The 71,885-nt window shown below is 43.9% G+C and overlaps 3 protein-coding genes and 2 long non-coding RNA genes across 11 annotated transcripts in view; 2 read left to right on the forward strand and 3 right to left on the reverse strand.

Moving 5' to 3' along the window:
- The window catches only part of osbp (oxysterol binding protein), an 18,005-nt gene extending 17,229 nt beyond the window's left edge, over positions 1-776 (forward strand). For all 7 annotated transcript variants that reach the window (XM_088642574.1, XM_088642573.1, XM_088642577.1 and 4 more), the window contains one exon: positions 1-776. This exon is cut by the window's left edge and continues 203 nt beyond it. The gene's annotated coding sequence lies outside the window, so the exon portion shown is untranslated.
- A 16,890-nt stretch (positions 777-17,666) lies between these two features.
- Positions 17,667-31,203, reverse strand: LOC148656738 (SLAM family member 9-like). The gene is made up of 5 exons (XM_088642588.1): positions 31,059-31,203; positions 21,848-22,159; positions 20,927-21,169; positions 19,684-19,794; positions 17,667-17,863 (listed from the first exon to the last, which is right to left on the reverse strand). The coding sequence occupies exons 1-5, from the start codon at positions 31,099-31,101 to the stop codon at positions 17,847-17,849; spliced, it is 726 nt and encodes a 241-aa protein (XP_088498714.1). The 5' UTR covers positions 31,102-31,203; the 3' UTR covers positions 17,667-17,846.
- A 2,627-nt stretch (positions 31,204-33,830) lies between these two features.
- LOC148656739 (CD48 antigen-like) lies at positions 33,831-38,835 on the reverse strand. The gene is made up of 5 exons (XM_088642587.1): positions 38,792-38,835; positions 35,383-35,676; positions 34,720-34,995; positions 34,512-34,629; positions 33,831-34,243 (listed from the first exon to the last, which is right to left on the reverse strand). The coding sequence occupies exons 1-5, from the start codon at positions 38,832-38,834 to the stop codon at positions 34,225-34,227; spliced, it is 750 nt and encodes a 249-aa protein (XP_088498713.1). The 5' UTR covers position 38,835; the 3' UTR covers positions 33,831-34,224.
- A 2,168-nt stretch (positions 38,836-41,003) lies between these two features.
- On the forward strand, positions 41,004-47,433 carry LOC148656740 (uncharacterized). Its single transcript, XR_015940808.1, has 5 exons — positions 41,004-41,329; positions 41,979-42,239; positions 43,087-43,185; positions 45,847-45,884; positions 46,815-47,433. It is a non-coding gene; the product is annotated as an uncharacterized LOC148656740 (long non-coding RNA).
- An 18,306-nt stretch (positions 47,434-65,739) lies between these two features.
- Positions 65,740-70,179, reverse strand: LOC148656741 (uncharacterized). The gene is made up of 4 exons (XR_015940809.1): positions 69,873-70,179; positions 68,543-68,833; positions 67,897-67,996; positions 65,740-66,138 (listed from the first exon to the last, which is right to left on the reverse strand). It is a non-coding gene; the product is annotated as an uncharacterized LOC148656741 (long non-coding RNA).
- Positions 70,180-71,885: the final 1,706 nt, after the last annotated feature.

Genomic DNA, 71,885 nt, shown 5'->3' on the forward strand with positions numbered 1-71,885 from the left:
GAGAGAGGACTGTTGGCTGTCTCGACATATTCTGAAGGAACACCCACCTCAAATACCCCACCTTACACTACCCCCCACCCACATGCACAGCTCTAACTCAATAATGTCTGGGTAAATAAGCACCTTAAATAAATGCCCCTTTTTAATACCCCAGCATCCCTTGACTGCCCCAGACATCTGAATACACGTTCCTTTTCCTCTGTATTAAAACAGACTTTCCTGTGTAACTACTGCACATTCACCTCTAACAATCCCTTTACTTACACCGGTGCAGCTCAACCTACACCTAGTGTCTTCTAACTACCCCAAATCCTCTCGTCAGCTGCCCCTCCCCCAGCACACACACCCCTCTCTCCCTTCCTGGTGTAGCACAGGGGCAGAGCAGAGATGGGGGCTTAGTTAATTAGGACAGGGGTTCAATCCTGACTGTGTTTCACTAATGGCTGTCTGAGGGTAGGGGGTGTAGTTTTGTGTGGTTGTGTTTAGGGAGGGGGGTGTGTTTGTGTGTGAGTGTGTCAAATTTACTCAAACCTGACTGTATCTATAACTTCTGGGGAAAATAATTAACAAATAAAACATAATGAATCGAGAACAGTTTAGTGTGTGGCGGGATGGGTATGGAGTCCAGCCAGGCTTTCTCTGTGGTGTGTTAGAGAAGAGAACAGCACAGTACACAATACAGACTGATATTGGAGAGGGGCTATGTACATGCAGACTCTGTATGTAATGGACACACTGTATACACACACCTGGAGTAAAGACTCTTATTGGACACACCTCAGTGCTGCTTGAAGATTTGTGAACCCCCATTCTAGTTCTTGAAATTTAACATTTTTTACTGTGGAATCCTCATTTAATCAAAAGTAGTCATTTCTTTCTAAAAGAAAGGATTTATATTCACAAATTCTATGTATTTTTAGAGGATTTGATGCATACCACAGAAAGAAATAGGTAAAAACTAGTGCATGTACAATAATAAGTCACCCACAAGGTTCATTAGCTCTGTCAATGAGGCAAGTATGAGCAGGTGCTACAATAATTGGGTACAAAGTTAAACAGTCAAAGAGCCGTTAAAAAGAAACTCATCCTTTTGGCCACAACATAAAACTTGCCACATTTGTCAAAAAACTAACACTGCCTACTACCAAAACCACCTTATCCCCTCTGTCAAGTCTGCTGGAGGGAGTGTTGTGGTTTGAGTCAGATCTTCTGCCCACGGACCGGGAGGACTCGCCACCATTGAAGGAACTATGAATTCCGAGTCATGCCAAAATATTCAGGGAAGACCTGACGTTTGGGAGTTCAAGTTGAGCCGAAAAGGGGTCTTCCACCATGTCAACGACCCTAACCATTCCGCAAACAACCCCCAAAAAATGGATTAAGAGGAAGATCTTTTGTGCTTTGGGATGGCAGAGTCCAGAACTCGACTCGATTGAAATGTTGTGCCAGGACCTGATGCGGACTGTTGGTGTAAAATAAAATGATGACAAATCTGGAGCAGTTGGAGCTGTTTTGGGAGGAAGAAAAGTTCGGCAAAGCGGAAATGAGAGACTGATAAGTAACGCTAGAAAATGTTTGGTTGTTGTCATTGCTTGTTAAAGGATGTGTCACTGTTTATTGACTTAAAACATCTTTTAGTCTTTTAAGACATAAAAGATGAAGGGTTCACATACAGTATTTCCAAGCAGCACTATACACACCTGCAGTGTACAGGCTCTTATTGGACACACTGTATAGACACGCCTAGAATACAGCCTCTTGTTGGACACACTGTATACACACGTCAATGAGGGCTGCCAAAAATATTGAAAGCAGTGGATTCCACGTAGAGGTGGCTCATGTTAATTTAAGAACATCACATTGTGATTACTGTATGTTTAGGTGATATACAAGCCTGGTTGCCTATAATCGTGGCCGCCAGACAGAGGCTTCACTCACTTTGAAAGAGAGGTGAGTGTTGGGGTGTGTTTTGCTCACCGTTACTGGTGTTGCACATTAGCAAGTGTGTCCAGTGGGGCACACGGTCCAGGCAGTACATTACTAAACCGTTATGGTCAGATCCTAAAACAGGCCTTGGAGGACAGGAGTTAAATCTGGGCCCCTTTCTCACTCCCACAATCTGGGATAGTGTATCTGCAGGGCACCAAGTCTTGGTCTCTGTTTATCTTTTCCTGGTCTTTTTAAAGCAGCAGCACCTTATAAGCTGAGGGAAGCTTTTGAACTGGTCCAATTAAACTTCCAGCAGCCATATCACCCTGCAACTCACAACTGGCAGCCCATTGAAGCTAAGCAGGTGTGAGCCTGGTCAGTACCTGGATGGGAGACCTCCTGGGAAAAACTAAGGTTGCTGCTGGAAGAGATGTTAGTGGGGCCAGCAGGGGGTGCTCACCCTGCGGTCTATGTGGGTCCTAATGCCCCAGTATAGTGAAGGGGACACTATACTGTAAACAGGCACTGTCCTTCAGATGAGATGTAAAACCAAGGTCCTGACTCTCTGTGGTCATTAAAAATCCCAGGGTGTTTCTCAAAAAGAGTAGGGGTGTAACCCCGGTGTACTGGTCAAATTTCCCATTGGCCCTTACCAATCATGGCCTCCTAATAATCCCCATCTATAAACTGGCTTCATTACTCTGCTCTCCTCCCCACTGATAGCTGATGTGTGGTGAGCGTTCTGGCGCACTATGGCTGCCGTCGCATCATCCAGGTGGATGCTGCACATTGGTGGTGGTGGTGGAGGGGATCCCCATTACCTGTAAAGTGCTTTGAGTGGAGTGTCCAGAAAAGCGCTATATAAGTGTAAGCAATTATTATTATTATTAAACTGATGACAAGACGATTTCGCTTGTTAAGAATCGAGCTGGAATGAAAACCTGCAGACAGACTGGTCTCCAACAATGACATACACGCACACAATGTAAAACCCAGGATTGTTTTGGGGCCAAATTGCACACATTGGGATAATTCAGTTGAGAAGTAACTTTCTCTCTTTCATGGTTCTTTATCTTGGAAAGAGCTCTACAGCCAGAACTATCAGACTATCAACACTTTACAGCTGGATAAGACCCTCTGATCTATTAACTAGAAACCACACTGAAAGAGACGGGCCAGTTGGTCTCTTTCATTTATAATGTAGATCTTAAGGTAAGTAACGTTCCAAGACAGAGGCTGAAGAACAGCCATGTGGATCTCTTGGTAGACAGAACATTCCTCCCAGAGACCCCAAGGTGGCAGTATTGCTCACATATTTGGTTTGTTGGTTAATGAACAGTTGCAAGCAACAGTACTGCCACCCTTCATTGGAAAGAATGAGACACTAAATTGTTCCGTTTAGTACATACTTAAATTAAATTCAGATTTGCTTGAGCACTTGTCCAGATGGGTAGCAGAAGCATCTCTAAGAGATGTGAGAAGCAGTTGGTGCAGAATTCAGATTTCAGACTTCTGTGGCCGGATCAGATCATGGGTTAGGGTACAAGTGAGAGGAGGCCACTAAGATACTGGGAACAAGTCCTCCAAGTGTGAAAACACCAACCAGAAAAGTTCAGAGTAGCGATCAAATCTAATCTGCATGTCTTTTTGGAGGTGGGGGTCCCAGAGAAAATCTGGGTGAGCCAGGGGAGAACATGCAAACTCCACACAGACAGGAATCCAAGACCAGACCTGAACCCAGAACCTAAGAGCTCTCCTTATGAACATCTAAAGATGTGCTATAGAAGAGGGCTTGTGGTTGAGACGTTAATTACTGAACAAGCACCATTGTCTTAGAAAAAGTGTGATGCTGTGCCTGGGGGAAGTCCAGACCACAGGGTGTCTTTAACTCAACCTCATGGGTTCAGCAGCAACCCTTTAAAATTCACATGTTGTTTCTTCTAATCTTGGAATCAAAGAAATATTACTCACAATTTAGTATAGACCACAGTTCTAAAGCACCACACTGACTGAATGTCTTTAAAAAAACAGATTACTGTGTCTAGTTATGTTAAACCAAAGAGAAAATAATTCTAAGTAGACTGGATATACGCCCATTCTGATATTTCTTCTAAAATCTTTATTCTCTGTGCAGAGAACTTTGACCCCGGAGACTTGTGGATCATCTGCAGTTCTGAGGAAAGGCATTTCTGATAATTAGTGAATGTCAGGGCATTTCTGGTTTTAAGATGGAACTCTCCAAATAACTCTGCTGACACAGTATTGTTTCAGCAAAACGAAACTGGCCTGCTTTGTGGAAGATGCAACATTTTTTAAGTATTTGCAAAATATGTAGTTTATTGATTTATTTATATATATCATTGTTTTTTTACAATAGTCACATTTACAGTAACACTGTTGTGTCAGGGAATTTGTGGTTATACTTCTACTGGAATTCCAAGTTCACAGACTCTGTGGGAATGACTATGAAGTAAAATTATGATTATATACCGTACACGATGATAATGTTCATGATTATTATTATTATTTTAAATTGCTGTTGTTCTTGTCATATAATAGTGCTGAGAAAACATTTGTGAACGCCTTAAGATTTTCACTTTAACATTTTGAAACTTATTTTGCAAACATTTTTAGATCTCAGTTACATTCGTTGATAAAGCTAGCCTGATGAAACCTCAAATGATGTCACTCCAGATCCATGTGTGACAAGTATGTCAACCTTTAGATTCAGCAATAGTGGCTCCCCCTTGAGCAGCAGTGACGGCAAAGAATCTTGTTTCCTCTAGCCATTGATCGGTCTCCCACATTGGTTTTCAGGAATTTTGGAATATTCTTCCCAAAAAAGCCTTCAACTGCGTGATGATTGAGGGCTGGACTTTGACTAGGCCACTATAGAAGGGGGAATTTCTTCTTCTGCAGCCATTCATTTGTAGATCTGCTGGCATGTTTGACATCATTGTTTTGCTGCAGGACCCTTGTTTGGTTCAGCTTCAGGTCACAGACTGATGGCCTGCCATTCTCCTCTAGAGTCTTCTGATGCAATGCAGTATCATGGCTGTGTCAACAATGGCAGCAAAACGACCCCAGACTATCACACTCCCACCACCATGCTTGACAGTTGGAATGAGGTTCTTCTGCTTGAAAGCAGTGTTTGGTTTTTGCCAACTGTTTCTCTTTGAGGACAAAGAGTTCTACCTTTGACTGGTCTGTCTAGAACACATTGCTCCAGAAGCCTTGTGGATCCTCTGCAGTTCCATGAAAAAGTGCTTTTGAACTTGTGCATACAGTACTTTGCGTAATAGCAGAGCTTCATGTGGATTCTAGTGATGTATAAAGGGAGTCTAAGTGAGCAAAGAACACCAAACATTGGTGCTTGTTAAATTAATTTCCTAAACAAAATCCAACAAATCCAGCCTTCAACTTCAACAACCTCAACAAAGTCAACAACCTCACCCTTGGTGAAAAAGTGAACACCCCCAAGTTCAATCAATTCAATTGAAAGGATAACTAGGCCCAGCTGTGTGAGTACTTCATTAAGCAATCAGGACTGATTTGGGCCAGCCCTGGTCTATATTAAACTCACAAACCTCCACTCTCATCCCATCATCACAGTGAGGTTTCCTTGGTGGGGTGACAATGTTCTTGAACCACAAGACACTCTCCATTTGTAGACATCTGTATGGCAATGGAGTGGTGGAGCCCCAAGTCAATAGAAATAGTTTTGTATCTCTTTCCAGAAAGAACATCAATAACTATTCTGAGGTCCTCAGAAAGTCCTTAGATTGTGGCATGTCTGTTTGATGAAGACCAACCTCATGTTTCTCATATTTATACAGGGCTGTCCAAACCCCCAAGATCTACATATTTATTTAAACACTAATTATCACCTTCATTGAACTTCTGAAACTAGAGGTCCCCTTACTTTCAGCTGTTTGGTCAAATTGTAATAACAATGAAACTAGCCGATAGAAATAAAGAGATAGCGTGCTTAGAGCTTTCGCTTTATCTTGCCTGGCTGAGGAAATGAAAGTGCTGATGCTGCTGATGTCTGCTGTATGAGGTGCGAACAAGGGAAAGCAGCTCTAGCAGTGATACTGGGGGGCTGCGGCCACACTGGAGAGGGCAGGGCTGTGGTGTTCGTGAGCTTTTATGCACAGGAAAGGGAGAAATTTACACCCTTTGTATAAAGTACCCCCCTCTTTTCTTGGTTTTGAAATGCACGTTAAAGTAACTTCCACTGTGATAACCAGTTTGCTGGCTTGACGTAGTCAGTGTCTTTGTGGATTTGAATTACTGCTATCAGATCTCCTCTAATCTGTTCAAGACTAGAGTTTCAGTTCCTTTATCCTGTCAGTGTCAGACACTCCCTTCAGACTAAAGAGACTCAGTTCCTTCAGCCTGGCAGTGTGGGAAACTCCCTTCAGACTAAAGAGTTTCCGTTCCTTTATCCTGTCAGTGTGGGATACTCCCTTCATACTAAAGAGATTCAGTTCCTTCAGCCTGTCAGTGTGGGACACTCCCTTCAGACTAAAAAGACTCAGTTCCTTCAGCCTGCCAGTGTGGGACACTCCCTTCAGACTAAAGAGACTCAGTTCCTTCAGTCTGCCAGTGTGGGACACTCCGTTCAGACTAAAGAGACTCAGTTCCTTCAGTCTGTCAGGTGTTCTGCACCTGAATCCCAATGAGAGAGCCAATCAGTTCATCGCCCCTCTCTGGAGAAATGCTTCTTGCTCTGTTACCACACACCTGCTCTGAGCCTGCTGTAAGAAACCCAGAACTACAGGTCTTTTCGCTTTTACGTGAAAAACCTTTTTCCTGGAAACGTTTGCCTTCCCCTGAATGCCAGTAGGTTAGTTTGGGTTCTTTAAATTATCACAACACCCTACTCCAACAGAATGATGCAGAACTTCAGGATCCTGCCTCAGGGTGGCACTTTGACCTGGGAGTTGCCACCAGCAGACCTAGGTTTATTCCATGAATCCAACCGGAAACACCCCTTTGAATGAGTTATTTTGTAATACTGAGAAGTTGTGCAGCATTATGATATCGGGTCCTACTGATATATTTCTATATACATTCAAATTAATGATATTACTATTAAAAATATTGTGTACTTTTAAGAAATTGCATAGTATTAATGGTATTGTATTCTGTTAAAACATTTTTATATGTACAAATTAATAATATTAATATTAGAAATATTATTTAGTACTGAGATGTTGGATTTTATTGAAATAATCTGTATCACTGAGATATTGGATTATATTCAGATTTTAAATCATACTGAGATATTGGGCAAAACTGAGATATTTTGTAGCCCAAGAATGTGTCTGGTTGCTCTTCTCTGTACCAATTCCTGAGCAGCAATATTGTTTCTATAACATGGTGACCAAAACAGTACACAATATATATTTTAATGAGGCTTCAGTGGTAGTATACTATTTTAACACATTCGCCCTTGATCTCAAATATACACTTTTAATTGTATACATTACGAAAATCAGTGGTCCTAGTACAGACCCCTGTGGTACTGATTACATCATTATCACCCTGATTTCTATTTAAAAACCAATCTAAACACACACAGTTCACTGGGTGTCTACTGCCTGTAATTTGATAATAATTATAGTGGACCAATTTAACCAATTAATCAAATTAGCCTAATATAGTCCAGGTGTAAAGGGTAAAAAACTATCATATCAAATCTCGCATGAGACACTACTAGCGTACCCTTATAGGGTCTCTACAGTACATCTACGAATCGAACACTGGCGAGTTTGCTCTCTCGCGACTAGATCTGGCCGCCGACGGATCCGGGATCTGGGTTGTGTGAAAGAAGAGCAGAGCGGGATGAAACAGATGAGGATCGTGAGAACAGATCCAGCCCGCAGGTGAGCCTCTCCCTGTCCCCTGCTCAAACTCCCACTACGCCCCACCCAGAATCTGCGTCTCACGTGGTCTTGTTTTTATTGTGTTATGTATGCTTCCGGTTCTGGAGACTGCTTTAACTGGTCTGACAGTTTTACTGCCCATGTCATTACAGCCCAGTGTTAAACTCATGGAGGCAGGGAGAGAAAGTGCAGGCTGGACACATAAGAAGGGTTTATGTGTATTTTAGCTGATGACTATACGTTTTCAACGAACGTTGTTTCTTTTACTTAATGTTCTGTCCGTAAATGTGAAACAGAACCAGGGTTTTTAAAAGGGGCACTATGCACTAAGTTGATTCAGGTAGTTCATCACGTATGTGCGAAACAACATAGGAAACTCGACTGTCTCACACATGCAGACATCACAAGTTAACCAACAACGATACTTTTAATTACCTAATGTGGTGAAAACAACGGGTTTGCACTTTGAGCACTCTTGAGTCCGGTGGGGTGGATGTTTTGCATTTCAATATAGCGCCTCCCTTTTGGGAGTAGGACGCGAATACAGAAAGATCACAACCACCAGATCTTTCAATTGTGTCCTTTGATAAGTTGACCCCAGCGTCAGAGAGATGAACTGATTTCTGATATACAGTATTTTCTGCATCTCCAGCGAAGACCTCTTTGAAAGCTTCATTTGCCGAGAACGTTATAATGATCGTTACACACGCTAGTGAAACTTGAAAAATAGTTACAGTTGTGAATGTAAATTACAATTGCTATTCGCGAGAAGAAGATTGCACCGAAACAAATTGCACCCTCTGTTTTCACATTGAGGAATTAAAACATTGATTAGTTGGTACCTTTAAACTTTCTTGTAGACAGTCACGTGTTTACCTGAAAAAACAAGGCGCTATATCTCGGTAATGAAAGCGGCACAAACGATACTTTCAACAGCGCAAACCGGCACAAACGCAGCACTAACGGGTGCAGTGGGTTTCGGTGATTGTGCTGTTTGCCGGGGGGAGCATGCAAACACACCCTGGGTCATTACATTGCACACTGCAAAAAACACGATTTCAACTGGGAGAAATATGACGATCTAACGAAGGCGCTCATATCTGTGTCTTCAGAGGTCAAGGTGTGCCCCACACTGTATTCCACACCAAGGATTGACCAGGAATACACAAATGAAAGGACCGTGACCTAATCGTGCGCTTATGTTTGCACGTAAGACCACTGTAAATACCTAGACATGGATAATGACTGACTTTTAAGACCTTAGATATATGTTTGGTTCTTTTAAATAAAATAAACATTGAAAATAAAAATATTTTCCAATATTTCCGCGGCCTGCATGTGCGAGACGGTAGAGTCCCCAATGTTTTGCAGTTGAGTTATGAACTACCTGGGTCAACCGATTACTTCTTCAGATTTTTTTTTTTAAAAAGGACACAGCTACGAAATACTGAGGCATGCTAGTTAAAGCTTCTTTGTAAGAACATGCAGTTGCTAATTTTGTAGCCTTTTAAGGCTACGGTATTGGTGACAACTTTAATTTCCCTGTTTACACAAACGATACTGGTAAGCGAAATCCCCCCCATCCACCAGAGCAAACAGAGAATCAAAACTGCAGACCTGTTACTCTCGCAGCAGGAACAGTCGCTTGAACTCGGCAGACGGGGTCACTGGAGGTCAGTCATCGTGCTTGGTCACGTGATCACCCGAAAAACAAGGCGCTATATCTCAGGAACGAAAGTAGCTGGGAAGTTTTTTTCCAGCGGCACAAATACAGACCGGTCCGGTTCCCCTACGACATTGTGGGGGGTTATGAGTGAAGTCACGACCCTGAAAAAAACAAGGCGCTATATCTCGGGGAAAAAAAAGCAGAACAAACGCTACTTTTTTACAGATCGGCACAAACGTAGCACTTACGAATGATGTGTTTTTAATCTTTTGAGCTGTCTGTGGGGGGGGCAACTTCACGGAGCTAGGATTTTACACTATTAAAACCCAGTTCGAATGAAATATGGTAGTGCTTCGACATTCCTGAGGGTTCAAGGCAGAGAACAGTCCCCAGCTAACGAATTTGCACACATTCGAACCCTACACCATTGAATAATGTTCTACAGTATACTAAGTAAAGTTGTTCAATTAAAAGATCATGCAAAAAGAGGGAAGTACCAAACAGAGGAACAGCAGCAACAACAACAGATTAACCAAGAGACATAATTTAACATTGATGAAAGAGGCGATACAGAGTAGTTTGAACAGACGCAGTGCAGACTGCACGGGTGACCCTGGCCAGCACTACAGGGGTCTGGGTGTTGCAATTGAATCCCTTCTGCAGTTTGTACGAGACGGGCAGCTTGCAATTTAAGGGAACAAACATCCTGGGGCAGCAGTCTTTGCTTACACAAGAGCTCAATTTCAACATTAGACGAGCAGACTGGCGCTAGAATAATTCCACCTGCGTTTGGAGTTCACCTGCTGACCAGTCCTCGCACAGGAGCAGTTGGCACAGTGGGCAGTGACATGGTCACTGCAGTGAGCGAGCAGGGGGGCAAATCAGGGGCTTCGCTGGCTGTTCTCGGAAACTCAAGCTTCTAGTCGAGCAGTGAAGCAGCCTGAGGTGTCAGAGCAACAGGACGGCCAGGGCTGTTTGTAAACAGGAAGTGTTACAATAAAGAATGTAAAGAAATGGTGCTCAGTCAGCCATATTGGCCTTACACAAGCCCCGCTCTCGCCTACATTTGTCCGGTTGGTGCCAGACATTTACAGGCTCTGCAGTTAACTGCCTAACTGTTTGTCAGAAGGAGCAATCAGTGCAAAGGTCCATAAACACAAGATTTTCGAAGAGTTTTCAGAAACACTGATCGAAGCACGATGCAATAGCTTGTATTGTGTTGTTTCCAACTCAGAACCCCCTGGAAATCTGTATTGATTTTCATGTGTTTTGCTTAGAAATTGAGCCAGGTACGTACAGTAGTAACAGCTGCTCCATTACTGTGTCAGTTACGGATGGAAATTGAAGATGATCACCAGTCCCGAGTTCTGCTGAGTGGCGACTCCAAACCACCCATTTGCTCCAGGATTAAAAAAAAAAAAAGCACCGTACCGGAAAGGAATATCGCAGAGGACCTGAAGATGTACAAACGTGTCTACACATACTAATTTAACACTTCATTTTCTCGCCAGACTTTCTGGATGCCGGAACAGTTCAGTACAGTTTATATTATCCGGGATCACCCACACTGGATCGTGTCCTGAAAGGGACTTTCGGACACAAACCTACACCTGCCCAAGTTCGGGAAGACGTTTCTCCTAACCCTCGCTCTCTCCGCAGACATCACAAGTCTCCTCCCTGACTCCTGCAAGTGATCAATAATCTCCCGGGCATCGTCCCTCCCCCCCGCTTCCCGCTCCCCGCTCCCAAAGTTTCTGCTGGCGACACCCCGGTCCGAAAAATCATTAGCCAATCATTATTTAATTATATATCCGCAATTTTTACGGACACCCCCCCCTCCGCAACAGAGATTCCCTGTACGTAATGTCGCTGTCTGCACGTACTCGTGTCACTGTCCTTTTCAGTGTTTGTGTAACACAACGACGTGGAGGAGCAGCCAAAAACAAAATACAGAACCCGTTTTTCATCGGACTACACGAAGGTTTACCCTTCTATCTGGAAAACACAATGTTACATTAGCTCGACGCACCGTCTGTAACAGCGATTTTCTCCATAGTGGAAATTTTTTCCATAAAACGTGGTTTTTGTTCTCAAACTGTTCACAGTTTGAGGAATCTAAATAGCAGGTGTTGTAAGTGCCCTACAAATGTACAAACGGAGCAAAAAACTTGACAATATGCCTTGCTTAAAAAATCCTAAAAGGTTTAGATAGATACTTTATTAATCCAGTGAGGCAAATTGCAGAATACTCGACTGTGTGATATAGTAGTACAATAGTATAGTTATGCTTTAAACATTGTACAGAGAAAAGTCATCTTTGTCATAAATAAATGAATTCCAGGAAACACAAGGGACTTATTTATTCACAATTCTAAGTATTCCATGGATAAAATCCAGCAAAAAACAATCGATAATATGTCCTTTAGAAGTGCAGTGGGAGACTCTGGAACTATACAGAGACCTCCAATGCTTTCCCTTTCCTCTGGGAGATAAAAGGAGGCAGAGTGGTGCAGGGGGCTCACATTGCTGCCTAACTGCGCTGGGGCCCTGGGTTCAGTCCTGCACCTGGGCGCTATCTGCGTGGGTTTTCCCCGGGTTCTCCGGTTTCTCCCTGCTGTCCAATAACATACTGGCAGGTTAATCGGCTTCTGGGAGAATCGGTCCTGCTCTGAGCTTGTATCTGTATTTGGCCTGTGATGGACGCCCTGCCAGGAAGAGGACCCAAGTGTCGCCATGGCCTGACAAGGTGCAACCAGTGGCAAGATCCTCGCAGCCCTGCAGGAGGCTTCTAGTCGGTATAATCCCTGCCAGGGGAGGATTTACAAAATACTAACTACAGGGGTGTAAATACATATTGTGGCGCCGTGCGGGGTGCTTTAGCCAGGAGCACACAAGGCGGGATATAGTGGGGCAGAGGCTGGGAGACAGCCTCTTCTGTGTCTGTGTGTGTGTGTGTGTGTGTGTGTGTGTGTGTGTGTGTGTGTGTGTGTGTGTGTGTGTGTGTGTCTTTCCCCGGTTCTGGTTAATATGTGTTGGTTAACACATTTACTATGCCTCTTTTCTGGCCTTTGCTTCATGCAGTGATTTAGAAACAAGAAGGGACCTTTCGGGCCATCTAGCCCGTTTGGTGGTTTGCAACGGACTGACGCAAGGATCTCATCCAGCTCTTTCTAGCAGAGCAGCCTGAGGAAACGCCACCCCCACCAGGATGGTTGTTCTCACAAATCCTTTCTATATATCCTCCCAGAGTTTGGATGCGACCTTTATTTTGTTACCCGGGTTAAAAACATACCCCAGGTGGGAGTTGTTTAGGAGAATTCATTTGCCCTCTACTTGCCAACTCGCACCCTTCATAATAATGTTTCTTTATTAGCCCTATACAATTTATTGCATTAGGAATTTGTCTTTTCACATACCCCAGCTTTTCTCCATGGAGACACAGACAGGGAGAGAAGCTTGGGGTCAGAGCACAGGGTCTGCCATTGTACAGCACCCCTGGAGCAGCTGGGGTTAAGGGCCTTGCTCAGGGGCCCAACAGAGTAGGATTCCTCTGCCAGCCGTGGGATTTGAACCAGCAACCTTCCAGTCACAGGCACAGATCCTGAGCCACAGAGCCACAGCTCTGCCCCGAACAGGTGTGACTAGATTTTGGTGTTACTGCGACACTTTAGGCATAAGTGAGGAATTGCAAGGAAACCATGAATGTCATCCTGCATAATTCCTCCGCCGACTGCCAACAGGGATGGCTGGCTCTCCTGGTCCTTATCCACAAAAATCCCAAGGAAACAACTTCAGAACTTTAAATGGAATTGAATCACACAAAGGGAAAAGTTTGATACAGGTTAACTTAGCACAGATGACCACCCTTCTCAGCCTGATCACCATGTGATTTCTATACTCAAATTGAGGAACTTTAATGCATTAACTTGACATAAACCACTGGACAATGTTTGACCTTAAAAGTAAGTGAAGGTGAAAGTATTGTCTGAGCTCGAGACCTCCCCTTCAACTCTGCTTCTTGCAGTTGAGTGTGATATCATATCTTCTCACCCTCATTTTTAAGCTCTATGCTTTGCCTGTCTGTGTCTCATTTTATTGGGGAGTCCCTGCTGCATCTTGTCTTGCTGTGTCAATAGAGAGTTTATTATTTGTTGTGGGAAATTCTTCATCAGAGGAGCAGGACATCGTCTTGTGCAAATTCAGGTTTATTGAGCTCAATAAGGACGGCAACGTGCCCTGGGTCTGCCCCACAGAACAGACACCCTGGAAAGGGTTACTGACCCTTATATACAGTATGGGCTCAGAAAGAAGTTTAGTTTCACAGTTTTATGGTTTGTTATGGATATTTGTCCTGTCCTTTGATGTGCAACAGTCATTGATCTGCTTTATCCTGTGTTGTTTGTTTATGGCTGTTGGTCCTGTTTTTTGTTATGTAGCAGAAGTTGCTGGAGCTAATAAAGCAGATCAGCTTTATTGCATGTTAGCATAACCTTTGGTGAAGGTTGAATTAGCAGGTCCCTGCACTACCTTCAACAGTGTGGTTAAGCAGTAATGTTGCAATGCTGGATGTGTGCAAAATTTAAATGTCCCACTTCATTTTTTTATCTGTTTCTGACTCACTAATCACATCCCCTTGTTACAATTATACCCAGATATAATGGCCTAGTGCAAACAGCCACACTCAACTTGCCATCTTCAAAATGCTGTTAGACAACACGTTTCCTCCAAATATCCTGAACTCTCTTCATACGTCACCTACTGACAGCATGTTACTTGATAAGGCTGATATACGGTTTGTTTTTGTGAACTTGCTTTCTTGCGGTTATTCACACTCTCGACTCTACTTCCTCTGGAGTCAACAACCATTTCTTCAAAAAACGAAACCTAGAGCTATTGAAGCAGATAAGACACCTGGCATTTCTCCTGCATATTTTACTGTACAGGGAGCACATTCTCAGGAGTCTGAATGTAATTCAGATTTCACAGTGAAGAACGCTGACATTAGGAACATATTTGGTTATATATATTTGCTCATTTTAGTTTATAGCAAATCTACCATTGGGTCAAGCAGCAATGATGAAGATGAGCAATGATGGTGATGCTACAGCATTCATCTGAAGTTCTGGAAGAGCTGCAACAGAAATAGCTCGCCCAGGCCCTGGAGAACCACAGTTCTGGCACATTTGAGCAGTTGCCCTGAAATCCCCAACTTCTGAACACTGGGGACAGTGTACAAAACTCTGAAGCACTGAAACGCCTGCTAATGAAGCAGGTGACCAGTTCAGTTTAGCAGTTCAGCTGTCAGCTGAAATGAAAAACGCAAGGGCAGGAGTATTTTACGGCTCTGCTTTGGGGGTTATTCATGACAAATCTGTCTACCTACTGGTCCTTACAGCCAGTTGGATGGAGGGAGTCCTGATGGGCCCAGGGAGGTGGTGATAATACTACTATGAAAGATACAGGCATTGTGATAATGAGTGATAAGAGTCTCATGGGGCCCAGGTGGGAAAGTCAGGGAAGAGCACCTCATTAAAACACTTTTAACAAGCTTTAGGGCTCTGACTTGACTGTAACTATCGCTGGACTGGTTCTCAGTTAAAAGCTTAGGTATTGGGACAGTGCGATGGAGTTTGTCATTTTTGCATGTGGATCATTGAAATTTGTATTATTTCAGATAGAAAGATGAGTGTTTGCAAAAGTACAGAATTTCAGCTGTTATTTCTGGTTAATTGTGTGCACGGACCAAACATATAAAATGTCTGATGGCTCAATAACATGAGGACGAATCAGCAAAGACAAATCTTCAGCAGGATTGCAGTTGCCCCGATGTACAGAAAAAGAGCAGAAGTTGTGCACTGCTATATTACACAGCTATTTCCTGTGGAGAAATACAATCACGCCTGAAGCCTGAAGGCTCAGAAACATCACATTCCCTTGGGGACAGATAAAACACAAAGATGAATGATTTGTATTAAAACTCGACGGCTCTTGAAACTCTGCAGTCCAGCAGCTCCTGAGGTCACGGTGCAGTACTCGGTGCTGAGACACTTTGAACTGCAGCAGCGCTCCACTGCAGTGTGTGTGTACAAGGTGTCGTCTCTCCTCCTGGGTCAGAACACACTGAGCTCTGCCCTGTGCCTCCCTGCAAACCTGCTGGGTGGCTACAATTCCCCATCATTGATCCTGCATTGCAGGTGCACAAGCCCCCTGACCTCAGATCCCATCCTCCTCCTGCTTCAGTGACCCAGATGTCAGACAGATGAGCTCTGATTTTGACTTATTTTAACCAAAGCAACTTACAAGAGATACACCTACCATGCTGCCAGTGTAGAACATCTGAACACAGCTCCACACCGCCTTCGGTCAAGAGTCCAGAGCCCCTGATTCAAAGTGATGAAATCAGTGTGTTTGTTTTTCCATTAGTGTCTTGAGTTTTGTTTTAAAATTGGTCAAAATCTTTTTTTTTTTTATGTCCATCTAAGAAAATTATTGTGTTATTTAATTCTTTAATTGAACACTCATGCTGGAAAATGACTCTAGATCTGTGTTTGAGACCTTTCATTTGTGATCAGGTTCACCTGAGGGGGCCTCCTCTGTGAAGGAAATGTTGTGACAGGACATGATTATGAAATAGAGCCCAGGTCTGGGGAGGAGGGGGGAACAGAGGGCAGGGGTAGGCTTTGGGTGACCTGGGAGGTTGCAGGCTGGCCAGAGCTTCTGAGGAGAAATGTTGGGACTCTTCGACAACAAGTCACAGTCAGATTAATAATGAAATCTCTGCTCACACAGGAAATCAGAAAGCAGCAGCGACAACCTGAGAAAACGAAACACAGAGAGGCTGAGCACAGAACTCAGGAACCGAAGGGTGGGCAGACATGGCACCACACTCTACTGCAGCAAGTAGAGTCAGGAAGGGAGCTCACAATACTTTTTTTCCTTTGAGTCAAATGTTGTTGAGCAGTTTAGTTCAAGTTACAGCGTTAAAGTTCCTCAGCTTGAGTATTAAAATAGCATTTGAATTACAATTCTGAGATGAAGTGTACTTCTAGTGTACTGTGAAACTTTGAACTGTCATATGGACAGTTATCATGTTTCAGATTCACTCTTCCTTTTCCCCCGGTTGGTGCATTTCGGTGTGCAAGTTCTCAAGAACCTCCTGGATAAGGACAGCTGAGAAATTCTGGAGGATGTAAAAAATGTTAAATGTCATCTCGACACTACCTTTCTCTCTCCCGCACACCTGAAGAAGGCTTTACAGCTGAAACGCCTTTTCTTTTTCTACTTTTCAGTGTGAAATTAAGCTCTACTTCTTTCATTCTTAAAACTGAGCACACGAGGCACTTCTCTTTACAGAAAGGGGCAAGGGGGAAGGATCAATCTCTCTCGCCATGCTGTTGAAGTTGATACTCCGGCTGCTTTTAAGATTACAGCTGGATCAGATCCTTGGATCAATTCGCTACAAATTGAGCTAAATGGGTTGAATGACCTTCTCTCCTTTGTAAACTTATTATAATTCCTCACACTTATATAGCTCTTTTCTGGACACTCCACTCAAAGCGCTTTACAGGTAATGGGGATCCCCTCCACCCCCACCTGGATGATGTGACAGCAGCCATAGTGCGCCAGTACTCTCACCACACACCAGCTCTCAGTGGGAAGGAGAACATGGTGATTAAGCCGGTTCAGAGATGGGGATTATTAGGAGGACGTGATTGGTACAGGCCAATGGGAAATTTGGCCAGGACACCAAGGTTATACCTCTACTCTTTTCAAGAAACAGCCTGGGATTTATAATGACACAGAGACAGTTCTATATCTCATCCGAAGGACGGCACCCGTTTACAGTATAGTGTCCCTGTCACTATACAGGGGCAATGGGAGCCACACAGACTGCAGGGTGAGCGCCCCCTGCTGGCCCCACTAACCTCATGTAGCTACCTTAGCTTTCCCATGAGGTCTCCCACCCAGGTACTGACCAGGCTCACACCTGCTGAGCTCCAGTGGGCTGCCAGCTGTGAGTTGCAGGGTGATCTGGGAGCTGGCCTTTGACTTTTCCAATGTCCGGAAGCAGGGATGGCTGGGAGAAGAGAGGTGGGCTGGCTATGACTGACTATGACAACAATGTCCTTCAGGATTGAATACATTTTGTCAGTTTAAACAGCACAGCAAAAACCAGGCACTGCTTTTTTAGGATTTTATTGACAAAGTCAAGCCTTATAAAAGTACAGAAAAATAACACTGAGGTACATAAAGCAATGCAGGGAGTTCTCACTCCAGAGCAGAGTTCTGAATCTTGTTTGCTCCAGGGTGTAACGCCATATGAAATGAAATGAAATGTAACCATGTTTCTTCATAAAAGTTTATAGCTGATTCCTCTCTGAAATAAACAAAAAACATAGTTCAAGACAAAAAATGGAGATAAGGTAAATAATATAATAAGTAAAAAGATAATAGGATGGTAGACACAGTGAGACAGAGAAGAGATTACAGAGAATTCCTAACAAATGAACACACACAACAGGACAGGAGGCACAGTTAGAGAGAGAGAGGAGATACAGTAACAGAGAATCCCTCAGTAATAAACACACACAACAGGACAGGAGACACAATGAGAGAGAGAGGAGATACAGTAACAGAGAATCCCTCAGTAATAAACACACACAACAGGACAGGAGACACAATGAGAGAGAGAGGAGAGGACAGAGAATCTCTCAGTAATAAATAAATACTGTACAACGGAAAAGAGGCACAGTTAGAGCAAGATGGAGTCAACAACGAGATGCTGACACAGCATCTTGAAGTTGCAACAAGCCCTGTTCAAAATTTCCAATCTCATCATGACAGCCGGATGTTTCCCTGAAGCCTGGAACCAAGGACTGATCATGCCCATCTATAAGAATGGAGACAGACTCAATCCCAACAACTACCGGGGCACCTGTGTGAACAGTAATCTGGGGAAGGTATTCTGCAGTATCCTAAATACACGAATACTGGCCTTCCTTACCAAACACAATTTCCTGAGCAAGAGTCAGATTGGTGTTTTACCAGATCACCCCACGTCTGACCACATTTACACCCTACACACACTGATAAGACAATCAAACCTAGTCTCACACTACACGACACAGAAATCAAGTTGCTGTTCTATGCAGATGACCTGGTCCTGCTGTCGCCCACAGAACAGGGGCTGCAGCAGAGCCTGGCACTGCTGGAGCAGTACTGTCACACCTGGGCACTGCCAGCCCATCTGGACCCAGAACAGGGGCTGCAGCACAACCTGGCACTGCTGGAGCAGGACTGTCAGACCTGGGCACTGACAGTCAATCTGGACAAGTCCATGGAGTCTTGTCCAGATTGGTTTTCCAGAAGAAAGCCAGACCTCAGGGAAACAGGTACAAATTCACACTTAACAACAACACATTGGAGCACACATCCAGCTACACATACCTCGGTCTCGCTATCAGCTCATCTGGGAGTTACACAATACACATTAGCCGAATATCTAACCAACAAAAGTAACAGCAAAAAGAAACAGACCCTGATGAAGTACAGGCTCAGTGATCACACCTGCCAGAATCACAACAGGTCACAATCCTACTGGGAGAAGGAGGAGGGAACTCAGTTGAACTGGCAGCCCAGTATGTGACAGTATGTGTCCTGTCACAGTCTGAGGAACAGTGAGCCTGTCTCCCAATAATGCTCCATATGTATATATGTAAATATCTTATGATTGTGTCTTTATTGTAAATGTCTGTAGATTTTTGTTTTATGTGAATTGTATTTGTTTTGCTTTGGCAACACTGATTTTACTAATCGGTCATGCCAATAACCTTCAATAACAAGGCACCTACCTCAGTAGTAGACGTGAAAGACAAATGTTTCATAAACATAGATGTACATGGTAATAAACATCCATTTGCACAAAATAGAAATTAAATGTCTTGAGGCTAGATTTTGCATTTGCAAGTGAAATGATTCTATAGACTTTTTAAAGGGGACCCAATTTGTAGATCTTGTTAATTTTAGGTATGGTGTTGTCCCATGTACTCATGACACACTCTTACTCAAACAATAGCACATAAACACACACATCAGCAAATCCAGTCACACAAGCAGGATAACAGACTGTCGCACACTCAGAACTGAGCACAGAAAGACAGGAAATAACACAAAGATAGACTGTTTCTGTCCTCTTACCTTGCCTCTTTTTCCTCAAGAAACACCCTCCCACCACAATTAACACAGTAATTGCCACCACAGTTATTGACACCACAATCCATTTTGTGTTGTCATCTGGTGTTTTATGTTCTGTTAGAGAGAAAGAGATTAATGTTTCACTAAGAGTGAAAAATTAGGTCAAGATACCTGCAGACAGAAGGACAGGGAGGTTAATGTAGATGCATTTCCTAACTGGACATTAACACTCTCTGAGAGCAGGACTGTAACACTGGACACAGTGTAACACAACCAAGGCGAGAATCATTAGCGACAATTTCCATCACGTACTGTACAAGAAACTTAAAGTACTTGGTTGTTGTCATTCCTAGTGAAACAGTAACTGTGGTTGTATAGTTCAAATGAAAGAAGAACACCTTATTCTAGAACTGTACAGGTAATGATAGTTTACACTAGGACTTGTCAGTTGACTCTGCTAGTATTGTAGTACTGGCTTCACAGCCTGGGTGTGCTCTCCTTGAAAGTTATACAGTGAAACTAGACCCATGTCTTGGCTGTCAGATCTGCACAAACTGAATGCTTTTTATTGCACATTCCCAGTGTGCAAAGTCAGTAGAGCCTTATCTCATGTCTAGACTCCGAGGGGTCATAGGGGGGTAGGTGAAGACTCACACCATCAACATGGTTTTCTTTGGGTTTTTCTTTGCTGTTTCTGCTGATATTTAACTTTTCTCACCCACAAATGTGTCCACTTCGAGCATCGGGGCTTTAATGAAAAGTGCGAATTTTAAAAAACCTCGTTAGACATCCTTTGTGAGTCAGAGGAACAGGACACTAATGGGAAGAGGGGAAGACTTTTGCCCACTGCTGTATGTGCTGTATCATACACTATAGTACTACAGCCTGACACATTACAGCACTTAAGCAGCTCAGCGAGCTCCTTATGAACATGAGGCGGGGAAGAGATCTGTACAGGGTGTTGGTGTGACTCTCCTAGCTGAGGGAATGGCAGCCGATTTCAGAAGAGGAGCTGCACAAACCTCTCACTACTGCAAGGAGTTTGCTATGAGGGTGTAGATGGGGAGGAGCAGGCGATGTGAGACGTCTCGGGTGCAAGACTTATACATGTAGGTAAGCAGAAATGAGTGAGATTAGGATATCGCCTTCCTCCCCAGCATCGGTGGCAAACTCCATTAATAGCCAAGCATGCTCACATGGTAACTACGAAACACTGAAACCTCAACATTGAACAAACACCCCTCACCTGTGCAATTTTCTGGAGGGGAGAGAACAGCTAACTTCATGTCAGCTGGGTTCCAGGCTGAGCACTTGAATGGGGGGGGCTGTCCTTTCAAGTCCAGTTTTGTAGTCATGATGTTATTGTGAACCTGGGGCTGATCGAGTGTCTTGGTATTCCAGGCCATGTTCACGCCTGGCCCCATCTCCACAGAGCACACTGCAGTGCAGCTGGTATTGATGACCCACACCTGGGGCTTCGACACCGGCTCTGCACACACAGACACAGCAGCACTGACACCTCACATATCACAGAGCTGCTTCAGCGAGAGGGACTGAGAACTTTCACTGACTGTACTTACTGTAGACAGTGAGGGTGAATATCTCTCTGACTGTACTTACTGTAGACAGTGAGGGTGAATTTCTCACTGACTGATCTTACTGTAGACAGTGAGGGTGATAACTCTCTGACTGTTCTTACTGTAGATGGTGAGGGTGAATTTCTCACTGACTGATCTTACTGTAGACAGTGAGGGTGAATCTCTCACTGTTCTTACTGTAGACAGTGAGGGTAAATTTCTCACCGACTGTTCTTACTGTAGACTGTGAGGGTGAATTTCTCACTGTACTTACTGTAGACAGTGAGGGTGAATTTCTCATGGACTGTACTTACTGTAGACAGTGAGGGTGAATTTCTCACCGACTGTTCTTACTGTAGACAGTGAGGGTGAATTTCTCACCGACTGTTCTTACTGTAGACTGTGAGGGTGAATTTCTCACTGTACTTACTGTAGACAGTGAGGGTGAATTTCTCATGGACTGTACTTACTGTAGACAGTGAGGGTGAATTTCTCACTGACTGTTCTTACTGTAGACTGTGAGGGTGAATTTCTCACTGACTGTTCTTACTGTAGACTGTGAGGGTGAATTTCTCACTGATTGCACTTACTGTAGATTTTGAGAATGAAGTTCTTGGTAAAGCGATTTGCTTTTGTTGACTCCAGTTCAAACTCTCCAGAGTCCTGCACAGTTAGATTTGTGATGGTGATCTGTCCAGTCCTGCTGTCCCAATATACTCTCCCTCTGAAGCTTGTTTCATAGTCAGTGTCACTGACATTATTTTGGACAGTTATAATACTGCCCAGGCCTGTGTACTTTAGATGTCCTGACTGTATTATTGCATCAGGGAAGGTGAAGGACTCTCCTGCAGTGAGTCTGCTCTGCTGCTTTTCCTCAGACTGGGACACAGAAAGGCAAGCACCTGGAACACACAAGATCTCAAGACAATTTGAAAAGCCTCAGAGAAGTTGTCCATTTGTTGATGAGAAGTACATTATTGTATATTTTTAGAAGCTTATTAGAGTATTTTATTGTATTAAAACAAGATGTGTTTTAAAAGAGATTTCAAAGCAGCTTTGACTGTTGGGGCACATTTACTTCAGGGAAATGTTAGAGAATAAAATTCAGTATGATGGCTGAATTTACTTTTGTCTCAATATGAGTTCTGTGACCCGGTAAACTAACCCAACACTTTTGCTGCAATCACTCTGAGTTCTTGTCTGTTCTTGATCGGTTTTGACTTCAATGTGTTCTTCAGCATGTAACATGCTGCTCATTTGGATAGAAATCTGGTGAATCCCTGCCCAGTAACTACAGAAGCATTTTCTTCTGCATGAGCAGAGAAGAGGTTTCTGTAAAGATCATATTCATTCTGCTACTGTTTTAGTTACATCATCAGTCCAGATCATCAAACCAGGCCAGTTTTATGGACAGCTGAAACTCTCTGCATGATCATTGGAGATGCTTTCCTGCAGCCTCTTAGTTCTTGTCTGTTCTTGGCTAGTTCGGACATCAGATTGTCTTTCAGCATGTAACATGTTGCTCATTTGAACATGAATCTGGAGACTGACCTGGCCAGTCTCAGACTGTCCATTGTTTTCTCCTGATGACCTCCTGAGCTGCACAGGCTGTATGTTTTGGGTCACTGTCACACTGCCTGCTACCTGGTGATGTGCCACCCAATTATTCTGGAAGGACTTTCTTCCACATGAGCAGACAAGATGCTTCTGTAAAGATGGGATTCATTCTGCTGCTGTCGTCATCAGTCACATTATACAGACGAATGAGACAGTTCCACTCTGGCCATGCAAGACTAGGTCGTGACATCTCCTCCTCCAGGCTTAAAATTTCACTGGGCAGTACAGCCATGAGCCAGGATAGTCGTGGAATAAAGTTTTATGGAGAGAAGAAACTAAGACAGAATTTCACCAAAGTGATGCAGATATCAATTGCTTTAAAGTAAAACAAAAACAAGTTTTGACTTGACTATTCCAATACTTTTAGAGGGCACTGTATATTCCAACAGTATTCTGAATAAGCTCTTACCACTGCATTGTGTAATTTTCAAACAACATTATTTTATTTAAATTCGACACTTTTAACTTTATGCTCTAACATTTTCTTTGACATTTAATTTTATAAGCTTCCCCGCATTGTCTAGAAAATATAAATGATACATCAACATGACTAACTATCTTTCTCACATTTTTCAGTGTTTCCTTTTTTATATTTATGGTTTCTTTTTACTACCTAGTAAAACCTGATATATTTGTCTATATCAGACAGGTGTTTGCCCAGTTGTGATTTTGTCTTAATTATTTTGATTTTGATTTACTGATTCTACAGTCAGTGCTAATCTTCCTAATTTTATATCATCTGGAAATTTGACTAGGTTAATAACTAAACCGGGAGCTAGATCACTGATATAAATTAGAAACAGCAGTGGTCCTCGTACACATCCCTGTGGTACTCCACTACAGTATGTATCTCATATAATTAAGAAGAGCAGTGTTTCTAGTACAGATTCACTGATTACATTACCCCAATTTGAGTATTTGCCTCTCATCTGTACCCTGTTTTCTAATTAATAACCATTTCTCCATTTAAAACCAATGGCAATTTTTTTGAGAATTGATTGTTTATGAGGAACTTTATTCAAAGGCTTACTGAAAATCTAAATATACCAGACCACATGTCCTGTGAATGTTTGTCACAGCTGTTGCTTGTTCAAAGATCTCTAACATGTTGGTTAGGTACAGCCTCTCTAAATCCATATAAACTATTTCCTTGTATGCAATCCTCTAGTTGATTTCTAATTCTTTTTTCTATAACGTTATGCGATGAGTGCCGCTCTCCTTACACCCTGCCTGGATTTGATCCCAGTCCCTCGTGGGCTCTGAGTATGCTCAGAGCCACTCCCTAGACAGCATACAACTCCAACCCAGTCTTAAACAGTCTTACATATAGGGAGGAGTTACTATGTATGAACATTGGGTTAGATGTTTTCTTTTCATTTTTAACCATGTTCTCGAAAATGTATTGCTTGTGTACTCCTTTCATTGGTGAAGAGACACCAGTTTCCAAATTACCGCTGGTACAACACGAGAGCCCATATACACATTTTTAGGTATTAGTTTCAAGATCGACATAATTTAACAATAACACAACAAAATTGAAAGCACGAGCATTATAATATAATAATCACAGACTTTACATTTCTATTCATTTTTGAAGTACAAAGCAGGTGTTTCCCCAACCTTAAATATACGATTAAAATTGTTCAAATTCCATGTATTCATTCCAGAAAGCAGCGGAGACAGTTGTACTGCAAATAAAAATGTATTTATTTCGAAGAGTACGGGACATTGTGAATCAACAAAGACGTTAAAAAAATAACCCGATGTAGTTATTTTGCAAATAAGTAAAGCATTTTACAAATAGATTCTCATTGACAGTAAACAAGCCGATCCACCTGGCGCTGCTAGCTCTCAGCTCTCAGACCCGCGATTGGCTAAACTCCCGAGCAGTTCGGGCCGCGATTGGATGAAAAGTGAGAATCGATACTCTGATTGGGTAAAGCGCCACAGCGGAAGTTCCGAGAACGTGTAGATACACAGGTGATGAAAGTTCTTCTTGGTCCAAATACTGTAGCCCCGGTTAACCGTGTGAGCACGCTGGATATACAGTAACACATCCATTGGTTTCCAATTACTGGTCAATCTAAGAGAAGTCGCACTGAGGTCAAAACTGAATAGCAGACAAAGAATGTCATGGCATCCACAGCGCGTTCACGACTCACGTTAAAAGTGCGCGCATCACGATCACATCGCCATACCTATTGCGACTGGCACATGACTGTCACGGCGCCACTGTCGCGACATTAAGTCCATATATCGTGATATGGCGTACCCCCGACAAAACGCCCACACCCATTTCGCGATACGGAGTCCACAAATCGTGATACGACAAACGGCTCCGCGCCCATGTCGCGACATGAATCCCACATATCGCGATATGACATACCCAGGGAAAAATGCCCCGCCCTATGTCGCGACATTGAAGGCCCTATATCGCGATATGACATACCCAGACGAAATGCCCCGGTCGATGTTGGGGAATGGAGTCCATATATTGCGATAGGACATACCCTGACATATGCTGAACCCATGTCGCGACACATAGTTAATATATCGTGACACGTCCTATCTGGTCACAATATATCCTGATATGAGACCTTTGTTGCGACAGCGGTGCCAGGTTGGCATGGAAGCAAGGCGCCAGTCGTGATATACACTGCCCGCGATATACATGCGATATACATGAGGTCCCTATCATGACATGCTGCGGGGGTCTTGTTGTGATGGTATCCCTCAGTTACGCGTTTGGCAACAGCGTGTCACGGTAGGGAAAGAAAGGAAAATGTGCCTTAGAAAATAAAACCATAGATCTTACAATCACGGTGATTTTACATACATTACAAACACAGGTTTATGTCATAGATGGTTAACTTGTTGGCATGCGTCATGTCTTAGTGTTATTCACATCTAAGGAGGCTCATGTTTATGGATATTGATTCACTGGAATGACCTGTTCCACACAGCGCTGTGGGCTGGCCAACAGCAGCCAGACACCTTGTCATCTCGGCTTGGAAACACCAGGGGAAGAGACATCGTTTGCTAAATGGAAGACGCTGCGCAATCGTCAATAGACAGCATTCTCATAAATTGATTTTTACTCGAAAAAAATAACAGCATCTTGCAGGTTTTTTATTAGTCATGTTAATTTTAATGCTCTAATTCTGCAGTAACACAGACTGTACATTTGTTGGTTGCCCTGTTAATTCGGTCATCTTCAGCATTCGCGCAGACACTGTGCGAGAACTCAGTAATGAGGATCAGCTGTTCTGTCCATCTTGGTTGCCAGTAAGAAAATTAACCCATAACGTGATTCTGCAAGTTTGCAGGTTAATGTGTCTCAGCAGAGAGCACAGAGGTGTCTTGTCTCACAGTGTCCGGTTGATGCAGTCCTGTCAAAGCTGCACGCAAGACAGGACCGCAAAGCGTCTTTTTAATCTGCTGACCGAAAACAGACTTTTCTCTTGCGGGCATATATATATAATGAATTTGAGGTGAAGCACGTGATTTTTTCAACCGCTTTGACTGGCTGGAACCGGACGAGGTGCTCACGCAGGCTCCAGCCGCAGGCTGCAGTTCAGGGGTCAGACTCCGCGCGGCAGCAGCTGTGCCCGCTCGGTGCCGCGCTCTGCCACCGGACTGCCCGGAGGCTCCTGTTCGCTTTTCAGGGTTTCCGACTGCGGGCAAAATTGCTCCACTCCGGCCCCTTCTGTACAAAAGCCGGCGCCTCACACGTTTCCCGTTATATCCCGGGCCTCTGTGTTATCAGAATAACCGGCTTTTCCCCAGTTCTGAGATCCTGGAACAGGCGTGTGACACGGAGCTGACCCGGGACGGCTCTCGGGATGAAACTCTGACAGCCGGAGGGAACCCAAACCATCACCCTGAGGGGCAGAGGGCGACCCGAGCCGGGGTCCTCACGCGTATATACGGAATACATTCAGTGTTGGACCCAACGGGCTTACGGCTTCCCCTGCTGAATTCACTAAACCAAAACGTTCGACCCGGCTAGTAGACACAGCACAGACCCGCGCAGAGTTTCTGATCAGCGGGACGCGCTCAGGCGACCTTTCCACAGAGCGATCAATGAGGACTTTGAGCCCAGTTTTCAGGCAGATAAGTGTGACTGGGAACAGAAAGTAAGGTCATATCTACAGTAGACACCTCCAGACCGCTCCTGGAGAGGAAGCACACTTTCCCCGCTCAAGGAAACACGATCACCGGCACCTCCGAGATACCGAGAATTAGACAAATTCTCCATTTCAAGCATCTTCAATGTGGGGGAAACGGAACAACACGGACATTTTCAGAGGAAGCGCTAGAACGGTGGAAAGAAAAAGTTTCAGGGAGCGCAGAGCTCGTGTGGCGGCGTGTCTTGTCGGGAGACGAGCTGTGTTTGTGACCTGGAAGAGTCCCTCCGAGTCTGTGAGCAGCGAGACTCAGCCTCACAGCGTCCGGCCGCAGCAGGCGGCACCGTGTTACTGGGCTGCTGTACTGACGAGCAGGGGTCCGACTGTTGGACTACAGTACACCTCTCATACAGGTGATACTGACAAACACGGGTCCGACTGTTGGACTACAGTACACCTCTCATACAGGTGATACTGACAAACACGGGTCCGACTGTTGGACTACAGTACACCTGTAATACAGGTGATACTGACAAATACGGGTCCGACTGTTGGACTACAGTACACCTGTAATACAGGTGATACTGACAGACACGGGTCCGACTGTTGGGTCACAATACACCTCTAATACAGGTGATACCGACAGACACAGATCCGACTGTTGGTTTATTTTACACCTTTATTACAGGTGATATTTCAGTGTCCACCATTTGATGCTGATAGGAGAGCTGGTGTAAACAATATGAACTACTTTGATTAGTAGTCTGTGAGGATAAACTAATCTCTTGTCTTGTGAGCGACACAGGTAGTCGTGTGTTTGCCCTGTGCTTTAATGCAAACACCAAGCCAGACAGGCGACGTATTTACAGTGGTGCCACATTGTACAGTCATGCACGAGCTGGGCTGCCGGTGTTACCTGTCGCGTGCTGTTTACATCAGATCAGATTGCAGACGAACGACATTTATGAACAGAGATGATGAAAATAACTCGTTCGACAGAGGCAAATGGGAATACAGGGCATGAGAATGAGTAATTCTCATTCCGCCGATGAAACAGTAATTCATCCGCTATGCCAATACAGGTCATTAAGTTTAAAAAATGAATTTGATATTGAAGTACAGTATGCACAATTTCATAGAAGGCCAATGGCCCAGAAACTGCGTTGTGTGACCGTCAGGTCTGGAAGTCGTACGAAATCAATACGACTAAATCGCCATCTTTCGATCCGATTAATTCAAAACGCACGTAAATTTGTTTGTTTGTTTTTTTTCCTTCAAATACTAAAACTGGCAAAAACAGCACCCAAAACATGTGTGCAATGTTCCACAGCAGATATTCAATATGAGCGTCGTAATCTCATCTGAAGTCAAACGTCGAAAGTGAAATCGCCAAACCGGCGCTCAGCTGTGGGCAGCTGCGAGAGTCGAACTGCACACACCAGCGGGTCTCGGGGACTCGTGCCATTTCCAGCGCGCGACGCTGCGCACACCCCTTGTCTGCCTGCACCGAGCCAGGCGCGCGGCACCTGCACGAGCCGACCGTTTCCAGGGTCACACGCCGCCGTGCGAATCCGAATCGAAACGATACCAGTGACAGAGACGATGAGAGCACCTGCTCTGAGCCGATCATAAGAGAGGGGGGCTGGGAAAGGAAAAGGCGAACGGCTTTGAGTATGTCCTCGCGTCACGGTGCCGCGATCAAGCCTGCGATTCAGACAGACCTCGAACTGCAGCGCTCTTACACATAATTACTGAAAAGATGGTGGGCCTTCAATAAAACCCCGAGAATGAGGAAGGAGACCCGGCCCGAGCTGCTGGGGTGCACAGCCTCATCCCCACATGCTCACAACACGTCTTCCTGAGAGTCTGCCGTTCTGTAATGACATCAGTTAGAAACGCGTTTCTGGCCCGAGCGAGAGCAGTATGGAGTGTGTGTGAATTTCCACTCCTTCTCTTCTGGGAGACGCCTCTGTGTCCCCAGGTGTAAAAGTAACAGACTTACGCTCTCACGCAATGTCCAGTACTGGCCTCATCTCTAGTTGTGTTGTATTGTTGTAGTGAACTGCTCCATAAAACAACCCCCCCTCCCCACGGGTTAAGAAAGCTTGAAATGAAATTTGATGGACTTGTTCCCAGAGTGTATGAATTTGCACTGATACCTGGGACCGAGCTGAAGTAAATGTTGTAGGTGGGCGTTGAGGAGCAGGGTTGTAATCAAACAGTGGCAGGTTATATTATCGTTATTGTCATTAAAGGACCACACAGCTATATATAAAACTCAAAACAGGATTGTTGAAATGTACCGGAAGTTAGAGAGGGTGGGAGATATTCTTACCCTGTGGGAACTTAAAATCACTAAACACATCAGAAATTGAAGACAAGGAACTGTTCCTCTGCGCCTAAAGTCATACTTTCGGTGTCTGATCACATACAGTACGATATAAAAAACACCAGGACACAGATTCCCCTTGTGTGACTCCTGGAAGGCACATTTCCTTCAAGAAACAGATTAAATTCACAGACACCTTCATCAAAGTCAGGCTTTTTTAATTATTAGGTTGTTAGTGATAAATGTAAGCATCTTGTGAGCAACTCTGAGAACAGTTCCATCCATCCATTACAGTAAAGGGTGACTTCTGTAAGATACCTTCTTAACACCTGAGCCCTTGTTCTTTCTTGCTAGCGTGATTTTAATTACACTGGTCTCAAACCACAGTGCGATGCTGAAATACTATATTGCACCATACGCAGTAATATTACAGTAGAGGGCTCTTAATGGCAGCCACAGAGCTTTTAGATGTCACATGTGATGCAGCTCTTCAGGACACTGGCTTTGTGCAGGGCATGTCTTACTGGCAGTGGCACTGGTGCTGTGTGAGCAGTTCCACTGGCGGTCTTTCTTATACCCCAGCGAGGGGAGTGAAGGACTTCACTCAAGAGAACAGCAGTTCGGCTCTATGTCTACAGCAGGTTTACCATGTTTATGATCCACTGCGTCCGGCCACGGTCATCACATCCAGAAGACTGGATCCATGTCAGGCCTCTCCTGTCAGTACTGGTGCAGTGACCTGTCGTACTTTACTACAGCCAGGCAGAGAAACAACTGCGTCCCCAGAAACACTGCGAGGGAGGACAGAGAATCCCTGGGAAACGGTTCATTATCTACAGTTCAGTTCAGTTTACCCCTGGAACATCCAGTGATTACCAGCAAAGTTTCTGAAAGTCAAGTAACTATTTGAGAATAAAAGTTTTGTTCCTTTGCTCCACAAGAAACAAGGAAAAGCCATGTATAAGTCAGCATAAATGCATTGAGGGAATGACTCTGCAGCTGGGAGGATGGTAGTTTAATCAAGTGTGCTTTGAGACAACGGGTTCAATTTGAATTAACTTTTTTTATAGTTGAAATGTTCTCTTCCTGCTGATATTTTGTACCCAGTCCACACCGAGTGTACGGTCAAGCAGGCTTAGTTGCCTAAATCCTGACAACTCTGGTTTCAATGTCTTTAAACTACACTGTAGGACTTGGATTATAATTGCAATGCTGTTGAAAAAGCATACATCTCTAAATAACGTCCAACACCTATGCCTGGATCTTTTTTTTTCCAAATGCAGACATAAAAAACTTGTTTCTTCTTAAGATATTAACATTTACATCAGTACCCAGCGGGATCCTTGCGGACATTTTGATCCCGTCGTTTACTATAATATTTCTGTGAAGGTATAGACCTATTATAAAGACAGAGCACTGAGTTCTGAGGTGTCCCACGAAGCAATATAACACGTTTAAACACATTTGGAAAGCTAGTATTGCATTTACCGGCAGGTATTGCTCGTATTCACAATTCTAAAACAGTTTTTTCATCATTATTGCATCTTCACCGGCATGTGTGCTTCTACGATGCCTCACAAGCCAGGGCGCTTCACCTCCTACATCACATCCGCGCCTCTTCTGCCGTCCGGCGCTCGAGACGCACGAAGGTCCGTGGACCCTCTTTCCCCCCCCCCAGGTCCGAGCCCGGCTCGCGCACCGCTCGGACCTGCGACCGGCGCTTCTCACCTGAAACCCCGAGGAACAGCAGAACCGCACCGCCGAACGCCATGGCCCGCGATGCACCTGACACTGCCAGCGCACTGAACTGAAGCGCAGTTCCTGCACGCCTCTCGACTTGAACCGCGATTTCCTCTACCGGAATTATCTAGAAAAGAAGAAAATGAACTTTCTTTCGCCTTGCAAAAACGCATGCGAACGATGTACCTTGCTGCTAATGTATGCCAACATGTAACACGTCACAAAGAGATCAGTATTTAGTATTTACTGTAGCTACACGGTAGATAGACTGCAAACAAAAAGTATGTAAGATTGTGTGCACTAAAGATAAAGGCTACTACCTGTGTATTAGCGATAGTGGCTACCTGGTATAAGTGAGTTATCAGACACTCTCCTTGAGTTGTCTATTAAATAAAAGATTTCGTAACACATCTTTACTAGTTTCCTCAGTTACTATGCCTTTATTCTGATCAATTACTGTGTAAATGGCTGTAGCTGTAATCTAATCTCTGGACTAGTCCAAATCAGGCGTCCCCACAAAGTGGAGATACACACAAAGGACACAGCTGTTGTGGGTTGAATTATGGATTTATGGACTTTCAAATTCTCTCTCTCTTTTCCTTGGTCCACAGTTGTCCCAGTCTCACTGAAATCTGTCCCCAACCCCACTGAACTCTGAACTGTGCCCTCAATTTCACTGAATTATGTCTTCAATCTCACTGAATTGTGTCCTCAATCCCACTGAACTCTGTCCCTAAGGTGACCCAACAGCCAGGCCTGTGTCTGTCAGTATCACCTGTATGAGAGGTGTACTGTAGTCCAACAGTCAGAACTGTGTCTGTCAGCATCACCTGTATGAGAGGTGTACTGTAGTCCAACAGTCGGACCCGTGTTTGTCAGTATCACCTGTATTACAGGTGTACTGTAGTCCAACAGTCGGACCCGTGTTTGTCAGTATCACCTGTATGAGAGGTGTACTGTAGTCCAACAGTCGGACCCGTGTTTGTCAGTATCACCTGTATGAGAGGTGTACTGTAGTCCAACAGTCGGACCCCTGATCGTCAGTACAGCAGCCCAGTAACACGGTGCCGCCTGCTGCGGTCGGACGCTGTGAGGCTGAGTCTCGCTGCTCACAGACTCGGAGGGACTCTTCCAGGTCACAAACACAGCTCGTCTCCCGACATGACACGCCGCCACACGAGCTTTGGGCTCCCTGAAACTTTTTCTTTGCACTGTTCTAGCGCTTCCTCTGAAAATGTCCGTGTTGTTCCGTTTCCCCCACATTGAAGATGCTTGAAAAGGAGAATTTGTCTAATTCTCGGTATCTCGGAGGTGCCGGTGATCGTGTTTCCTTGAGCGGGGAAAGTGTGCTTCCTCTCCAGGAGCGGTCTGGAGGTGTCTACTTGTAGATATGACCTTACTTTCTGTTCCCAGTCACACTTATCTGCCTGAAAACTGGGCTCAAAGTCCTCATTGATCGCTCTGTGGAAAGGTCGCCTGAGCGCGTCCCGCTGATCAGAAACTCTGCGCGGGTCTGTGCTGTGACTCTCGCAGCTGCCCACAGCTGAGCGCCGGTTTGGCGATTTCGCTTTCGACATTTGACTTTAGAAGAGATTTCATCACTTGTTGTGTGACAGACGTCCTGGCGGCAGCAACCACTTTCGACATTTTAACAGAAAAAAGACATTTTACGCGGGTTTAGAATGAGTGGGTAAAAAACGATGTGTTACTGTTATTAATTTCGCCTCGTAAGACTAAGACTTAGCCGATACTGTGTAGTCAAAACTAAAAATGAGCCATTTGCTGCTTTTCCGGCACTTTTGCAAACATTAGAGCAATGACCTACAGAGTATTAGACTGTGGAAAGGCCAAAAATAAAACATATGTCCTTTGCTCAAGCGAAAGTTAAGAGGTCTGTCCCGAAAGGGCTTCAGTTCACTTGTGTGAATCATTCTCATGCACCATATTCCCATCTGCCTCTGTCGTCTGAGCTATTCCCACGTCTCCGTCATAAATGGAGGTTTATACCTGAAGTTCGGGAAGAACAACAACGACTAGTCGGTCTCACACAGCTGCTCCTATTAAGCACCAGCATTACGGAAATTAGCTCTATATATTTAACACAACCCCTCCCTTTGCAAGTATATCCCCTATCTTTGGTGCTTCTTCAAATCATTCTAGCATGTTAAACAAAACTGCCTCTTTCTAAACACATGTTGGGTGGGTGTTAAAATCCATAGTTTTCTAAGTGTCCTTCTAGTGTAGCTCTAATTACAATTTCCAAAACTTCATTTGTAGCAGATGACAGGCCCCTTTTTTCCTGGTTGTGTGTTTTCGTATATTGGCATAACATCTGCAGCTCTCCAATCTGTCCATACGGCTCCCATTCCCAGATTCCTTAGTTTGAGTTGGTGACTATCATCCCTCATACATTATATGTGACCTAGTGGTGAATAGCTGTCTGTTATATGGACATAAATGAACTGTGGATTGACAATTAACCAATTACCCAGAACTTAATTAACTAAGGTAAACCAAGGTAAGCTATATGATTGTTTTGATCACTGAATCAAAACATGTAGACTCCCTACATCTCAGCAAACATCCCCCTCTGCTTTGAAGCTGGAAAAGTTTAAACTACCAGGTGTTTCACACTTTATACTCTTAGTGGCACTTCCATAGTCACCTCTAGCTGTAACAATATGATTCAACAGTAAGTCCGGAAAATTATTTTGGGTGAACAACAGACTGAAAAGAAAACATTTTTACAACAAAACAGGATCATTGGTATATGGTGAAATTTATTGCAATAACAGTCTTCTTTCCAAAGAGAAAATCAAGCTGAATTCCTAGAATTGACACATGCAGTGTAGACTTTGAAGATGTGTGTTTAGTTACAAAAGGTTTGTTACCTTTACTGACAGCTGTTAGTGGAAGATTTTCTATATCCTGGAAGAAATCTATCAACATCAGTGATCGTCTTCAAAAAGAATGTTCAGGGTAACTCAATGTGCAGGGTTGTGAGTGTGCAGTTCAGTGGTGTTGAGTGTTCAGGGTGAAGAGTGTAGACAGGGTCACTAAGTGTGCAGGGCTGTGAGTGTGAAGCTCAGTGGTGTTGAGTGTTCAGGGTGTAGAGTGTAGACTCAGTGTGCAGGGTTGTCTCTCTTTCTCTCTTTTATCTTCTTGTCTCAGTCCTGCAATAAAAACAGACAATGTACTACATCAGTTTGCAGTATAAAGCAAGAGACATACTTAGTTTTGGTGAATCATTGAAGTACAGGAAATTGGGGAAATATTTTTGTCATTGAAATCAAGAAATGGAGCCTGAGAGAGGGACAATCAGAGTTTAAGGCCTTAAAGAAACATTATAGATGTGTCTGTTAAACTGTCTGCCTAATGTAGCTCCAGTGTATGATATTATTGCCTTATTAAATGAACAGAAGGGGTTAGAGACCACATTACCTCCTCCCTGTGCAGCGGGTCAGAAGCACGGCTGTGAGTCCCAGCATCACCAGCACAGACAGCACCGTCCTCACTATGAACTCCACTGGCACTTGGACAGGGGCTGTGGGCCTGGGGCCTGGAGAGAGAGAGACATCAATCAATGCTGGTGATGAAGACAGACAGCTCAATGTCTCAGTCTAAGAAGCTGATCTTTCCAGGGGCTCACCAGCACAGTAGTTGTGAGGGTTGACCTCTGTGATTTTACAGCTGACAGGGTTGCTGACAGAGCAGGTGTAGGAGACGTTCAGATTTTCTATCTCAAGAAGGAGAGTCAGATTGGAGCTGGTAGAAGAGGAGCTGCGGCTCACAGGTTGGTCCTGTCCCTCTCTGTGCCAGAACAGGGTGAGTCCTCTCCCGTTCTCCACTGAACACAGCAGAGAGCAGAGTGTGTTTGACGGAGAGGCTGTGCGGGTGGCCTGGACTCTTGCCTTTGACACGAGCTCTGTACAGGAGGGGAAGAAAAGAGGAGGAGAAGGGTAGTCAGAAGAGTCTTCACTAGAACAGAAAGGCCTACAAGGGGACGTGAGCCAGGCATTCAAAAACTTCAAAGGTTTGAATCAAAGGCATTGCCAAATCCAGCCCAGCCGGCTTGTTCAAAATCGACACTGAAACACAAACCAGTGGACAAAAGTGGGAGCAGGAGATACTCCTTTACACAATGGGTTGTGGGAGTTTGGAGCAAGCAAAGAATTTTTGCTTTCATTGATCATTGATCCAAGGATCACCCACCACCTTTTGCGTAAAGACGTGCCTCCTGTCCTGACTGGACTATCTCATCCGGTTGTACTGGCTTCAGTAGATCAGATTGAAACACTCTTCAGCCATTTACCAAACACGTTTACTTGAAACTGTTTGTACGACGTCTCATTGTTCTTGATTTCCACGATGTAGACTCCAGTGTCGTTCAGGTTGAGGTTGAGGATTTTGATGTGTCTGCTCTCACTGTCCCACTGCACTCTGTCTGTGAACTGTGCATCCCTGGTGTTGCAGTTCCTCCCGTTCATATCCGCAATGACGTTGCTGTGGAATTTCAGGAATCCCTTCTGCAGTGTTTCAGCTCTGAAGGTCACACTTTCCCCCACTGTGACTTTAAGTTCAGAGGAATCTGATTGATAGGTCAGGCCTGGGAATACAAAGTAAAAAATTAGGAACATAGGGCAAAACCTATATATTTTTAAAGTCATGTTAAAATTGAAATTCCACTTGCTTATATGAAAATAAAATCAAAATGTAAAAACTGCAAATGTGTAGGATCTTAAGTAGTAGCAAATTGATCTTAGAAAAAAATCAAGTTACTTCCTAACACCCAAAACTCTTTGCAAAGAAGGGTCTCTATTCAGTTCCTTCAGCCTGTCAGTGTGGGACACTCCTTACAGACTAAAGAGATTCAGTTCCTTCAGCTTGTCAGTGTAGGGCAGCTAGCAGAACATTGTACATAATATTCTTCAGGAGGTCTTACAGGTGCATTATACAGTTCGAACGTTTTTAACACAACATCGAGTGATTTAAGTTCTGTGCCTTTATCCATACAGCTTAACATGTTGTCTGTTTTATTGATTCTCCGTATTGAAGATGTCAATGATGAGTCAATATAAACACCTCAGTCTTTTTCAGGAGTCTCCTCCTCTAGCTCAGTGTTTCCCCTTTCGTTCCTTCAAGGAAATCTGAAGGAAAATGGTGCCCTATAGTGTGTCGCACCGCCCTGAGTGTGTGAGTGGAGTCGTGGGTACGCTGTGACTCTGATCTGAATAACCGAGGAAGAACTCCCCCTGGTGGTCTATCGTAGTCACAGTGCTTTCATTCAAATTCTATTTCGAAGAGCTTTCTTGGCATCACCGATGAGTTACAGCGCTGCCAAAGCAGATACAACTAGGTCAACATCCACAGACATTTACAGTAAAACATATTATTTGACATCTACATACAATATATTAAACATAGAACATTATCAAGAGAGCCTCACTAACTTTATTCTTATTCTTATTGAGAGACAGGCTCGCTCTGTTCCTCAGGCTGTGGCAGGAGATCACACACTGTATTATTATTATTGAGAGAAAGGCTCACTGTCTGTTCCTCAAGCTGGAACAGGAGATCACACACTGTATTATTATTGAGAGACAGGCTCAGTGTCTGTTCCTCTGGCTGGGACAGGAGATCACATACTGGGCTGCAGCTCTATCGAGTTTCCTCCCTCCGAAAGACTGTAAACTGTTCTGATTGTGCCAGGTGTGGGAATTCTGGGATGAGATCTGTTATTTTAGGGAAGAATGTTTGTCTAATCCCAGAGTTTTTCTTGCAGTGCAGCAAAAACATGCTTTTATCCGGAGCAAGAATTTCCTTACGAACTCACAGTACTTTCAATTTGTCCAATCTTAATTCACGTCTCGTAGACGACTTCATATACAGTACACGGACCCTTGAAGACAACGAAGAGATTGAATTAAAATTAATAATTCAATTAACAGTGCATTGTATCGTCATATTTCTGCTAAAAAAGTTTTCGTTGCATTTCTGTATACTCCCTGTGTGATAGATAGCAAGGGGGCCAATGAACCTTCCGGGTGCGGGGTTTTGGGGGAGTTTGGGGGGGCTCTTAACTTTCCGGTTTCGGGGAGTCTGCTGGCTGCAGTCTGCGGATGCGGTTTCTGTCCGCGCTGTTGCCTCACAGAGCACACAGCGCTGTGCTCGAGCTCCTGCGCCCCTTCCCCAGAGCTCGCGCTATGCGGTTAGTTCAGTGACAGCGGGCTCTCCAGCTCTGGCGCTCTGAAATGACGCGCTTGAATTGAAAGGTCTCGCCTTAGTCGGCCCTGCGTGTGCCCGGATCAGTAACCTGCATTATAGTCTACTACTCGAATCCTGGATTCTGAGAAACTGAATTCGTTCACGTTGTTTCTCCCGCCTGTGAATCGTACCGAGAATTACAGCAGATCTGAGAGCTTCAGGTCAGAGGTTGCAGACCCTGTTCATGCAGAGCCCCAGTCCAGTCAGTATAGGGATCCCCAGCCCTGGTGCTGGAGACCCCAGCCCAGTTACAACCTTGAAGTACAGTACAGGGGTCCCCAGCCCTGGTACTGGCGAACCCTAATCCAGTGTCACTCCTTTGTGGGCATGTCCAATACAGGGTCACTCCCCTGTTGGTGTGTTTCATACAGTGTTAATCCTCTGTGGGTGTGTCTGATACAGCGTCACTCCACTATTGACTATTGGTGTGTATGATACAGTGTCAATCTTCTGTGGGGATGTCCGATACAGGGTCACTCCTCTGTGGGTGTGTCTGATACAGGGTCATTCCTCTATGGGTGTGTCTGATACAGTGTCACTCTTCTGTGGGCGTGTCCGATACAGGGTCATTCCTCTGTGGGTGTGTCAGAGACAGGGTCACTCTTCTGTGGGCTTGTCCGATACAGGATCGCTCCTCTGTGGGTGTGTCTGATACAGTGTCACTCTTCTGTGGGGATGTCTGATACAGGGTCACTCCTCTGTGGGTGTGTCCGATACAGGATCGCTCCTCTGTGGGTGTGTCTGATACAGGATCGCTCCTCTGTGGGTGTGTCTGATACAGGATCGCTCCTCTGTGGGTGTGTCCAATACATGATCGCTCCTCTGTGGGTGTGTCCGATACAGTGTTTTCTCCACCTGTCTGTTCATCATCAATCAAAAGTTAATTCCTTTGCTAATCATAAAAGTAAAAATATTATAGTATATGATATATTATATAGGACAGATGTTGATGTTAGAAAAATTACAGTAGTAACAGTTACTGTGTGACAATAGAACAGATAACAAAAGTAGAAGACCGAGAAACTGAATTGTTCTAACCATGTGGTCAAGTGGTCCGTGAGGCCCCAGTACTCCTGCTGTGCTGGTGCTCCACACTCACATCCTGACCACAGCTCTGACACCCTCTCTCACCCGGCGCACTCTTTCTAACAGGAGCAGGCTTGACGCTCACAGCTTTTAGCACAGCTTGCAACCCAGCATGCTCGCTTGTGCAGAGTAGGAGCAAGAGAAACTCCAAAACATCCAGCAATGCTCCATCACCATGGTCCCTGTCCTCCTCCTCACCCCCCCGTCCCGACCGCGCTGTGTGTCCGCAGAGCACTGAGAGTCCAGCTCCTCCAGGACTCCGGCTCCTCTCCGACAGGGACCTGCAGCCTCGTGCCGGAGGCCAGCCTGAGGCCCTGCTCCCATGTGCTGTCAGTGTGTTAAGGGTGGGTACGGTAGAGGAGCTCACTTACCCAGCAGGCTCAGGGTCAGGAGCAGGAGACAGAGGCAGCCCATCTCTCCTCAGTGCGCAGAGCAGATCTCTCAGCTCGTCTCAGACACATCAGTATATGTAGACCCACCATCACACCCCACCCCCACCCAGACCACACTACCCTCCACACAGTGTGCAGAGTCGCACACAGCAGGACCGCTTTCCCAGAGCTTCGCTGAGTGCAGAGCGCAGAGACGTACAGGGACGCTGGCCCTCTCAATGCAAACACAAAGGCTCTTGAAGTCTTGAATTTGGAACAACAGAGACAATGGAGCTCAGACACCCTGCAGTGTGTGTGTTTATTGCTGTCTTCTCCTCTCTCTCACTGTGTCTCCTGTCCTGCTGTGTGTGTTTATTACTAATAGAGTCTCGTCTTCTACTCTCTCTCACTGTGTCTCCTGTCCTGTTGTGTGTGTGTATTACTGATAGAGTCTAGTCCTCTCCTCTCTCTCACTGTGTCTCCTGTTCTGTTGTGTGTGCTTATTACTGAGGGATTCTCTGTCCTCTCCTCCTCTCTCTCTCATTGTGTCTCCTGTTCTGTTGTGTGTGTTTATTACTGAGGGATTCCCTGTCCTCTCCTCTATCTCTCACCGTGTCTCCTGTCCTGTTGTGTGTGTTTATTTAGTGAATAAAGTAGGTTCAAAATCGTCAGAGTAAAGTAGAGAAGGAGCCTTAGCAAACACAGCTCTGCCATGTAAGTGCTCATGAGAATGGTAACGAAATGAGAGGTAACCATTCCTCAGCAGATGAGTTTATTACTGAGGGACTCAAGTCAATGAACTGCTCACGACCAAACAGCGCCCGTCTCTCCTCCTCCTCCCCTCCACTGTCCATCTCTCTCTTGCTCTCAATGTCGTGTTCATCCCTCTTTTTGCACCAGAATCTTCATTTCTGTTCCTCCCAGTGGAGATTCTCAGATCAAATAAAGGCCAAATGGGTCCTTGATTAGAAGTTGTCTTGTGTTCTTCGGAGTGAGCCCTCCAGACCAGCCTGCTCCCCAGCTCATGAGTCCTTTACACTCCCTCTCCTCATGTGCAGGGGGTCTCCGATATACATTGCAATTAGGAATCAGAAAGTTGCGACATGTTAAACAACATATTAAGGGGAATTTTCCCCAAAAGAACAGTGTGAATATGGAGTTTCAGGACCATAAGAGTATAAACTTTGTCAAAGTGCCTTAAACTGGGAGTTCCTATAAGAAAACCCTAATAGGATAGAGTCGGGCTAGGGACTGTAAGTTAGACCGTATTTCACATGTGTTTCTAGCTATCAAATACACTGCAGAGGGTTCCATTATAAATCCGGGTTATATTTCTAAACATGTAACAGAGTAAAATGACTTAGAAAGGGGAATTAATATCCATCAGGAATAATGTAATAAGCTTGAACTTTGTTCCCAATACAAAGTTCAGACACAGCTATGTACATTTAATTTAGCTTTAAGCCATGAAGAAACAAAAAGTAGGAACAGATAGCATCACCAGCTCCTTTCTAATTGAATTTCTAATTCTAACTTTGATGTACGGGCTGGATCAGTGATGACCAGTGATGAGTAAGAGCTCAGCTTCAAAGGTGGGGCATTACAGGTCTTGATCTTAAGTGTAGCAGCATTTCTCTACAAGAATAAGAATTTTTAACGTTAGATGTTGTCCATCTAACATTAAATGTCCTTTATCATTAAGCATTAGGTGTCGTCCATTATCAACAGATCAGATAAGAACTTTCAGACAACAGTAACTCAGAATTCAAATGAGACAGAAGAAGAAAGGCGAGTCTGTAAGCTTTTATTGCTTTATATTGTATGGGGAACCAGACAAATGGTGAACAATGACAGGTGAAAGAAAACGAAACATGTACATTATCCATAATGCATGTTTGTAAAAAAGAGAATGATGGGAAAAACAAATAGCTTGTATATTTGTGTCAGTTTTCTGCTTATAAATACTGTGCACCCATGTAAGAAAGAGTTTCCACATACATTTCAGTTACGTTTTTCACACAAAATAACTGGTTATAGATATTAATCAGTGTTGGTCAGGAGCTCAAACTGTTCCCACAGCTCTGTTAGCTCATTGATAGAGATATTGATCAGTGCTGGGCCAGAAGCTCAGACTGTTCCCACAGCTCTGTTAGCTCACTGATAGAGATTTTGATCGGTTTTGGAATGTGCTAACCTTAATTGAAGTACATTAAAATTGTATTAAATATAATCTTTTTGTTTAATTTTCAGGTCTTTCTCTGTCATGTGTCTGCTCTGAAGATATACAAGAGATAAAAAAGCTTGAAACAAAATCAGTTTGTTTTCCAGCACGGGTATCTAAGGAAGGGTTCCTTTTCAAGAAAAAAGAAACTCTTGCAGAAGTGAAGGATAACAGGCTTGTATTGGCTCCTGATACAATCATCTGGGACAAGACTGGGCACTTCTGTATCATAAACCTGAGCAAGGAACATAGTGGGGAATACACTGTCAACAATAAAGAACCAAAGACAGAAACAAAATATAATCTCTTAGTTTACGGTAAGGATTTGCAATTGTAAAAATATATTAGATATAACTTGAGATTTGCAAGAGTATACAGTTAAAGTGTCTCTGACAGTGTACAATCAGATTGTCTCTGACTATGTACAATCACTGTCAATGTCTTTTATCTTTCCTAAAAGTCCTAAAAGTAGGATGCAGAATCTTAGAACACCTGACAGAAAGCAGAAGTGGTCATGGCTATAATGGAGCCCATATAGGAAACCACATGTGCTCCAATCAAAAATAAAATTAATTGCCCTCAATAGTGATACATGACCTCTCTTTAGAGGCCAAATGCCAAATTATTTTGCTCTTTAAAGCCACATATTTGGTTTAATCACCATTGTGGCAATAATATTATATTTAACATTAACAACGACTATAATATTAACAACATTTAATATGACTAGCACATTTCTCTGAAAAATAAATGAAAATAATTCTAATGTCTGGATACATCTTGGGTTCTGAGTTTTCTGATGAGCTCATCAATTCACCTGGCTGAGACCCTTAGCATTGCTTTTTGGGTGCATTATGCAGCAGCTCTTTAACTGTGATCCACTCCAGTAAAACTGTGTTTCCCTCTCTCTATATGCAGTTTGTCAGATTAGGGCCCTCTACTGACCCCACTGCTCTTCCTGTACAGGTCCTGTGTCAACGCCAAGAGTCCAGGCCGCTCAGAACACACTCTGCTCTCTGCTGTGTTCAGTGGAGAACGGGAGAGAGGTCACCCTGTTCTGGCACAGAAAGGGACAGGACCAACCTGTGAACCGCAGCTCCTCTTCTACCAGCTCCAATCTGACTCTCCTTCTTGAGATAGAGGATCTGACTGTCTCCTACACCTGCTCTGTCAGTAACCCTGTCAGCAGTAATAGGGCTGAAGTCGACCCTTACAACTACTGCGCTGGTGAGCCCCTGGAAAGATCAGCTTCTTAGATCTTAATTCTAAGTTCAGAAATTGGGAGTTACATACTGTTGTCCCTAACCCTAACTCTAACTACTGCACTGGTGAGCGCCTGGCACTGTCTGTACTCTCTCAGTGAAGTGTTAATGTACTGGAGTGTCCAGTCAGTGTGTCTGTACTGTATTAACCCCTCTCTCTCAGTGCAGTGTTCATGTACTGGAGTGTCCAATCAGTGTGTCTGGACTGTATTAACCCCTCTCTCTCAGTGCAGTGTTCATGTACTGGAGTGTCCAATCAGTGTGTCTGGACTGTATTAACCCCTCTCTCTCAGTGCAGTGTTAAAGTACTGTAGTGTCCAGTCAGTGTGTCTGGACTGTATTAACCCCTCTCTCTCAGCGCAGTGTTAATGTACTGGAGTGTCCAGTCAGTGTCTGTACTGTATTAACCCCTCTCTCTCAGTGCAGTGTTAATGTACTGGAGTGTCCAGTCAGTGTGTCTGTACTGTATTAACCCGTCTCTCTCAGTGCAGTGTTAATGTACTGGAGTGTCCAGTCAGTGTGTCTGTACTGTATTAACCCCTCTCTCTCAGTGCAGTGTTAATGTACTGTAGTGTCCAGTCAGTGTGTCTGTACTGTATTAACCCCTCTCTCTCAGTGCAGTGTTAATGTACTGGAGTGTCCAGTCAGTGTGTCTGGACTGTATTAACCCCTCTCTCTCAGTGCAGTGTTAATGTACTGTAGTGTCCAGTCAGTGTGTCTGTACTGCATTAACCCCTCTCTCTCAGTGCAGTGTTCAATGTACTGGAGTGTTCAGTCCTTATTAAATCTTTACTTGTCTCTGACTGTTTCAGGGAAAGACCTCCCATCATGGGCGATAGGTGTAATTGCATTCCTGGTTGTAGTGTTTATTGCAGTGATTGTTTCCTGCTGCTGGGGCACGAGACAGAAAGGTAAGAACACCGACTCTGAATCCACACATTTCCAGTCACTCTGTTCCCTTATTCTTCCCTTATTGAAATGTTTTGCCAGACAGGAGCTGTCTGTGTCATTACAGCCTGAGCCCAGGTTTAATCAGGGCTGCTGTTGAACAGGGTCACCTCACAGCTACAGATTCCACACCAGGGCTCACAGCAGCTGGGAGCATTCTGGGCTCTGAACTTCCACCCAGAAACCCATGGATCCACACCCTGGACTGAACAATGGATCACTCCAGCTGCTACAGTTAATACCCCCACACTGTGTAAATCAATAGTCTAATGTGTACATAACTACCCCACCACTGTGTATATACCTCACTACTGTGTAAATATTACAATGTGTAAATCAATACACCACCTTGTGCACATAATTATCCCACTACTGTGTAAATCAATACCCCACCATTGTGGAAATACATACTTCACCATCCTGGAAATACACCTTTATATAAATACCCAACCACTATGTAAATATACCACTATACAAATAAATACTCCATTGTGTAAATAAATACCTAATTGTATTTCAACTTCTCTGAGTTGTGGTAGCTCAGATGGCAAGGGAATCTAGTTCTTGACTGGAAGGTCTTGAGCTCAATCCCAGGTAAGGGCAAGTGATGGAGCTTGCTCTAGTTCCTTTCAGACAGCTCCCAGGTCCACTCAGCCTACATTCCAAATGAAGTCTGAAGGGAGTGTCCCACTCTCACAGGCTGAAGGAACTGAGTCTCTTTAGTCTGAAGGGAGTGTCCCACACTGACAGGGTGAGGGAACTGAGTCTCTTTAGTCTTGATCAAAGAAGACTAGAATGGGACCTGATACAAGCTTTCAAAATCTTCAAGGACACTGTCAAAGTCAATCCAGCTGAATTCTTCAGAATGAACACAAAGAAGTGAACACAAGTGTGAATCTGAATGGAAGTGCATTTAAAACTGTAAACAGGAGACTCTTGACACAGAGGGTGTTGGGAGCTGGGATCAAGCTGTCCAGCCATGTTGTTGAAGCTGAAACAAAATTATTTCCATAATTCTGCTATATGATGTTTTTTTTACCTATTTCATCAGCAACATTAATATATCAGAGTTGCACTGTATTTCATTTTGAATTTTGTTTGCAGTTCCTTCTCTTTTAACATAATCTGCAAGTTACTTTACTAACTCTTTTTTGACCTGCGAGGTAGTGAAAGGTAGCATTATAACACAAACCTGTAAAAATGGCCAATTAACTAACTGTGTTAATCCCATTTTCTATTTCTAGTTTTTTTATGCTTCCTAGCCGGTAGCCATGTCACCCTGCAACTCACAACTGGCAACCCACTGAAGTTAAGCAGGTGTGAGCCTGGTCAGTACCTGGATGGGAGACCTCCTGGGAAAAACTAAGGTTGCTGCTGGAAGAGGTGTTAGTGGGGCCAACAGGGGTTGCTCACCCTGCAGTCCATGTGGGTCCTAATGCCCCAGTATAGTGATGGGGACACTATACTGTAAAAAACGAGTGCTGTCTTTTAGATGAGATGTAAAACGGAGGTCCTGACTCTCTGTGGTCATTAAGAATCCCTGGGTGTTTCTCGAAAAGAGTAGGGGTGTAACCCTGGTGTCCTGGCCAAATTTCCCATGCCTCCTAATAATCCCCCTCTATGAATTGGCTACATTACTTTGTTCTCCTCCCCCCCGAGGGCAGGATGAGTGACGCGCTGGTTGGAGTATTCTCGGTCACATTTAATGACAACGTCAGCTCAAAAATTTGGTTCAAACCACCAAATGGAGACGGGCGTGCCGACAAGCGGACCCTGCTGATGTGGGATTAATGCTAGGATGAGAGAGAGTTTTTTATGCTTCCTGTATGCAATGCACTCTTCCACATTACATTTAAACATGTGAAAACTTTAAAGAGAAATGAACTGTTAGTAAAAGGCAGGTTGGAAACTAAGGTAGATGTACCGCGAGTATGAGAGATTTGTGAATGCAAATAGTTTTATTGTTTTATTTTATTTTATTGAAACCTTCAGGACTCCATATAATAGAGTCTGAGTTGTTACGTCACTTACAGACTTGCAGTATACAGATAATTTCCCTTACAGAGATTCTGGCTGACTGATATACTGTATGTTAAAGAACAAGTAAAAGTTTATTCCATATTGAAAAGAAAGGTGTCACACCTGAAGAAGGCTCCACAACCAAAACATTGTGCTTCTTTTCTTTTCTTTTTCTGCACATGCTGACCTAGCCACCTACTGGCTATATGTTAATTCTAGCTCTAATGACGTTCAGTTCCCTCTAACTGAGCTTTCTGTCCTCTGGGTATCTGGTTTTGACAGATATTTGTCAATGTTTGCTTTATCTGCTGAACCACAGGGTTCAACTTCCACAGCAAGCAGAGGTCTGGACTGGTGCTTCTGACATGAGAGAGGAAGTTTCTTTCTGTGGCGACAGGTGACATCCAAGTGCTTAAAAATGACCTGGAACAGCTTGTTCTTTCACACAGATGGATAAGAGTAACAGGACTGTTGATTATCTCTGATTGTTTCACAGTGCTGAAAAACAGACCATGTGAACAGGCAGCAGATTCCTCTCTGTGCATCCAGTCACATAGGGTTCAGTATTGACAGTGAGTTTAACTCCAGCTGTTCTGTCTCCTCAGGAATCCTGTGAGCTCTGATCCAGAAGCAGACCCCAGAGGTAAGTGATACCAGGACTCATTTCCTCTGTGTGACACTTCCTCTGCTCTGTCCACTCGTCCACTTCACTGCCCAATGTACTGTAGTGTCCAGTCAGTGTGTCTGTACTGTATGAACCCCTCTCTCTCAGTGCAGTGTTAATGTAATGTACTGTAGTGTCTAGTCAGTGTGTCTGTACTGTATTAACCCCTCTCTCTCAGTGCAGTGTTAATGTACTGGAGTGTCCAGTCAGTGTGTCTGTACTGTATTAACCCCTCTCTCTCAGTACAGTGTTAATGTACAGGAGTGTCCACTCAGTGTGTCTGTACTGTATTAACCCCTCTCTCTCAGTGCAGTGTTAATGTACTGGAGTGTCCAGTCAGTGTGTCTGTACTGTATTAACCCCTCTCTCTCAGTACAGTGTTAATGTACAGGAGTGTCCACTCAGTGTGTCTGTACTGTATTAACCCCTCTCTCTCAGTACAGTGTTAATGTACAGGAGTGTCCACTCAGTGTGTCTCTACTGTATTAACCCCTCTCTCTCAGTGCAGTGTTAATGTAATGTACTGTAGTGTCCAGTCAGTGTGTCTGTACTGTATTAACCCCTCTCTCTCAGTGCAGTGTTAATGTACTGGAGTGTCCAGTCAGTGTGTCTGTACTGTATTAACCCCTCTCTCTCAGTGCAGTGTTAATGTACTGGAGTGTCCAGTCAGTGTGTCTGTACTGTATTAACCCCTCTCTCTCAGTACAGTGTTAATGTACTGGAGTGTCCAGTCAGTGTGTCTGTACTGTATTAACCCCTCTCTCTCAGTACAGTGTTAATGTACTGGAGTGTCCAGTCAGTGTGTCTGTACTGTATTAACCCCTCTCTCAGTGCAGTGCTCATGTACTTTATTTTACAATCAGTACATTTCTGTACTTTATTCATTCTTCCCTCTCTGTCCTCTTGCAGAAAGAACCTGACCCTTCAGAGCCCCTATGATTCTGGAATTCCTGGTGTCTGTGATACGGACTGAATGTCATTTTCAACTTCTTCTTTTCTTGCATTTCCAATATCTCTTTTTTGCAAGTTCAGGGTTCAAGTGCACTTTCAACAAGAACTAATGTTTCAGTCAAATGGAGAGTGCTGTCATTCTACTCATTCTGTGTGGAAGAGTTCATTATCATCTCTTAAATTGTTTCTTTTTGACCATGGGTTATGGCCCGCTGTGTTTCGGGGGAGGGAAGGGGCTGATTCCATCAGCAGGATAGTTATTATTCATTCAGCCCATGATTTGATATGAAGTGACTTACATTTGTGTCCTTTAGTATGGTATAGTACAGAAACGGTTTTAATCTGATCTGCAAATTCATTTTAATGTAAATTGTTCAGATTAAGCTGAGAATTAATTTGAACAGCCAAAGCCAGGATGTCTATATCATATTAATCTCACATGTACAAACATCAGAGCATTTTCAGTACCACAGCAGAGAATTCTAGCATTTTGCAATGCTTTTAATAAGGTTGTTTCAGTCCCTGTGTGTTTATTCTTTTGGAACTAGTATCATTAATAAAGAGTCTGCAAATCTTACTGCTGTTTTGTGTTGAAATATTGTTGCCGAATTAATTCTGTCATTCACAAAATTAAATGTGGCTTAAAGTCCTTCATAAGGAAAGGGCTGCTTTAGTTCTCCTTGTGTCTCTTTTATCTATGTTTCAGTGCCTTGAAGAAATATTCACGCCCCCTTCCAATGATATTCTGCTTTCTTTCTCATAAATGCCTATTCATGGTAATACCATAGGGTGACCATGGCTAGAAGTGGACTATGAAACCGTCTGTAATAGTGTAGGGATTTGGGACACTGTGGGGGATGCACTTTGTGTGTGTCTTCTCCTAGTGTTCTCCGGCCTTTTTCGTCACAAAGTTAGAAAAGTAAGCTACAGACTGTAGAAAGACTGTCTTTGCCAAGGAGACCGTGAAACAGTGAAAAAGAGCCTTTCGTAAGAATGTGGGCCAAACAAAGCTTAGGGCAAATAGCCTGTTCAATGGAACAACAGCCCTGAAAAAGAAGCATCGACACTGAGAAAGAAAATGTCTGTTCCTTCCAAGAAAGGAAAAATCTATAAGACCTTTTTTAAAAAAATGGAAAGTAGCTGGTAGATCTGAAATAGTATTGTATAAGTAGGAAACAACCTTTGTTAAAGAGAGGAAATAGGGTAAGAAGAATTAAAAAAGAAACAGAAAACTCGTAATAATGTGCTAATATAATATGCAATTGATATCTGCTATCACATAAAAGGCATGTGTGAAAGAATAATGTTAAAAACTGATAAAATAACATCAGAGATACAGGTAGAGTAACAATGTATTTATTAGAAGAAAAATCTAGTCATTAAAAAAAGAATGGAGGAAAACTGAAAGAACGCTAGTCAGTCTGAGTTTACGGCATGTAATAATGAGCAGGGGAGATCAGGAGCGCAGCTGACAAGCCAGAAGAACACATACAGTAGCATGTGAACTGAAACAGAAATAGAGTCATTAGTTGAGGCAGTAAGAGAAGATGTTGAGAATTTGCAAAGACTATATACAAGATTATGTTATGCCACGCCCCCAGAGGATTCGTCATTCCACCTCGCATTCCAGCACTGTTCCCAATTAGCCCATTTACCCCTGTCTATTTAATGCTGCTTCACACTCTCCCCTGGGCTCACTATTAGGGTTCTTCCTGGCTAGAGCCACTTCGATTCTCGCGATTACTTACGACTTCGTTTTTGGCTCCCTGATCCTGGTTTGTTTTTTCGATTACGTCTCCTGGTTTTGGTTTTGGTACTTTGATTCTCGTTCTGGTTTCGACTCTCGCCTTCCTCACTTTGCACTTCTGCGCCGGCTTGTCTACTTTCGGCTTTCGGACCTCGGGTTGTTCTATCGACTACACCTCTGGAGATCGCCCTGGTCTTCTCCATAGGGTCCTCACTACTAATTCCTAACACATTATGCATATGAAAGTAATCATCTACTGTCTATTATTTTACATTTCCATGTTAGTAAATGGAAGTAGGTAATGTGATTATGTCTATTATTTGAAATAGATGAATGGAGGAAGTATAATGAGTAAGGCATTAGGACTGCAGGCATGTCCCATTCTAGGAGAAAAGGAGTTAAGCAATATAAGACCTTGGTAATCCTCGACTGTATCCTGGGGAAAGGAAGATGAATTAAAAGCATATTATAGTCAGACTCCCATAGATGGGTGGAATAGTGCTGTTAATGCTTTACATCCAAAGATTTAAGCAAAGTTAAAAGAAGTGCACAGAACATGAACAGCTTTTAAAATTGCTGCATGCAATAATATATTATATCTGGAAGGCAGGAGGAAAGTTTTAAATGCATAATATAGAGAACTTAAATCCTTCAAATATAACATAAATGGTGTATATATGTGTAGACAATGTACTGTATATGTTATGTGTGGACACGTAGTGTTACAAGATGGAAAGAATTACAAAAGGGAAACTAACATTGATAGGAATACTTGAATGACTATATTTGTGTACTCTCTAGACATTATGCAAAATACTGTAAGCAAGAATATGGTAATCAGGTAGGAGTTCTGTGTAAATTGTGAACATATAAGACAAAATATACAATACTGTTGAACATGAATTAGGGGAAGAGCCACTTAAAGAATCTATAGCTAAAAGTTACTATATAAACATAAAAACATATAGATTCATTTGCTAAGGAAGAAATGACCAAATTTATGAATCACACTGGAAATCATTAATACATTTCAATTACTGTAAATGAAAACCTTGTGAAACAAAATGTAAAATGTGTGTGAATCTGGGGCTTTAATGTCTGATGGTTTTATATTTGGTGTTTAATGTCTTGTGTCTGGTGTGTCAAAAAAAGGTGCGAGTGTATTTAACTGGCAAAACCTCAGTTTAGTTGTAGCAAGGGATAAATGACTATTCAGTAAAAGACAATTATGAAATGCATGTTTGATTTGATGTAAACAACTTAAAACCTTACATAAAAATAATAATATTGTAGAATAAAAATAACAACAACGTGCATTTAGTAATACTGTATTTGTCAAAGATATTCAGACAGAGAGTGAAGAACAGCCATGTGGATCTCTTGGTAAACAGTACATTCCTCCCAGAGACCCCAAGGTGGCAGTATTGCTCACATATTTGGTTTGTTGATAATGAACGGTTGCAGGCGACAATGCTGCCACCCTTCACTGGAAAGAATGAGACACTAAATTGTTCCGTTTAGTACATACTTAAATTAAATTCAGATTTGCTTGAGCACTTGTCCAGATGGGTAGCAGAAGCATCTCTAAGAGATGTGAGAAGCAGTTGGTGCAGAATTCAGATTTCAGACTTCTGTGGCTGGATCAGATCATGGGTTAGGGTACAAGTGAGAGGAGGCCACTAAGATACTGGGAACAAGTCCTGCAAGTGTGAAAACACCAACCGGAAAAGTTCAGAGTAGCGATCAAATCTAATCTGCATGTCTTTTTGGAGGTGGGGGTCCCAGAGAAAATCTGGGTGAGCCAGGGGAGAACATGCAAACTCCACACAGACAGGAATCCAAGACCAGACCTGAACCCAGAACCTAAGAGCTCTCCTTATGAACATCTAAAGATGTGCTATAGAAGAGGGCTTGTGGTTGAGACGTTAATTACTGAACAAGCACCATTGTCTTAGAAAAAGTGTGATGCTGTGCCCGGGGGAAGTCCAGACCACAGGATGTCTTTAACTCAACCTCATGGGTTCAGCAGCAACCCTTTAAAATTCACATGTTGTTTCTTCTAATCTTGGAATCAAAGAAATATTACTCACAATTTAGTATAGACCACAGTTCTAAAGCACCACACTGACCTGCATGTCTTTAAAAAAAACAGATTACTGTGTCTAGTTATGTTAAACCAAAGAGAAAATAATTCTAAGTAGACTGGATATACGCCCATTCTGATATTTCTTCTAAAATCTTTATTCTCTGTGCAGAGAACTTTGACCCCGGAGACTTGTGGATCATCTGCAGTTCTGAGAAAAGGCATTTCTGATAATTAGTGAATGTCAGGGCATTTCTGGTTTTAAGATGGAACTCTCCAAATAACTCTGCTGACACAGTATCGTTTCAGCAAAATGAAACTGGCCTGCTTTGTGGAAGATGCAATGTCTTTTAAGCATTTGCAAAAGATGTCGTTCTATTGATTTATATATATATCATTGTTTTTTACAAATGCAACCAGGGTGTTGTAGGTTTTTTAATTTCAATTATTTTTCCTAATAATTATCGATTTGTTTTTCTCTGGAATTTGGTTGGTTGCAAGATCACATTAAGATGGAAAAATCTTGATTTCTGGCTTTACATCACAAAAACCTGCAATTTCAATAAGGGTGTGTAGACTTTTTATATCCACTGAATGTCAACATTTAGATTCAGCAATAGTGGCTCCCCCTTGAGCAGCAGTGACGGCAAAGAATCTTGTTTCCTTTAGCCATTGATCGGTCTCTCACACTGGTTTTCAGGAATTTTGGAATATTCCTCCCAAAAAAGCCTTCAACTGCGTGATGATTGAGGGCTGGACTTTGACTAGGCCACTATAAAAGGGGGAATTTCTTCTTCTGCAGCCATTCATTTGTAGATCTGCTGGCATGTTTGACATCATTGTTTTGCTGCAGGACCCTTGTTTGATTCAGCTTCAGGTCACAGACTGATGGCCTGCCATTCTCCTCTAGAGTCTTCTGATGCAATGCAGTATCATGGCTGTGTCAACAATGGCAGCAAAACGACCCCAGACTATCACACTCCCACCACCAGGCTTGACAGTTGGAATGAGGTTCTTCTGCTTGAAAGCAGTGTTTGGTTTTTGCCAACTGTTTCTCTTTGAGGACAAAGAGTTCTACCTTTGACTGGTCTGTCTAGAGAACATTGCTCCAGAAGCCTTGTGGATCCTCTGCAGTTCCATGAAAAAGTGCTTTTGAACTTGTGCATACAGTACTTTGCGTAATAGCAGACCTTCATGTGGATTCTAGTGATGTATAAAGGGAGTCTAAGTGAGCAAAGAACACCAAACATTGTTGCTTGTTAAATTAATTTCCTAAACAAAATCCAACAAATCCAGCCTTCAACTTCAACAACCTCAACAAAGTCAACAACCTCACCCTTGGTGAAAAAGTGAACACCCCCAAGTTCAATCAATTCAATTGAAAGGATAACTAGGCCCAGCTGTGTGAGTACGTTATTAAGCAATCAGGACTGATTTGGGCCAGCCCTGGTCTATATTAAACTCACAAACCTCCACTCTCATCCCATCATCACAGTGAGGTTTCCTTGGTGGGGTGACAATGTTCTTGAACCACAAGACACTCTCCATTTGCAGACATCTGTATGGCAATGGAGTGGTGGAGCCCCAAGTCAATAGAAATAGTTTTGTATCTCTTTCCAGAAAGAACATCAATAACTATTCTGAGGTCCTCAGAAAGTCCTTAGATTGTGGCATGTCTGTTTGGTGAAGACCAACCTCATGTTTCTCATATTTATACAGGGCTGTCCAAACCCCCAAGATCTACATATTTATTTAAACACTAATTATCACCTTCATTGAACTTCTGAAACTAGAGGTCCCCTTACTTTCAGCTGTTTGGTCAAATTGTAATAACAATGAAACTAGCCGATAGAAATAAAGAGATAGCGTGCTTAGAGCTTTCGCTTTATCTCGCCTGGCTGAGGAAATGAAAGTGCTGATGCTGCTGATGTCTGCTGTATGAGGTGTGAAAGAGGGAAAGCAGCTCTAGCAGTGATACTGGGGGGGTGGCTGCGGCCACACTGGAGAGGGCAGGGCTGTGGTGTTCGTTCAGTGAGATTTTATGCACAGTAAGTGGAAAAATTAGAATTTTACCTTGATAACGATAATGTTTTTTATTAGCCCTATACAATTTCTTGCATTAGGAGTTCATCTTTTCACATACCCCAGCTTGCTCTCCATGAGATACATGGACAGGGAGAGAAGCTTGGGGTCAGAGCACAGGGTCAGCCATTTATACATCACCCCTGGAGCAGTTGGGGTTAAGGGCCTTGCTCAAGACCCCAACAGAGTAGGGCCAGCTGGGGGATTTGAACCAGCAACCTTCCCATCACAGGCGCAGATCCTTTACCACAGAGCCACTGCTCCGCCCCTTCACCTGCACAGTTGTGATAATAGTTTAATAACAGTTAAAAGTATAGTGTATTACACATAGCAAAGATATAACCCAGATACAAAATGGGAAACAACTGAAAAACCACTTGCGAAGAAGAGCTGGTCGTTACAAAACGAGGTGAAATCTGCAGAATTTCAGCTCCACAGTTTAACTGCGCAGCTCTATGGCCAGCTGCTCGTTGCCATGACGACCCGTAGACACGCTACCAGGCAGCTGTTTTCCTTCCGCCCATTTCCCGCCTAAAAGCTTCAACCACTAAAACTGGAATTCATTAATATAATAAAACACCGTATGCACACGACGGGTAAATACCAACCTGTCCAGAGCACCTGCAGCCCGTTGTGTGCCCAGACATGGTTCCAGTAGGTCTTTTAATCGACACAGCAGTTGAACCCCACAGCGGGCTGAAGTGTGTCTTTGGAACAGACACCCATTCTGCTTCGGGGAGGCAATATGATTCCTAGGGTCGCCGCATGCAGACTGGGATCTATTCCGTTAATCCAGCCGCTACCGCGCTCAATTCTCAACCGCCGACCCCTGCGACTATTTTTTAAACTCAAATACTAATATTCAATACACTTGTGAATTTTCATCGATAACCGCCGGTCACTCTAGCTATTCCGCCAGATTGGAAAGTGACCGCTGTGAGTTTTTCACGTCTCGGCTGGCGGGTCACTCAACCGTTTCCATGACAACTCGCCACAGCTCAGCTGGAAAGTTCGTTTCCTTCGCTCCTTCCTTTTCGCGCCTCAAACCTTCGCTGGTTGTGAGAATTTTACTTCCCTGAAGCCTAGTACTATATTCGCAACTAATTCAAGTCTTACTGAGGAAGACTGAGCGAGACTTGAAATACTTCCCTAAGTATAAATCCCGAAATGATTCCTGAGACATCATGACAGTCCGTGGAGAGGGAGAGGAGCAGGGAAACGTCTTCCCAAGTCTGGGCGGGTTCGGGTTGATGTCTGGTGGTCCGTTTCAGGATACGGTTCACTGCAGGTGTGGGATGACTCCGTCCGAGTTCATTCAAATTAACAATAAACCGATTAAATATGCAGGAAGTCTGTGGACTATTAGTCTATTCTCTAAGACTAATTGTTTACACGTATACAGCACTTTTCTGGACACTCCACTCAAAGCACTTTACAGGTAATGGGGATCCCCTCCACCACCACCAATATGCAGCCCCACCTGGATGATGTGACAGCAGCCACAGTGCACCAGTACTCTCACCACACACCAGCTCTCAGTGGGGAGGAGAGCATAGTGATGAAGCCAATATCATACCCTAATCAGAAGAGTTGCCGAAGTAACCTTAACATTAGGTTTAACAAGCGAACATTGGCGAGCAACTGCATGTTCTTCCAAAGAGGTTGTAACTAGCACCTCTTAATATTTCGTAGTTGTGCCCTTTTTAAAAATCTGAAGAAGTAATCGGTTTCTCATTGTGTCGTTTTAAAATTAATATGTAAATCAAGGGCCGTTTAAAGATTCAAACCATCTTTCGAACCACGTATTTAAAGAAAGCACTAAACTGACCCAGATAGTTCATAACGCAACCGCAAAATAACAGTGGAAACTACTGTCTCACACGTGCAGACCTCAGAAGTTAACCAACAGGTATTTTTAATTACTTAATGTGATTAACACAGCGGTTTTGCATTTTGAGCAATCTGAGTCCGGTGGGGTGGATGTTTTGCATTTCAAAATAACGCCCCCCTTTTCAAAGAATGACGCCAAATCTTTTCATTGTGATATTTGATAAATTGACCCCAGTGGCATGCTAGGTAGTTTTAACACACTACCTTGTGTTTCAGATAGTCTAGTAATTGTGAGACACTCCCTAGAGTAAGCTAGAATGTTAATATTTGGCTGAGCTGTAAACAGACACGTTACTTGTATAACGGTTTTAGTCAAAGTTAAGTTAAAACGCATTTCCTTGTGTTATGTTCAATTGTGTTTAAGTTATATATAAAAGAACCCCAGAAAACACGACACCCAGCTTCAGAGAGTTGAACTGATTTCTGATAGTATTTTCTGCATCTTCGGCGAAGACCTCTTTGAAACTTCATTTGTCGAGAACGTTATAATGATCGCTAGTGAAACTTGAAAAATAGTTCAGACTCTCGAAGACTGTTCGTTCATTAAAGAAAAACAAAAGGATCTGAAGGGCTCAGAGTATTTTGGCCTGGACAAAATCCGGTGCAACCCAATGATCCAAGGATCTCATTCAGCTGTTTCTTAAATGAAACCAAGGAATTGGTGACTGGGTTTCTTGTTCCATACTCCTGCAACCATTTGTGTAAAAAACTCCCTCCTCTTCTGGTTAATAAATGCACTTCTCTGTAGTTTCCAATTGCACACTTAGGTACATTACACTGTTCCTTCTGAAGAAATCTACCAGGTTTGTGACACAGATCCTTCTGCATCTAGCAGTTATCTGCACTTTACCTTCCTCAGTGATTAGCAAACCTCACTGTAATCAAAAGAGCAAGAAGAATAAACTAAAACAGACATCAATAATCACAAACTCTTAGTAATCAGCTACAATTAATGACATGAATCCCTCCTGTCCATCCAGTGGATGCCTGCACTTTCTCTCTCTGCCTCAGTGATAAGCACCCCCCACTGTAATCAAAAGAGCAAGAAGACAGTCAGAGAGCCAGTGAAGACCTCTCCAGCCTGTCATCCCCCACACTGCCCACACAGAACGGGGATCCACTCGTTACAATTTAAAAACGACCACGCTGAGACTTGATGCTGGGTAGTGGGTATTTGAGCAGGGGTCAGGGAGAGACCCATTCTCAAACTGATTCGTTTCATGATCCTCATCTGCAGCATGGCTCATTTGAAAGTTGCTCTTTCGGCTCGGTTTCATCCCGGTCTTCTGTTCTTTCCATCAAGACCCCGTCCGCCAAGCGAATTTGTGAATGTTACATTTGCAGATGGCGAGACCCTTTTGTACCAGTCTCAGGTTTTGTCATAGTCTTCTCTGTTCAAATCTAAAAAGGATCAGTTCTTTCAGCCTGTCAGTGCCTGGTTTTCCTTTATCTGCAAGTGGGTTGTACTCTGATGCTGAACTATAGAGTTCTGTTTCTTTTGTTTTAGAATTAGCATTGTATGTTTGTTACAGTCAAATAATTCCCTGTTACTTAAGGACACACTGTTTGACCTGGATTTGATTATTTTGTGTTGCTCTCCTTGTTTTGAGGCCTCATAGATTTTATTTCATAGCTGTAGAAGAGCAACCTGAGAAAGATTCTTGTGTTGGATGTTACTACCTGGATCAGGGTGGTTGCTCTCATAAAATGGTGCTGTTTATTCTTACAGAGTTTGGATGCGACCTTTATTTTGTCCTCCTGAATAAAACATATAGAACACAAGTGGGTGTTTTGTGGAAGAAATCCCAGACCACTCATCTGATCTCTATTTGCCAACTTGAAACCTTTAAACTCACCTGAGTAAATCACAGAGTTCAGTTCAGTGTACTGTCATTTGCACAAGTGCAATGAAATGCTGATTTGCGTGTATGCTCTCATACAAAGAATACAAAGACATTTGGGAAACACCAAAAACATAAAGACAGAAAAGCAGCAGCAACAACAAGTTCAATAACATACAACACACACCCCAGTGTGAGTCAGGGGTAGGGGTGGAGTTCAGTAATCTGACAGCTTGTGCCTGTGTGCTCCTATAATGCTTACCAGAGGGAAGGAGGGAGAAAAGTGAGAAACCAGGATGATTCTTGTCCTTAGCGATACTTCCAGCCCTCCTGAGACAGTGAGCTGTAAAAATGTCTGAAACAGAGGAGAGCTGTACTCCAATGCTGGACTGGGCTGACCTGATCACCCCCTGTAACGCCTTTCAGTCAGACAACGAGCTTCTGCCAAACCACACTGTCATCCCACACATGAACACACTCTCCACTACTGAATGACTGTTCTGTAGCTTTTCACTATATAAATACTGTCCTTTCCATGGCAGTCAGGCTATAAAGAGTGGTTATTTGTGATAACCTGAGAATTTATTTCAAATGTTCTTCCTTTCCCTCTGAATATTGCATTTCTGAAAAGGTTCTCCAGCGTTCCCTTGGCATCTTTCTGGATATGTATTACTGAGTAGGACACACATGGCTTTCTTACAATTTCTTAATTTTTGTCTGGAACTGCATGGTATCGCTGCCACTCAGTCAGGAGAGTTTAATGGTTGTGAAATGGCAAGAAAACCAAGTGAATCAGCATTCTGTGAATCTTTCCCAAAATCACCCATTTGTGGTTTTAACTGAAGAAACTTCCTCAGGCTGCTGTTCTGCTTGTGTCAGTGAGTTATGTGTAGTGTGCTCTCTGAAGGCACCAGTTCTGTAGGGTTTGGGCATTTACTGGGACAATTATTAATTGTAGCAGTAAATCACAAAATTATTCTTTTGATGGCCTTAGAATCCAACCATGCGATATAACTCAAACAACGCACACACAGGTACTAATACACGAGGATACATTTATTAATACATAGAATATGCACGTAAACCTAACAGATCTTATCGAGAGGGTTATCAGAATACAAAAGGTATATATTCAGTCAGTTACAAAGAGTTACATATATCAAGAGGACATACGTTCAGTATATCATTCATTTCGACCGTTTCGTAAATGAACTTGGTTATAACTTCTACATTAGATACTCAAAACAAGTACATAACTCTTAGGAATTAAATTGATATCAACTGGTTGGGATAACAATTGAATTCTCGAGCAGTAATGCAGTGAAGTTGAATACTCATCCAATCTCTGGGGATTCAGATCTCCTGCGGGCTCTCTAGCTCAATGCCAGGCTGTGCTGTGCGGTTTGCGACGGTGCGCTCCTGATGCTCACTGACCGGCTAGTTAGTGTTGGCTTTAACTAGCAAAGTTTGTGCACTGGAGAAAAGATGACTGTGGATCCCAGCAGGTCAGGAAAAGGACCGGTTCGTTCCTGATGAAGCGCTAGTTCTGAATAGTGATTCAGCTGTCCACAGTTCCGACCTGTTCACGAGGCCTGCTGCTGGTGCTAACCTCGGGTGGATCCTCTGGTTACTCTCTGGCAACCTCCGCTCTCGACTCTTAGAACATAGGAAAGTTCTGGCACTCAGACACACTGGCCGTTCCGTGGTTGTCCGGGCTGAGTCTCAGGATGGTCAGGAGGCGCGCTGCGAGAATGTCCTGCCCTTGGGAGCCTTCTGCTCCTGGGCCGTCCTGCCCTGGAATTCTCCTTTGAATTCCCTTCAGAATTGTCCACAGAATAGTCTCTCAGGCCCTCTGTGTTGCCTGTTTTTACCTAGAGGAACTTCAGCTCATTCATTGGCTGAAAGTTCCATGGGCATCAGAGTCCCACGTGGGTTACTCGGCCCTACCAGTCCCTGATTGGTTGATCAAGGTGAGATATGAGTCACTTACTCCTGACACCTAGGAATGCAGTCCAGATGTCCATCTGGCACTCCCTAGACAGATAGGCGCCAATGGATGACCATTGATCATGATAGCCAGGCTTAGCTAAGTGCATCCCAATTTGGGAGCTGTCCCTTATCAAAAGAAAACATCTTTAAATCAGCCTGCAAGAATAGTTTCTCTGTGGCTGCACCACAGAGATGAACAGAGAGATGAGGCCTCATTTGGGAAAGCACAGCAACACTTAATTCTGTCTTATTAACAAGCATTGCCGCTACGTATGTTTACAGAAAGCTCCAGTGCAGGCCCCTAAAATACTGCTGCCCTTGCAGTCTCATTTAAGCTGAACTAGTCACCTGCTTCCTTGCTTCATCCTGTCACAAAATAATAATAATAATAATAATAATAATAATAATAATAATTGCTTACACTTATATAGTGCTTTTCTGGACACCCCACTCAAAGCGCTTTACAGGTAATGGGGATCCCCTCCACCACCACCAATGTGCAGTATCCACCTGGATGATGCGACAGCAGCCATAGTGCACCAGAACACTCACCACACATCAGCTATCAATGGGGATGAGAGCAGGGTAATGAAGCCAATTCATAGAGGGGGATTATTAGGAGGCCATGATTGGTAAGGGCCAATGGGAAATTTGGTCAGGATGCCGGGGTTACACCCCTACTCTTTTCAAGAAAGCGAGCTGTAAAAATGTCTGAAACAGAGGAGAGCTGTACTCCAATGCTGGACTGGGCTGACCTGATCACCCCCTGTAACGCCTTTCAGTCAGACAACGAGCTTCTGCCAAACCACACTGTCATCCCACACGTGAACACACTCTCCATAGCGCACCTGTAAAATGTGGTCAGGACAGTTGAACATAGACCAAAGTTTTTCACCTGTCTGAGGAAGTAAAGGGGCTGATGTGCCTTCTTTGTAGCTCCAGTTACATGCTGGGGCCACTTTCAATCATTAGTGATGAAGGTACCCAAGCATTGCCATGTGATTTCAGACAAAGAGGAATCACAAGGAAAACACACTCATCAGACTCAGATGGCTCAGTAACTGTGTGAGGATTGTTATTGGCAAAGGCAAATCTTCAAATCTTCAGCATCAGCAGAGGACGACATTTTGTGCGCTGACGTACTGCACAGCTGCTTCCTGTGAGAGAAGTCCAATCATGAAGCATCATAAATAACCTGTCATGATCGGAATCCCTCCTCTTAAGGGCGCTCCGGCTCTTTCACATTTTAGTTGATTATGTGCACCTGCCTCCAATCCTGCCCCTCCTTATTTAAGCCGGGCGCTCTTGCTACTCCTGGCTCTGCATTGGAAGATGGACGCCCGGAGGCCCGCCTACCACCAAGTCGCCCTACATCCGCGGCTTGAGGGCAATGGCCTCCTATCGGCGTCCTGACCCTGCTGAGTCCGGGTCTCAGAGCGCCTGACCTCGTCATCCTGTTTTTATTTCTCTGTCCCTGTACCGGATCCCATTCCGGTTTTGAACTCTGTCTTGTCTTTGTCTCGGATGGATCAACCGGTTTTGGACTTTTGGACTTCCCCCCGGATTTCCCCTCCTGGACTCCTTGGACTTGCTTTTGCCTTCTTGACCTCTTTGGATTTCGTTTTTTGGATTGTCCTTTTTGGATTTCCCTGGTAACCGGACTCATTGCTTCTCCAATCGACCAAGCTCCTGGATTACGTGTTCTGGATTGTCCCTGTGCTGCTCCACATTCTGCAGGATTCTCGGTTACGCATAAGGATCCTCCTATTCTACCTATCGGTTCACTGACATAACCTTCTTTCTATATTGACGACACTTCCTCTTTAGGGACAGGAAGACTGAGAGTGGAATTGTTCAGACAAAGCACAAAGGTTGATTTTTATTAACCTGCTTCACTGCAACGGCTCTTGAAACTCTGTCTGTTACATCAGTCCAGCAGCTCCATAGGTCATGGTGTCGTATTCAGTGCTGCAACACTTTGAACTGCAGCAGCGCTCCACTGCAGTGTGTGTGTGCAAGGTGTCGTCTCTCCTCCTGGGTCAGAACACACTGAGCTCTGCCCTGTGCTTCCCTGCAAACCTGCTGGGTGGCTACAATTCACCATCACTGATCCTGCATTGCAGGTGCACAAGCCCCCTGAACTCAGATCCCATCCTCCTCCTGCTTCAGTGACCCAGATGTCACACAGATGAGCTCTGACTTATTGACTTATTGATACTAAATCTACTTACAAGAGATACAGCTATCATGCTGCCAGTGTAGAACATCTGAACACAGCTCCACACTGCCTAGATCAAGAGTCCTGACCACAGCTCCACACCACCTAGATCAAGAGTCCAGAGCCCTGACCACAGCTCCACACCACCTAGATCAAGAGTCCAGAGCCCAGACCACAGCTCCACACCACCTAGATCAAGAGTCCAGAGCCCCTGACCGCAGCTCCACACCACCTAGATCAAGAGTCCAGAGCCCTGACCACAGCTCCACACTATCTAGATCAAGAGTCCAGAGCCCTGACCACAGCTCCACACCACCTAGATCAAGAGTCCAGAGCCCTGACCACAGCTCCACACCACCTAGATCAAGAGACCAGAGCCCCTGACCACAGCTCCACACCACCTAGATCAAGAGTCCAGAGCCCTGACCACAGCTCCACACCACCTAGATCAAGAGTCCAGAGCCCCTGACCACAGCTCCACACCACCTAGATCAAGAGTCCAGAGCCCTGACCACAGCTCCACACCACCTAGATCAAGAGTCCAGAGCCCCTGACCACAGCTCCACACTGCCTAGATCAAGAGTCCAGAGCCCTGACCACAGCTCCACCATCCCTTCAGTCAAGAGTCCGGAGCCCTGACCACAGCTCCACACCACCTAGATCAAGAGTCAAGAGCCCTGACCACAGCTCCACCATCCCTTCAGTCAAGAGTCCGGAGCCCTGACCACAGCTCCACCATCCCTTCAGTCAAGAGTCCAGAGCCCTGACCACAGCTCCACACTATCTAGATCAAGAGTCCAGAGCCCCTGACCACAGCTCCACACCACCTAGATCAAGAGTCCAGAGCCCCTGACCACAGCTCCACACCACCTAGATCAAGAGTCTAGAGCCCCTGACCACAGCTCCACACCGCCTTCGGTCAAGAGTCCAGAGTTTCAGAGCTCTATGACTGGGGCCTCTAGAGTTAATAAAATTAATAAATTTACTGTGAATTTCCTTTTGCATTAGTGTCCTGTGTCTTCTGTTTTGTTTCATAGTTAGTAAATGATCTTAAAAGGATTTTGCAACCACTGAGTTGTGATCAGGTTCACCTGAGGGGGCCTCCTCTGTGAAGGAAATGTTGTGACAGGACATGATTATGAATTAGAGCCCAGGGCTGAGGAGGAGGGGGGAACAGAGGGCAGGGGTAGGCTTTGGGTGACCTGGGAGGTTGCAGGCTGTCCAGGGCTTGTGAGGAAAGCTGTACAGTGATTCTACAGCATCTGAGGAGAAATGTTGGGACTGATCGACAACAAGTCACAGTCAGATTAATAATGAAATCTCTGCTCACACAGGAAATCAGAAAGCAGCAGGGACAACCTGAGAAAACGAAACACGGAAAGGCTGAGCACAGAACTCAGGAACCGAAGGGTGGGCAGACATGGCACCACACTCTACTGCAGCAAGTAGAGTCAGGAAGGGAGTAATGCATTACAGTTTCTGAATCTGAGTACAGAAGTAGTAAAGTATAGTTGTATTACTGTACTACTGAATGACTGCTCTGTAGCTTTTCACTATATAAATACTGTCCTTTCCATGGCAGTCAGGCTATAAAGAGTGGTTATTTGTGATAACCTGAGAATTTATTTCAAATGTTCTTCCTTTCCCTCTGAATATTGCATTTCTGAAAAGGTTCTCCAGCGTTCCCTTGGCATCTTTCTGGATATGTATTACTGAGTAGGACACACATGGCTTTCTTACGATTTCTTAATTTTTGTCTGGAACTGCATGGTATCGCTGCCACTCAGTCAGGAGAGTTTAATGGTTGTGAAATGGCAAGAAAACCAAGTAAATCAGCATTCTGTGAATCTTTCCTAAAATCACCCATTTGTGGTTTTAACTGAAGAAACTTCCTCAGGCTGCTGTTCTGCTTGTGTCAGTGAGTTATGTTTACAGAAAGCTCCAGTGCAGGCCCCTAAAATGCTGCTGCCCTTGCAGTCTCATTTTAGCTGAACTAGTCACCTGCTTCCTTGCTTCCTCCTGTCACAAAATAATAATAATAATAATAATAATAATAATAATAATAATAATTGCTTACACTTATATAGTGCTTTTCTGGACACCCCACTCAAAGCGCTTTACAGGTAATGGGGATCCCCTCCACCACCACCAATGTGCAGCCCCACCTGGATGATGTGACAGCAGCCACAGTGCACCAGAACGCTCATCACACATCAGCTATCAGTGGGGAGGAGAGCAGAGTAATGAAGCCAATTCATAAAGGGGGATTATTAGGAGGCCATGATTGGTAAGGGCCAATGGGAAATTTGGTCAGGATGCCGGGGTTACACCCCTACTCTTTTCGAAAAACACCCTGGGATTTTTAATGACCACAGAGAGTCAGGACCTCGGTTTTACGTCTCATCCGAAAGATGGCGCCCGTTTACAGTATAGTGTCCCCGTCACTATACTGGGGCATTAGGACCCACTTGGACCACAGGACGAGCGCCCCCTGCTGGCCCCACTAACACCTCTTCCAGGAGCAACCTTAGTTTTTCCCAGGAGGTCTCCCATCCAGGTACTGACCAGGCTCATACCTGCTTCCCTTCAGTGGGCTGCCAGCTGTGAGTTGGAGAGTGATATGGCTGAGGGCAAAATGTCCTTGACAGATGAGATGGAGCCCAAACAAATCAGAAGTTCAGAAGGGATTTCAGGGCAATTGCTCAAATGTGCCAGAACTGTGGTTCTCCAGGGCCTGGGCGGGCAATTTCTGTTGTTCCAGAACTTCAGATGAATGCAGTAGCATCACCATCATTGCTCATCTTCATCATTGCTAATTGACCCAATGGTAGATTTGCTTTAAACTAAAATGAGCAAATGTATATAACCAAATATGTTCCTAATGTCAGAGTTCTTCACTGTGAAACTATTATTTCCCTGAATTCTGAATTACATTCAGACTCCTGAGAATGTGCTCCCTGTACAGTAAAATATGCAGGAGAAATGCCAGGTGTCTTATCTGCTTCAATAGCTCTAGGTTTCGTTTTTTGAAGAAATGGTTGTTGACTCCAGAGGAAGTAGAGTCGAGAGTGTGAATAATCGCAGGAATGCAAGTTCACAAAAACAAACCGTATATCAGCCTTATCAAGTGACAAGCTGGCAGTAGGTGACGTATGAAGAGAGTTCAGGATATTTGGAGGAAACGTGTTGTCTAACAGCATTTTGAAGATGGCAAGTTGAGTGTGGCTGTTTGCACTAGGCCATTATATCTGGGTATAATTGTAACAAGGGGATGTGATTAGTGAGTCAGAAACAGATAAAAAAATGAAGTGGGACATTTAAATTTTGCACACATCCAGCATTGCAACATTACTGCTTAACCACACTGTTGAAGGTAGTGCAGGGACCTGCTAATTCAACCTTCACCAAAGGTTATGCTAACATGCAATAAAGCTGATTTGCTTTAGTAGCTCCAGCAACTTCTGCTACATAACAAAAAACAGGACCAACAGCCATAAACAAACAACACAGGATAAAGCAGATCAATGACTGTTGCACGTCAAAGGACGGGACAAATATCCATAACAAACCATAAAACTGTGAAACCAAACTTCTTTCTGAGCCCATACTGTATATAAGGGTCAGTAACCCTTTCCAGGGTGTCTGTTCTGTGGGGCAGACTGTCACGACCACCGGCCAGCAGAGATCAACACGTAAGCGAGCTAATCAGTACCAGCAGCAGATTTCTATTAACAAGCGCCGCCGCTGCCGCCCCCCCAGCTACTGGTTTTGCTCAGTACGTGTACTTACCTCCCTACGACTCCTGCATCTGCATCGGATCCTTTTCATCTCTACAGAGCATATACTCTAATGATTAAGGCTCCCTAGATTAGGGTGAGTAGGGTTAGCTCTGGTACACCAGACATCAGCACCATTGCAAGCAATACTCTTAAACCACCAAAACACTCTTTCAGACATTGTCACCTCTTGAAGGTCTTGGTGCTCTTTTTCACTTTTTTTTTTTGTTTTTCTTAGGTTAGTAAAGGAAAGGTAGGAATCTAGCATCTTGATCAGAGGAGCATGTCCACTTGCATTGTGAACAACGGCAGCACCTATCCTGGTGATCTCCTGTCCCCCGAGGTGGACACAGTGCTGAGACACATGCAACAGAGCTGAGTCTGGGCAAGAGACTGGACTGAGACCTGCACACGAGAGGGCTTGCTCTCTGCACCGTCTTGTGTTTTTGCGAAGATTATAGAGTTGACAAGTGTTGGGTGGGATGCCGTAAAACAGGAAATACAAGACATTGAAAGCCATTTTTTTTATCAAATTGTTTATTAAAAAGCATCAGGTATTAAAAATAGACAAACATAACATTACAAATGCCTGATCAGGTGTGCCACAGCACGACAGAATTCTGGTATATTCTGAAGCTCTGATCCTGATGATCAGTCTGTCTCTCGTACGTCAGTCTTTGATGTCATTGAGAATGAGGCTTGTCTGCTCATGGGCCAAAATGAATCAGTTTCAGCTGATGGTGAACTCAGGAGGGGATGCGTTCCTGTGTAACTGTCCAGCTTGCAGTACGGGACTGAATCCACAGCCTTTTCCTACCCACTCCATCGCACACTTCTGCAACACTCAGTCCCTGAATTATATACCGGATGATTAGAAGAATCAATATAGTGACACATGAGCTGGTGACATCAAGTACAGCTCTGTAGCACACTGGAGAGGCTGCTGATAGAGAAGGCTGATGTTGAAACATTTACCGTGATTACACTGTTTTGGTAAATCACCAGGAAGCCTCAGTAAGAACCAGCTCCCTCACAAGCTGGAGAGGATCGTCCCTGCTGCAGCAGCCCAGAGTTTGAGAGATACTTTCTGCCCCCACACATCTTAATGAGCCAACGATACCGAACGGTTTTTCTGGCAAATTCGTTAGTGAATTACTAGAAAAACACAAGGTCTTTAGCTCTTTTGTAGGTGACACAGGCCATTTTAATTTTCAAGCACAGGAAATGACTTTCACCTTTTTCTTGATTTCTCATCGATTTGTTTTTTAAATCTGTGCACAATTTTTAGGGACTTATTCTTTGTCTTAAATGATGATCTGTATACACCTGTCTTCTCTGAAAAGGAAATTCAAATTATGAAAAAGTAAGCTAGCTAGGACAGGAAACAGAGGACAAGTCGACTGTCATTGTTTCACGTTTCTTGCTAACTTTGCATTTCTACAAATATGAAGAGAGTGCTTGTCAAGCATACAACACCTGTGGAAGTCTAAGGCTAATACATACAGTATGTCCTTTACAAAGCAGGGTGAAGAACAGGGCAATTTCCCAATTCTTTCTGGCACACAGACGGGGTGTAGCACAGTCCTGGGAAGTGAGGACTGCAGAGGTCGAGAAGAACCTGTTCAAGTTGCTTTTGATCCTGTGTCTCCGTTAGACCTGAAGCAGAGACAGAGAGAGATGGAGGTGAAGCAAAGTGAATGTTATTGAGCTGCACTGACTGACGGGACCTGGGAAACACGGTGTTGGATCATTGAGGTACCCACAGAACTGGGAGACTTCACTGAGGGATAGAGATGTGAATTTGCAGTTTCTGTCTTCACTGTACACAAATTGTGAGCTGCACACGACAACAGCTGCACATCATGCTGGGATTTGTTAAAGCAGGGGCTGAGCCTGCTGAACGCAGCTCTGCACATCTTCGCTGGGTCTCATCTTTCAGGATCTGAAGCTACTGGAAAGTTCCCTCGTATCCTTTGCTTTAAATCTCCACCAGCTATGCTGCCAGCCTTCCTGGGACTAGTACTGTCGGTCCTGTTTGAAAATTACTTCCTTTCCTACAGACACATAGCATTGGGGGAAAAAAGGATCAAGTCTGTCCCTCCCTGAAGAACCTGATAACTGAATATCCGAGTGGTCTTTGAACCACTAGACACACAGAGGCTGGTGAAAAGGCAGGAAGGGGCTCTGTTTTCTAGATAATGTACTGCCTACTGCCTGTGTCATCTCTCCAGTTTGAAAATATTTGTTTTAATTAGCAAAGTTTTAATGTTCTCCAACCTAACAAAACAACACAAAATAATATAACCACTCCATATCGGTTGATTGATTGAGCCAGCCAGTTTTATGGACCATTCTGTAATCATCATTTTCGAAACACAATTTCACTTTTCGTCTGTTCTCGAATACTTCGGTCAGCCTGTGTGGTACAGTCACACTCCACCTTCCCCACAGTGGGACAGCCTATCCCAGTGGTCCTGAGCTCCATTTATACAACATCAAGACAAGCCAGAGCCCCACGGTGTCAGGAGACGGAGTGTGGGGGCTTCTAGCATAGCACCATTGTCTGAGCTGCAGCCAGACCAGCTACACCTGTTTCTCCTGCTGCGAGTCAACCGTACGAGGCCTTAATGAGGGACAGCACTGCTCAGAATAAAGGACAAGCAGGGGCACCTGTTTCAAGACATGATCCTCTAGACTCTCTCAAAACTGTGCCCTGTCCACAAACAGATCGTACCCGGGACTAAAACCTTCACTGAATATCTTCTATTAGGGGTCAAATACCTACATTAATTGGATCATTCTGTGGTTCGAATTTTTGGAGGCAGAACTGGTATAGACTTTTTGCTTATAGTATTTGTACTGAAGTCGCAAAAATAAAAACAAAGATACATCTGCATTGTCTCGGAAGACAATATTTGGTCCTGCGTTGAGAGCTAGACTTCTGGGACTATCTGTTCAAAGTTATCACTTGCATAACTGAGTGTCACTGCACACAAGACAGCCTGTTATTTTGCACCAGAAGGATTCACGTGTCACTTACTCTGTAACAGGAAGCGACATGACACAAAACACTTGAACCCGAAAAAATTGGTATTTCCTGTGACAGAAGTCTCTACTGCTGGGAGTGGCATGGTGTGGACCTGATACATCCCTGTTCAAACATGGTCAGAGACTGACAACCCCACCAGATTCTCAATTTTAGCTGCTTTCCTAATTGGTTCTCCTTGAGCACCTTATCCCAGCAATAAGACATGCTTTTTAAAGTTTAAATGAAACAAATACAGGTAGCTTCGAGTGCATAGAATTAGTGATGGGACATCGACAGTGTCAGTGCAGTGGGCAACAATGTAGAAGATATGACGGGTGAACATGCTGACATGTTTACACATTTACTGCTGTAGGACCGACACTTGCCTTCTCCAGATGCAATAAATCACACCTATAATTGCAATCAGAAGCAGGATTCCCAACACAATCCCTGCGTATGAAAGGATTTTTTCCAGATCAACAGTTACTAAAAATCAAAGAGAAAACAAAGAGAGAGAGAAATTAATATACTACAGGACATTAACACTGCACTGAGAGAGAAGGGTTAATACAGTACAGACACACTGAGTGGACACTCCTGTACATTAACACTGCACTGAGAGAGAGGGGTTAATACAGTACAGACACACTGACTGGACACTCCAGTACATTAACACTGCACTGAGAGAGAGGGGTTAATACAGTCCAGACACACTGACTGGACACTCCAGTACATTAACACTGCACTGAGAAAGAGGGGTTAATACAGTACAGACACACTGAGTGGACACTCCTGTACATTAACACTGCACTGAGAGAGAGGGGTTAATACAGTACAGACACACTGACTGGACACTCCAGTACATAGTGAAACATTATTTTTGATAACGTAGAGTGTTCAAAACTCTCTGATAGAACCTTATACTGCATAATGTGTCTTTATGCACATACAACACATACAGACACAGGCAGATACATAGATGAACACACATACTGTGCGCAGCCTCCACTTTTAGAAAACACAACCTCTCACCTGTAACACAGTTGTCTGGAGCAGAGAGAGGCATCATGTTGTGGTCAGCTGGGTTCCTGGCTATGCAAAAATACATCTGGCTTCGTCCTTGCATGTGCACGCTGAGTCTCAGGGTTTTATCGTGAGATGGTATAGCTTCTTGGTGGTCATGATATTGGGAGATGGTTTGGTTCAGTTTGACACTGTCTTTGTCTCCATTCCAGAACAGACTCACCTGTCTTCCATTCTCCACGGAGCACTCTGCAGTGCATGTGTCTTTGAGAATCCTCACCTCGGGCTTCGACACCGGCTCTGCACACACAGACACCTCACATATCACAGAGCTGCTACAGCGAGAGGGACTGAGAGAGAACTTTCACTGACTGTACTTACTGTAGACTGTGAGGGTGAATATCTCTCTGACTGTTCTTACTGTAGACTGTGAGGGTGAATATCTCTCTGACTGTTCTTACTGTAGACGGTGAGGGTGAATATCTCTCTGACTGTTCTTACTATAGACTGTGAGGGTGAATATCTCTCTGACTGTTCTTACTGTAGACTGTGATGGTGAATATCTCTCTGACTGTTCTTACTGTAGACGGTGAGGGTGAATTTCTCACTGACTGTTCTTACTATAGACTGTGAGGGTGAATATCTCTCTGACTGTTCTTACTGTAGACTGTGAGGGTGAATATCTCTCTGACTGTTCTTACTGTAGACTGTGAGGGTGAATATCTCTGACTGTTCTTACTGTAGATGGTGAGGGTGAATTTCTCACTGACTGTTCTTACTGTAGACGGTGAGGGTGAATTTCTCACTGACTGTTCTTACTGTAAACAGTAAGGGTGAATTTCTCTCTGACTGTTCTTACTGTAGATGGTGAGGGTGAATTTCTCACTGACTGTTCTTACTGTAGACTGTGATGGTGAATATCTCTCTGACTGTTCTTACTGTAGACTGTGAGGGTGAATATCTCTCTGACTGTTCTTACTGTAGATGGTGAGGGTGAATTTCTCACTGACTGTTCTTACTGTAGACAGTGATGGTGAATATCTCTCTGACTGTTCTTACTGTAGACTGTGAGGGTGAATATCTCTCTGACTGTTCTTACTGTAGATGGTGAGGGTGAATTTCTCACTGACTGTTCTTACTGTAGACAGTGAGGGTGAATATCTCTCTGACTGTTCTTACTGTAGACAGTGAGGGTGAATTTCTCACTGACTGTTCTTACTGTAAACAGTAAGGGTGAATTTCTCTCTGACTGTACTTACTGTAGACAGTGAGGGTGAATTTCTCTCTGACTGTTCTTACTGTAAATGGTGAGGGTGAATTTCTCACTGACTGTACTTACTGTAGACTGTGAGGGTGAATTTCTCCACTGTATTATCCACCTCTAGTTCATACTCTCCAGAGTCCCCAGTTGTTATATTTGTGATGGTGATCCGTCCATTCTTTTTATCCCAATGCACTCTTCCTTTAAACGTTGTGCCTCGATTACTGGTATCTTCAGGGACAGTGAAAACAGTTTGTCTATTGTATCTTAAGTATCCATTATGTGTTACCGAAACGTTGAAAGTGAATGAGCCTCCTTCTTTGGCAGTTTTTGCATTCTCAGCCTGGTAGAGGGAAAGGCCTGAAACACAGAGGGCATGAGATCAGAAGACTGTGAAAACAGTTTGTCTATTGTATATTAAGTATCCATTATGTGTTACCAAATTGTTGAAAGTGAATGAGCCTCCTTCTTTGGCATTTTCTGCATTCTGAACAGCTGGTTCAGTCCTCAAATCAATGAGCTAAAAGGGAAGCACTCTGATGTGGCCAACCCCCAAAAAATGAAAGAGACTTTAAAAAAACATCTTAACAGCACTTCCCGTGCAAGTGTCTGTACGTTCGAAGGAAAACCTGCTATAAAATAACAGCTACAGAAGTGCTGCCACACAGACCACAGAGAACCACAGAGATGTTCCGAGTTCACCTTTAATATCAAACCTGAGATGTTCAGTCTTATTCCCATCAGCTGTTCCCACCACCTCAGGAGACTGTCTCCAGAATCGACTTGGCAGTGTTTTTCCCAGTGTGAATGTAAGGAAAATGTTGTCTGTCCCCCAGTAACACAAAATGCTATACACCCCTTAAGTTTACATGCCACCTTGTTGAAGTTAGTCAGCGTATTTTAGTGTTCTTTTCTTCAGTCCAGATTTTGTCTGCATTTATTTTCTTTCACCCAGGAGAGTTCAGCTTTAGTGTCAAAGACTCAATTAAAATATGCATTTTGAAAAATGTGTGACCATTATTTGGAATTCAGCAAAATGGGACATGATTGGAAGAGTCACAGACAACCTGATGAATACTGTTATCCCAGATGGTGGCCTGATCTACATTTAGCATGTAGATCAAAAATACTTTCTACAGTAAGTCATCGTATGAGTGATCTCATACTGAATTCATACTCCACAGGCTTTTTCAAGAACTGAAACCCAAATTCAAGTTTACGCTTAAAGACATCAGAGAAAACCTAAACAGCACTTGCCACTCAATAAAAGATTGGCCAACTAACCCCAGATGTCTCAGCTCCAAAACCATGGCCAAGGGGAAGAATGGCCACCAGGCAGCCCATCTCTTTCCACCATGGCTCCACATGGGCTGAAGCACATGTTCCGTTTGCCACTTAGCTCCCCAGATGGTTAGTATCTTCCTAGCAGGCGTACCATGAACATTGAACATGTTGTCGTTAATGCATAAACTGAAGTGGCAGCTCCAGCCGTTTACACATTTTGTAAGCTTCCAAACCTGCTTCTGATAGATGCCTCACAGGTTGCTGCAACAACCTCCCCTTCACAGCAGGTCTTCGATCATATCTCCCAGATGATAGCTGCCCAGTTCCCTTTTCACCTTATATACTGCATAGTGTGCAGGGAACATGTCAGAGTAGTGAGGATCAGAGATCTCTCAAACCCCAGTGCTCACAGTTTTACCTCTCCTGGCCCAGATTTCACTGACATTTCTGTCTGATTCCTCTCACAGAGATTCCACAACCCGATTTCACACCTCTACCTCAGATCTCCATTCCTTTGGACAACCCGATTTCACACCTCTACCTCAGATCTCCATTCCTTTCTCACCTGCCCTGTTCTCATGTGCTTTATATCCCTGCTGCCCTCCTTTCCCTCCCTGACAGATCAATATCCCTGCTGCCCTCCCCTCTCCTCACAGATTAATATCCCTGCTACTCTCCTCTCACTCCTCACAGATTCATATCCCTGCTACTCTCCTCTCTCCTTTAGAGAGTTATATCCCTGTTACCCTCCTTCTTTATATTCCTTCTCCCCTCCAATCTCTCCCTCAGAGACCTATATAACTCCTA

Source organism: Lepisosteus platostomus, chromosome 8, assembly GCF_059453375.1.
Source record: "Lepisosteus platostomus isolate fLepPlt1 chromosome 8, fLepPlt1.hap1, whole genome shotgun sequence".
In the NCBI taxonomy this organism is placed as follows: Eukaryota; Metazoa; Chordata; class Actinopteri; order Semionotiformes; family Lepisosteidae; genus Lepisosteus; species Lepisosteus platostomus.

Coding starts and splice junctions, on each gene's coding strand:
- LOC148656738 (XM_088642588.1), bottom strand. CDS start 31,101: ATGGCGTTCGGCGGTGCGGTTCTGCTGTTCCTCGGGGTTTCAG. Junction 22,160..31,058: donor GCTGTTCCTCGGGGTTTCAG/GTGAGAAGCGCC, acceptor TGTGTGTTCCAG/GTGCTTGCCTTTCTGTGTCC. Junction 19,795..20,926: donor CCCTCCAGAAAATTGCACAG/GTGAGGGGTGTT, acceptor TCTCTCTAACAG/AACATAAAACACCAGATGAC.
- LOC148656739 (XM_088642587.1), bottom strand. CDS start 38,834: ATGGGCTGCCTCTGTCTCCTGCTCCTGACCCTGAGCCTGCTGG. Junction 34,996..35,382: donor GTTTCAAGTAAACGTGTTTG/GTAAATGGCTGA, acceptor CCTCCTGTACAG/AGCTCGTGTCAAAGGCAAGA. Junction 34,630..34,719: donor CCCTCACAACTACTGTGCTG/GTGAGCCCCTGG, acceptor CTCTCTCTCCAG/GCCCCAGGCCCACAGCCCCT.